Genomic DNA, 72,089 nt, shown 5'->3' with positions numbered 1-72,089 from the left:
TGCTCCATATAGCTTCATTTCATGGCCATGAAGCGTATTCAAAATAAAGTTAAAGACAATAAATTTTGATGATAGGAACCTGTTTTAAAAATATCAAACAATTCTTTTTAGGTAAAATGTGCTTTTAAAAATCTGTTCTTAGAAGAAATGAGTAAATCCCTAAGAAGTTTTAGAGGCTTAATTTATTAATTTTCATGGATATCATTGGAATTATAGCCTTATATACATTGAAATACCTAATTTTTCATAGTTAATGCTATTTAGCTTCTTTTCATGTTTATAACACAAAGCAGCCCTCATAAAGAACATATCTGAAGGAGAGAGTTTCCACTGAGCTTCTGCAATCCAAGGGATAGTGCTTATTTAAGGGGTTAGTCCAGGGTGGGGCATTGGTTCTTTTTGAGTTTAGGGCTACCATTAAAAGTAAATAAAATAGAATAAACAAAAATGCATTATAGCTATTTTTCCAGGCACATCAACATTTTGTTTGCACTGAGTTATTACCAGAAAGCATCACCTTGGACCTTAAGGGCAGCTATGAATATGGCGGCACGTGCTGTGCTGGGTGGGCAGGACATTGCAGCCTGGTAGCTCCCATCAGCATTGGTGGTAGCCACACGTGTGCAAATCACTGTTATGTAATGAGACAATCCAGAATGTGGCAAGGCGACAACTCTCAGTGTTTCTTCCTCTCTAGACTGTACATCCTTTGGGTTAAGTGTTGTACCTTGTAAATATTTATATCGACAGAGGCTAGCAAAGAGCCTGGTACATAAATAACTTTTTTATTACTCCATTTAATAACTGAATGTTAAACATGAATGAAAATTTTCTGTTTAGGTATGTATGTTTGCATGTGTATTCACATACAAGAGAGACAAAAAGACTAAAGTAGCAAAAAAGAATAAATCCATACTTGCAGCCTTGCTTTTTGAAATTTTGAATCATTCTATTCTGTAATTTTTTCTGGAAAAACCTGTAAGGTCTTATTGTTGGAAAGAAATTGTGAAAAATGTCACTAAGACAACATTTTTGAACTATTATTTTATGAAGCAGTAGTCTTCAAAATTGGGTACCTCAGCATCTGAGGATACGTAAAGAGTTTCTAGCAGGTACATGGGCATACACATAAACAGCTTTTTAAAAAATCAATTTCCAGATCTTCAACTTCAATATGTGTCTTTTCCTAAAAAAAATCTGCCAGAGAACATCTGTAATCTGCCAAATTTTTTTTCTGTCTCTCCTTTCAAAATTGTCCTTTTACCACTCACTATACAAAAGAAGAGAGTGCATCTCACCCATCCCACATAATGTGATATGTTCCCACAAGGTAAAAATACATCCAAGCACCAAACAGTTCTGTTAGATATATTGCTTTTGAGAAGAGCAATGTAAGGGTAAAATAAAAAGGACAATATCTAAGGGGCAGCACCCTAATTTATTCATATAAAAAACTAAGGGTGGAGCTTTGTGTAAATTATCTAACATATATTTATCTTGGAATTCAGTAGTGAGATTCCAATCATGGCAATATAAAATTATGTTTAATTATAAATTAAAAATGAAGGCAGACATTTTCATTGAAATTCAGTCTGATTTTGGCCGATAAGAGCTGCCTTTGCCATTTGGATTACCTGATTGACATTTCTCATAATTTGAAAAGACTACATCTGAAGATTCTTGGTCTTCATAAAAAATATAAGTGAGGTTCAACATTGAATCTAACACTGTAAGTGAAGTTCGAATATTTAAACTGTACTAAACGCAAAGCTTAATTATGGTAAACTTAATTAAATGACCACAGTGAAGCTGCTGTGAAGGATGGAAACCAATAGCACTATATCTGAATTTGTGCTGCCAATGGGTTTTATTTTCTGTTTAAAATAGGATTGAATAAAAAAAATGCTAGAAGCCTTTAAAATTAACTGTAAAAATAACTGTGCAAAATTATGATAATATTGATGTCAAGTTTAAAATGTGTGAGGACATAGAGAATTTTTAAAATTCTTTCAAAATAAAATGTTTTCAAATGAAAACAGACATAACAGCAGAGATTTCAGACTGGTTTCCAGTTTTATTATTGTATTTGTGTAATAGTATTATTGTGACCATTGTATTGTATGGAAAGCCATTACTCATTTAAAATATTACCTTGGCCTCCCCTTTCTTATTTCTCTTTATCTTCCAGAATTCAAGCAAAGAGTAGAGTAGAGAAACTTGCATTTAAAAGAGGATTTTTAGTTCTGGTTCTTAATGCTGGGCAGAACACATGAATTTGCCTACTTACTCTTCTCACCCAATTAAAATAGCGATCCACAGAAACAAAGCAGAATACATATACATCACCATATGTCTTAGTCATTTTGGGCTACTGTAGCTAAGTAACACAGTCTGGATGGCTTATAAACAGAAATTCATTTGTCTCAATTCTGGTCGCTGGAAGTCCCAACCAAGATCAGGGTGCCAGCATAGTTCAGTTCTGGTGCAGACTCTTTTTGCAAATAGCAGTCTTACATCGTATCCTTGTACGGCAAAAAGGGAGTAAGAGGACTCTTTGGTGTCCCTTTTATAACAGTACTGATCCTGTTTGTGAGGGCTCCATCCTAATAATCTAATTACCTTCCAAAAGCCCCACTGCCAAATACCATCACATGCGGGGGTAGGATTTCAACGTATGAATTTGGAAGGAAGGGAACAGAAAACATTAAGTCCGTTGCATTATATAATAATGTCCCATTCAGCACTTATCTTTTGAAAATATTTTTTGAAAATAGCACTATTTGGAGATTTGTAAAATCCTGTTTCTTGGTTTTATGTATTTGCAGTTAGCCTCAGTTTTCCTCAAATTTTCTACTTCATAAATATGTTCAGGCTTACTTTATTCTAGTCTTCATTCATACAAGTATTGGTCAACTCTAAGGATGGAATAGAATAATTATTTACTATACTCTCTATAATGCAAAAGAAAAACTTGTCCTAATCCTTACTTGCCTACTGATTTTTTTCTTCTCATTTTATAACATGTCCTTGAAACAATTATATAATCTTATACTTCTTCATTTCTGTAGAAGAGTTCCAATTGCTTTACATCTTTGCCAATATTTATTGTCCTCATTTTAATGTTAGCCATCTCAGCAGATGTAGCACATTGTGGTTTTAATTTGTATTTCTCTGATAATAAATGATATTGATGACTTTCTTACTGGCACTGGCCATCTATATGCCTTCTTGTGAAGTGTTTGTTCATATATTTTAAGCAGTTTTTAAATGGTTGTTATGTTTTTACTATCCAATTTATAAGAATTTCTGATATATTCTGTATATAAATCACTTGTCTGTCATATGTAATATAAATGTTTTTCTAAGTTCATATTTATTTTCTTAATGGTATATAGTAAATCTTTTTTTCATTTTCTGTCAAACATATTTGCCTACCTCAAAGCAATAAATTTCCACTAAATTTTCTTTTAATAATTGTATAGTTAGCTTTATCTTTAGGTCTATAATTTATCTTTAATTGATTTCTTCATATATTGGGAGAAAGTGCAAATATTGTGTTTTTAATATGTTTATTCAGTTTTTCTGGCTCCATTTGCTAAAGAAAAATTTCTTCCATCATTTTTTTTTTCATAGAACTTTTTCAAACATCAATTGACTTTATAAGTGTGAATCTATTTCTGGATTATCTGTGCTTTTATGCTTTTGATATGCTTTTCTATTCTTGTCCAATAGTATATTATATTGATTATTATAAGTTTATGGTAAGTTTTGATAACAGTTAGTATGTGTTCTACAACAGTGACCTTTTTTGGGGAACTGTTTTGATTATTCCAAGTTCTTTGCATTTTCATATGAGTATTTGAAAAAATTATCAAATTTTTCCAAGGAAGCCCATTGGCATTTTTACTAAATTTGCATAAAATGTATGGAACAATGTACAAATATTGACACTTTGAAAATATTGAATTTTCAAATTAATGAAGATGGTTTATTGCTCCATTTATCTAGGTCTTCATAATATTTTACAATTTCTCTTTACTTATTTACTTTTCTGAGACAAATCTTGCTCTGTCTCCCACGCTGGAGTGCAGTGGTGTAATCTGGGCTCACTGCAGCCTCTACCTCCCAGGCTCAAGCAGTCCTCCTACTTCAGCCTCCCGACTAGCTGGGATTATAGGCATGGGCCATCATACTTGGACAGTTTATTTATTTATTAATTATAGAGATAAGGTCTCACTATATTGCTCAGGCTGTTCTCAAACTCCTGGGCTCAAGCAATCCTCCCATCTAGGCCTCCCAAAGTGCTGGGATTACAGGCATGAATCATAATGACTGGTCTTTTTCCACTTTTCAGTGTAGAAATCTTGAACTTTTTTTATTCATTCCTAAAAATTTACTTTGTTTACCTTTTTAAATATCTTTTACTGTAAACTGATTTTTAAAATTCGTTTTTCTGATTTCAACTTTGTTAACTTGTCCTGTTTTTTTTAAATTATTATCTCATTGAATTTTCCCTGGTCTTAATTATTTTCCTTCTATTAACTTTTGATTTCACCTGTCTGGCTTTTTCTGAATTTTAAGGGGAAATTTATGTGATAGATTATTAAATATTTTTATTCAAATATAATCTTTTAAAGTTATAAATTTCCCTCTAAACACTGCTTAGCTACATCCTAAAAGGCAGTCAGTTTTATATAACTCATCATTTTATTTTTGACCCAGGGGCTCTTTAGAAATGTGTTATTTTAATTCCAAAAATGCACTAATTTTCTAATAGTTGCATTGTTACAAAGTCCTAATTTTTTTTTCACTGTGGTTAAAGACCATAATCTGAATTTTCAATAATTATATGTTGTCTTATTCTGTTCTTATGCTGCTATGACGAAATACCCAAGACTGGGAAATTTATAAAGAAATGAGTTTTAATTGACTCACAGTTGTGCATGCTGGGGAGGCCTCAGGAAACTTACAATCATGTCAGAAGGCACCTCTTCACAGGGCAGCAGGAGAGAGAATCAGTGCTGAGAAAAGGGGGAAAACCCCTTATAAAAATCATCAGATCTCGTGAGAACTCACTCGCTGTCACAGGAACAGCATGGGACAAACTGCCCCCATGATTCAATTTTCTCCAGTTGGTCCCACCTTGACACATGGGGGTTATTACAATTCAAGGTGAGATTAGGGTGGGCATGCAGAGCCAAACCATATCACATGTGTACTGGAAGAGAAAATTTATTTTTTTGTGGTAGATTGTAGTGTTTTAATTTATCAATTAAGTCAGGTTGGTTGATAGTGTTTAAATATGCTATGTATCTTGTCACATTTTTATTTAATTATTCTAATACTGTGTGAACGATGATAAAAAGCTCCAAATGTGATTACAGATCTGCTGATATCTCCCTATAGGTAATCACTCTATGCTTCATATATTTTGAAGCTCAATTAGGTGAATATACAGATTTTATGCCCTCCTTCCAAAATTCCTCTTAATCATTGTATCTCAATTTTTAAATGTTAATATTTTTATCTAACACTTTTTGGTCTTATATTAATATAGATGCTACCGAATTAAGTTTAATTTTTATCATTTCATATTCATTTTATATTTTATCTTTCCTTATTTTAATTTAAATTATATATCATATAAATACAATATAGTTTTATTTTTTTATCCCAACTGACAATCTCTGCCTATTAAATGGAGTGTTTAATTTATTTACATTTAATATCATTATTTATATAGTGAAGTTTAAGTCTACCCTTAAACTTCTAAAAAGCTACTGCTAGCTTTTTAGAATCTCTTTGTTTAACTATTTAAATAGGTGTTCTAGGGCAGTATTTCTCAATATTGTCACTGTTGCCATTTAAGCCTGGATAGTTCTTTGTTGTGAGGGGCTGTCCTGTGTATTACAGTATGTTTATTAGCATCCTTGGCCTTTATTCTCTAGATGCCAGGAGTACTCCTCCAGTTACAAACAACCAAAAATGTTTCCAGATATTTTCAAATGTCTTATGAGAGAAAACAATCACACATTGTTTAGAATAAGTGCTCTAAGGATTAAAATTTGTAATAACAAGTTATCACTATTGACTTAAGGACAATATTGTACCACTTCATATAACATGTGAGAACCTTAGACTAGTAAAATTATTTTATCTCCTCAATATGTGAAACTATTGTGTATATATATATGATATTAATAATATATTTACATATATGAAAGATTATCTTTTATATTTATCCACGCATTTAGCACTTCTATTACTCTTCATATTTTTTGAAAATAAAAGCTTCCATCTGCCATCATTTTCCTAAAGAACTTCAGTTAAATTTCTTAGATATGCTGATAACATTTATTCTGCATTATTTTGAAATCTGAAAATGTCTTGAATGCACCTGCATGTTTGAAGAACATTTTTACTTTTTAACACTTTATTGGTATTCCATTGGTGGTAATGAAAAGTCAGTCATCATTTGTATGTTTCATCTCAAATATTTAATATGTTGTGTTTTTTTCTGGCTATTTGTAAGACTTCTCCTATTCTTTATTCTTGAGCAGTGTGACTGTAATATGTTAAGGTGTGTCTTTGGATTTATTCTGCTTAGGGATTTGCTGTGTATTTTATATTTTTCACCAATATTAGGAAATGTTTAACTATGACCTTTTCAAATTTGTTTCTCCTCCATTCTCTCTAACCTTGCCCCCTGGGATGCCAAATGGGGATCCCTTCTCAGGAACTCCCTCTTCTTTATGACTGTGTCTTTAAAAACTCAGAAGCTGCAATAGTTGGGAAGCTGAATGTTTCTACTCTGATCAATGACACCACGATGAGCTGTTTAGACCCTTTCTCTTTCTCTCTGTGTCACAGCACTGTAGCGCCACCATGCGAAGACTTGAGGGCTTGACACGGTTTACTTCTTTTTTTTTTTTTAGGTGAGGAATTATTCTTTTATTTTTATTTTATTATTATTATACTTTAAGTTTTAGGGTACATGTGCACAATGTGCTGGTTAGTTACATATGTATACATGTGCCATGCTGGTGTGCTGCACCCATTAACTCGTCATTTAGCATTAGGTATATCTCCTAATGCTATTCCCTCCCCCCACCCCCCGCCCCACAACAGTCCCCAAAGTGTGATGTTCCCCTTCCTGTGTCCATGTGTTCTCATTGTTCAATTCCCATCTATGAGTGAGAACATGCGGTGTTTGGTTTTTTGTCCTTGCAATAGTTTACTGAGAATGATGATTTCCAATTTCATCCATGTCCCTACAAAGGACATGAACTCATCATTTTTTATGGCTGCATAATATTCCATGGTGTATATGTGCCACATTTTCTTAATCCAGTCTATCATTGTTGGACGTTTGGGTTGGTTCCAAGTCTTTGCTATTGTGAATAGTGCCACAATAAACATACGTGTGCATGTGTCTTTATAGCAGCATGATTTATAGTCCTTTGGGTATATACCCAGTAATGGGATCGCTGGGTCAAATGGTATTTCTAGTTCTAGATCCCTGAGGAATCACTACACTGACTTCCACAAGGGTTGAACTAGTTTACAGTCCCACCAACAGTGTAAAAGTGTTCCTATTTCTCCACATCCTTTCCAGCACCTGTTGTTTCCTGACTTTTGAATGATTGCCATTCTAACCGGTGTGAGATGGTATCTCATTGTGGTTTTGATTTGCATTTCTCTGATGGCCAGTGATGGTGAGCATTTTTTCATGTGTTTTTTGACTGCATAAATGTCTTCTTTTGAGAAGTGTCTGTTCATGTCCTTCGCCCACTTTTTGATGGGGTTGTTTGTTTTTTTCTTGTAAATTTGTTTGAGTTCATTGTAGATTCTGGATATTAGCCCTTTTTCAGATGAGTAGGTTGCAAAAATTTTCTCCCATTTTGTAGGCTGCCTGTTCACTCTGATGGTAGTTTCTTTTGCTGTGCAGAAGCTCTTGAATTTAATTAGATCCCATTTGTCAATTTTGGCTTTTGTTGCCATGGCTTTTGGTGTTTTAGACATGAAGTTCTTGCCCATGCCTATGTCCTGAATGGTAATGCCTACGTTTTCTTCTAGGGTTTTTATAGTTTTAGGTCTAACGTTTAAGTCTTTAATCCATCTTGACTTAATTTTTGTATAAGGTGTAAGGAAGGGATCCAGTTTCAGCTTTCTACATATGGCTAGCCAGTTTTCCCAGCACCATTTATTAAATAGGGAATCCTTTCCCCATTGCTTGTTTTTCTCAGGTTTGTCAAAGATCAGATAGTTGTAGATATGTGGCATTATTTCTGAGGGCTCTGTTCTGTTCCATTGGTCTATATCTCTGTTTTGATACCAGTACCATGCTGTTTTGGTTACTGTAGCCTTGTAGTATAGTGTGAGGTCAGGTAGCATGATGCCTCCAGCTTCGTTCTTTTGGCTTAGGATTGACTTGGCAATGAGGGCTCTTTTTTGGTTCCATATGAACTTTAAAGTAGTTTTTTCCAATTCTGTGAAGAAAGTCGTTGGTAGCTTGATGGGGATGGCATTGAATCTATAAATTACCTTGGGCAGTATGGCCATTTTCATGATATTGATTCTTCCTACCCATGAGCATGGAATGTTCTTCCATTTCTTTGTATCCTCTTTTATTTCATTGAGCAGTGGTTTGTAATTCTCCTTGAAGAGGTCCTTCACGTCCCTTGTAAGTTGGATTCCTCGATATTTTATTCTCTTTGAAGCAATTGTGAATGGGAGTTCACTCATGATTTGGCTCTCTGTTTGTCTGTTATTGGTGTATAAGAATGCTGGTTTACTTCATTTTATTCTCTCAAGGGTCACTGTGCTGTACTCCATATTTTCCAATGCCTGAAAAGACTGCCTCGTATTTAAATCAGACTTATAGTTGTTTTCAGCAAGTCCGCATGAATGGCACTAGAAGAAAAAGTCAAAGTTCTGTATCAATATTTAGTCTGATCCGCTTTCTTTGTTTTTAAAGGCATTATCTAATGTACTTTTTAAAAGCCATTACTGGTTAAATCATTCTCCAGAACTTAACATAAAACACAGAAAGATAAGCCACATGCAGTGAAAAATTCAAGATGTATAAATTCTAATCATAATACTGACAAACTATATTGGATTACGGCATTTTCTTTATGATACACTAAAATTATTAGCCATGAGAAAATTGTATAGACCACTTCACTATTATGTAATTATTGACTGAGTGAGCACAATGGCACACAAAACACTGAAAGGCATATATATCAGTAGTGTAATATAATGACACATACATGCATATTACACATCTATATATTTCAACCAAAATGTGGATAATAATGAGGATAATGATGATGGCTAACACGTTTTTAGTGCTTGCCGTGTGCCAGACATTTACCTGTGTTAAGTACATTGATCTCTACAAAAATTCTATGAAACGAATATAATCATTATTCCCACTCTCCAGATGAGTAAAGCAAGACCATGAGAGGCTTAATAATTTGCTCATTTACAAAGCTAGAATCACCATAAACCTTTTATTCTTGCAAAAATAGTATACTTTTATTTTTTATTCTGAGAATTTGTGAACTAATTTCCTGACTCAACTTGTTATTGTTTTTATGGTTAACACCTTATTAACTGTGGACAGGTGTTTCCCAATGGGGGATTGAGCTCCAACCAGGTGTCAATGAAAAGAAACCAGAAAGTTGGGTTAATAAGACAAGGAAAGTTGCCATGTATTTGAAATAGGGCTGTAAATAGGCTTGTTCTATCAAGAGAGAGCTATTGTCTTTTAAAATCTCTTCTAGTTTTTTTTTTTATAAATTGTCAAGAGCCTTTTGTATTTATTTGATTTTGATTTTAATTTGTTAACATAAAATTTGCTGATCTAATTAGTGTAAATATAGTTTTGATCATTGATTTTCATATCAAAATGAGTGCTTTATGAACCCTCCTCTGAATATTCTTTGCTAAATTGTACACTTTATAAATACAACATTAGAATAAGAGTAACCATGGAGGAAGAAGTCACATATATTAATAACAGTTGTGACAGAAAAAACTTTTTCACATTCTAAACATATTTTGTCAATCCTTTGCATTATGCAGTAATGGAATTAGATAATACATCATGACCTGCAGTAAACCCAAATTTATATAATATGCAGGTTTTGTGAAGAATTATATTGATATTTCTTTGATCTGCACAAATTCAATTGTATACATTAGAAGGAAACTCCTAGGCACTTTTTCACAAAGATGGTTATAGCAAGAAGGCATGATACTTCTCCAAAATCGACCTAGATTAAGAGTTTAAATATAATGGTCAGAACATCTAATTTAAAATGGAAATAATAAAATAACATTTTACGACTATAAGGTAAATAAATATGAAAAGTATTCATCAATTCTGGTGAGAATGAAGTGAGTTATGTGTGTGTGTGTGTATATGGTAGAAAATAAATTGTTAAAATAAACCAATGGTTGTGTAAAGTAATATAGTAAAGGAAGAGGGAAGAGTGTAGAAATGCCTTAATCTGTATGAAGAGATAAATAAAACGATACTTTTATATTCAATATTTTTATTACATGCATGTATGCTACCGAAATAATCAGAAATGTTGAAACGTTTTCATTTTAGTGTAATTTCAAGATGAGTGCTATAGAAATGAAGTAAGGGGTGTTTGTAATTTTAAATAGAGGGGTCATGGTAGAGCTCACTGAAAAGATAATATTTGAACAAAGACTTGCATTAGGTAGATATTTTTAGTGTTTTTTTTTTAACTCTTAGATCTTAAATATGTTTGAAATTCAAGAATCCCTGGAGATTAGATTCTTTTTTGCCTCCCCAAAATAGATGGCCGGTAGTGTTAAACCCAAACCCGGTTTCATTCATTGTGTTGCTATGTCAATATTGTCATATGCCAATCACTCATATATTCATGGGCTTATTTCTAGGATATTTATTAAACACCATAGGTGTACATTTTTAAAATTCCTGACTGCAAAACACATGGTTTAATTTAAAAGTTTTAATTTATATATTAATGACATATATTTGTATTATAACATATAGTATAATTATATTTTGAGATCTGATAATTACTCCCCTTTTATTTTGCTTGTATTTTTAAGCTTTGTTTAGATTTATATTTACCTATAGTAATCAGAAACACCTGGCTAAGTTTTAGAAATAATCTGTAGTGATGGGGATTTTTATTATATTGAATTTATAAATGAATTTGGGAGAACTGTCATTTTCTAATTCAAATATATGATATACTTCTCCATTTAATCTAATTTTTTTAACCTTTATAACTTAAAGTTTTATTCATTTCTTTTTAGGTTTATTTTTTGCTACTATTTAGTTTTTGTTTCTATTATAAATTTAATATTTTATATTACTTTTTAAATTAATGCAAATACATTTTTATGTATATCGATGCTGCATCTAGCCATATTGTTAAAACTTCTTATTAATTATAATAATGTGTCCAGTAACTTCCTTTGATTTTCTGGAGGTACATTATTACTGCTAATAAATAATGTTATTCTTCTCTTTCTCTTCCTCTCTTTATTTTTGTGTTGACTGGAAACTGCAACTTATTTTGAAGGTTTGCTCTGTACTTGATTTTAATAGAAATATTTCTGTAGGTTTCATGTTAAGTATGATAATTGTGGTAAGTCCATAGTTAAAAATTTTAACCAAAGTTTCCATTTCTTCATAGTTTGCTTAGATATTTTATCAAAAATGTGTGTAGAATTTTATTTTATCCATACTTTTTATAATGTAAAGTACATTAATAGATTTGTTTAATGTTACAAGATATATTAATTCCTAGTTGCTTACTATGTATTTTTATCCAACACTAAATACATTTTGTAATATTTATACAAAGTATTTTTGCCTTTATATTTATGAGGTTTTCCCTTTGCTGCATCCTAGTATTATTTCTTACAGTACATTTAGTAGTTTTTCAGTTTTTTACTGGTTTGTAATAATTTTATAATTTGAGAAATATCTATTTTTTGAAAATCAGTAGAATTTGTCAGTGAAATCTGAGATTGGTATCTAATTGTGAAATTAAATACCAATTTTAAAAGGTATGGTTATTGGTGACTTTAGATTTTCTAATTCTTGGGATACATTTGCTAATAATATTTTTCTATAAGTTTGTTCATTTTATCTTGTATTTATAGGTATTGTTTTAAATGTATATGTATTCACCAAAATTTCAATTTCATCCTTACCTCTATTCAAACTCAAGTTTCAGATTTATATATTGCTTATTTAAACATTTTTACTTTTTTTTTGTCCACACTTGTTAAAACCGTATGTATTTTACTTTTTTTTTTTTTTTTTGAAAAACCAGATTTGGAGAATATTGATAAACACTATTTTATTCTTTTTTGAAAAAAAGATGTCTGCTTAATTAGCTTATATTCTTCTCATTACTAAACAAATTCAAAGAGATAAAAAGAGAAATTCTAGTCACATATCTAAGATCCAAATAGTCCACAGATTAAAAAAAAAATGTCTTAGGCCCAAAGGTGTCATAGGAGCCATAGATTCTTTATGGTGACCCACGATGAAGCCTGAATAAAAGATTAGTGAGAACCAGGATTGAGGCTTAATTCGGTAGGCACTGGTGTGTCTGAACTGATGGACTTGGTCACTTCCCGTATTGTATTCTCAAGCGTCTCTCCTGAATGATCAATGCCCACGTCAGAAGGGTTTGATAAACATTTTTATTATCACCTCTACTCAGAAGACTGACATAGTGAAGACAGGGACATATTAAGAGGATATAACAAATGCAGGGGTTATATTTTTAAATTGGTAGAACATTTTTAAAGTTTAAATATATTTAAATGTTTTTTTTTAAGTTTCACTTAATCTGGGCACAAGCTTGTTAGTAGATCTTTGATGTTCTGTAGAAAAATAAACTATTTGAATCCAATTACCATATTGAAAATATTCCTCTAATTTTTTTTTTTTTTTTTTTTTTTTTTTTTTTTTTTTTGAAACGGAGTCTCACTGTCTCCCAGGCTAGAGTGCAGTGGCGCGATCTCAGCTCACTGCAAGCTCCGCCTCACGGGTTCACGCCATTCTCCTGCCTCAGCCTCCCGAGTAGCTGGGGTTACAGGCGCCCGCCACCACGCCTGGCTAATTTTTTGTATTTTTAGTAGAGATGGGGTTTCACCGTGTAAGCCAGGATGGTCTTGATCTCCTGATCTCGTGATCCGCCTGCCTCGGCCTCCCAAAGTGCCGGGATTACAGGCATGAGCCACTGCGCCCGGCCTAATGTTTTAATTCCCTGTTATTTCTCCTCTATTTGTCTGAAGTTGCTATTCAGAATTTTAAATATTTCATTTACGTAGGAATCCTTTCCTTATTTCCAGACACTGTGAATATTTTTTATGCAGATTAAAGTGTACTCGTATAAAAGCTTCAGGAAAAATACAAAACAACAAATCCCAGAAGCCAAAATCAGATTACAGATCTAATAAGTTCTGTGAATTCATATGTGCAGCAGCTGCGCAGAAATGTGAAAACGTCACCAGGTAGAATGCAATTTAGATATGGTATCTATTGTGCATGTGTTTATTATTTCTTTATCTTGGGATAGGAATTTAATATTTTATACATCTCCCAAAATTATTATGCATTGTGTAAAATTTCTAAGGTCAGATTGTACAAAGATCACTGTCTAGAAATACGGGTTATCAAGTATAGGAAAAAGCAAGATGATTTTTTTCCCCAAAATCCCACTAGTCAAATTTAAGAAAAGAAGTGTAATGAATTTGAAAATGAGAGACTAACATATTCTATTCCCTTAAGCACTCGAAATTTTCTAATGAAGGAAACATCTCCTGCTGAGCTGTTCCTTGGAAAACCCAATAAAGTTTTTATTAAAATGAACAGTAACAGAAAAGGCAAGTTTAACGTCAATTTTCTGTGTGGGTTCATAGAACATTTTCTCATAAAAAGCACTGAAGTCCTTTATTAAAAAATCAGTAAGACCCAAAAATGTAGTTTAGAAAAATAATTATTAATTAAGCTTTGAAGCGTATTGTACGATTGGAAAAAAAACAATTTATATAAAAGTAAAATGAAAATAGATGCCTTCTGAAAATAACTTAAATGAATAATGGTTTCACCATTTAGTTAAAACAGAAAAGTTTGGACTGAGCATATGAAACCAAAAAGTTATCAAGCAACTGTATATGATCAACTTCCTCAAGTCACCTAACCTTGCTTGAGCCCAAGACTCTTTAGTGGGAAACTATTTTATTTATGAACAACTGAAGGCTATTTCACTATGACAAACATCACATTAATAGACCATCTTGATGTTAAATAAACCAAACATCATCCTTAGTATTAAAACAAAAGGATCATATCTTCAAGTGTGAAATATACTTAATGAAATATACTTGGAGTCCCACATCACACTGTCCAAGCGAATTTGGAGAACATTTTCACTTCCTTTTGTCAGAAAAACAAAGGAGCTTTGTAATTTATAATCCTGAAGGAAGCTATTAGCAATAACTAGCCTTTTGCCTTAAAAAATGCTAATCAGGTCAAGTAGCTGGATAAACATGGACATTTTACTTCTTTGCTTCTTAATGTTGGAGGTTACAAGATTAAAAAACCTTCCACTAATTGTATTTTTAGATATTATAATTTTAAAAATACATAAACATTTTTCATGAGCTATGAGTAAAGTGTAAGCATCTTCTTAAATAAGCAATCTTTACTCATGACTTAATACTAAATTTTTAAATTAGATTTTGGATTTTGCATTTCAAAAGTTGTTTACAAGTAAAATATATTTCTCAGTCACCTGCAATGGAACACTGTCTCACACTTGCCTGTTCCTGGACTTTTTTACAAAATGCCCTGGCATGAGCATTACTGGGTCTATTGATCTTATCTTGAATGCATTAAATGTTTACAAGGTCTCCTTTTTGATATTTCTTCCCATAATAATTTATCTTTAAACTAGGGGAAGGGAAGATACACAAATAATATCAACACATAATGTGTGGCTCACAGTCATTAAAAGACACACACTGAGAAATCAATAGCTTTTTATTCCCTTTTCATAGCATTAAATCAATTATTTTGTCTTAAGATTTTTGATCCAAGAAATGTGCCGTGCACAACCCAGACTACTTCCCATGCCTGCCCTTCCCTCTGCTTTAGTCATTTGCAATAATGACTCAAAACTGTAAACAAAAAAAGAAAAATTAACTTTTTTTTTTTTCTCCCTCTTCTTGTCACCAACAAGGTCTACCTTCTGGAACTCCTCTTGCTTTTTTTTTTTTTTTTTTTTTTTGGCTAAGTAGGACTTTTCGACTGGAAGATGGTACTCCTTTCATCTTCTCTTCCTTTGAAAATATCCACATAGATTTCCTGTTTGATTTAGCGTAACTGAGCAGAACAATCCTGAAATTCAACCTTCTAACAAATTAATGGGAAAATAATGGACAATTTATTGTGGGAAGGAACATTAGGCCTTAGCAACCCTGATTCTTCCATATGTCTATGAGGAAATCCATAGTTCAACATGGTCAGAAGGTCTCACAGCTTTTCAGGGCAGAAAGGACTTAGAATACAGGTGTAATGTCAAACACAGAACTTTTTAAACAGTGTGATTTTATAAAGTGAAGGATCAACAAAAACATGTATTTACTTATTTTTCTATTTGTTACAATAGAAGCTTAGTTTTGGTTGATTTTGTTAAAATATTTATTAATAGATAAAACTCTTCCTCAAATAATTTGATGACTTGTTGGCAAGGCTACAAACTTTTCCTCACCATTTGGAATTTTCTGTGCCATCAATCATAGACTTTAAGTCATTTTATCTGAATTTTATAGTGTAAAAAATATCAGAATTCTGACATTTGTCTGGGTAAAGAATCTATAGCACAAGACAAAAATAATATGTGCCAAAAAGCCACAAACTCCCCGTCGTCACTTTTTTGACTTACAAATGCCTAATGATTAAATTTAAAAGGAAGAAAAGTCCCCTTGCAGTGCAGAAAACAAGCATTGTTATCACATCTGCATTCTCAAATAAGTTTTAAAGGATTTTCGATGAAAGATTATAATCCACAATTGCTTAAATGGGTCAAAATGTAATTGCATTCAGATTGAAATGACTATTTGTATGGTCTATACTCTTGTATTAGCCAAGCTTTCAACCTTGTGATAAAATCAATTTGGTGATCACAATAAAAATCTTTTACTGTGTTATGGACTGAATATTTTCCTCCCCCACCCTCCCGCCCCACCATTCATAAGTTGAAGCTTTAGTACCTAATAGGATAGTATTTAGAAGTGAAACCTTTGGGAGGTAATTAAGGGAGAGAAGGTCACCAGGGTAGAGACCTCATGAAAGGATGAGTGCCCTCATAAGAAGACATACTAATGAGCTTGCTCTCTCTTTCTCTCCCCACATTCACTAAGAAAGCAGGTAAGTATTCAATGAGATGGCTTCCAAATGAAACCCATCTTGCTGGCAACTTGATCTTGGAGTTCCCAGCCTCCAAAACCGTGGAAAATACGTTTCTCTTTAAGCCACCCAGTTTATGGCATTTTGTTATGGCAGCCTTAGCTGACTAATACATATCACAACATAACAGAATATATAAGAATATGTAAGACCTGAAATTGTAACTACTTTTGGTTTGCTTCCAGATACAGAATTTTTTAATAAAAAAGAAATGAACAAACTTAAAAGATTTGAATTATATGTATTAATTTTTATCCTTTTAATTAGTTATATTACTTACTTACTTTCACATTTTCACCTTATGTAACTTCCCTGTCCCTTACCTTTAGTGAGTCCATATTCAATGCTTTTATTTTTATGTTGGATACATTATAAGAATCTAAAGGAATAAAAAATTATACTGTGCGTTTCTTCCAATTTCATTTATTTCTTCAATTGCAAGCATGCTGTATTTATTGTAATTTTTGTATTATGATCTTACACAGTGCAGTTATGGTAATTCTGCAAGTGTTTTCTATTTTAAACAAACAAACAGATAACAGATGATAGATAAATGAATAAATTGATAGATAAGCAGACAGACTTATTGGAAGTATGATGCCACTTTATTTTACATTTATCCTCTCCTGTTTATATACAAAGCCTCTTTCAAAATTGTGACTAACATTTTATGTACTCAGCTCTTTGGGAGAGAAAGTGCCATTAAGAAGAATATTACCTCACCAATTTCACAAAGACCAGTTCCAAAATTTTAAATGAAAGAAGCCAGTTATTTCTCTTTACCTTCATCAGCAGAATGTGAATTTGGAAATAATCATATTAGTCACTTTTACTTTCTTCCTACACAATGAAAATATGTATTTAGAAAAGTTCAATCAATTTTGTTAATACATCTATAATTTTCTGAGGGTCTTTTACAGTAAAATTTATATCTCAATGTTAATTGTATAGATACTTATTTTTCATTATATAATGTTCAAAAAAGAGAATGTAGTTATGTTAATTTATGTATGGAGGAAAACCATTGATTTTTGGCTGCTTTAAGAACCAAATACATATGATTCAACATAGTTAGGAATGTATATAACAAAAAAGAAATAAAATTTACCCTAAGAAGATTTTATGCTTTTCATGCATTGAATATCTTAAAATAAGCATAGGGGCCAGCTGCGGTGGCTCACGCCTGTGATCCCAGCACTTTGGGAGGCCGAGGCGGGCAGATCATGAGGTCAGGAGATCGAGACCATCCTGGCTAACACGGTGAAACCCCGACTCTACTAAAAAAATAAAAAAAAATTTAGCCGTGCATGGTGGTGGGCACCTGTAGTCCCTTGCAGTGAGCCGAGAGTGCGCCACTGCGCTACAGCCTGGGCAGCAGAGTGAGACTCCATCTCAAAAAAAAAAAAAAAAAATGAGCATAGGTACAATGTATCCAAAGTGTAAAAGTCTGAGTATCTTTGATTGTCTAGACCTTCTCTAGTAAATGCAAAAAGGCTGACTCAGTTTCAAAAATCACCAATGACCCCCTTGTAGGAGGAAGAATAGTGGACTAAATATCAATTACTAGCCGATTTCCTCTTTCCTAGATGCTTTCATGAAAATAATACTAAACAATTTATAATGGCAGCACATCTACCAGGCTATATATCATAGCTATCCCTTGGCATTAAGGAAGATTGAGAAAAATAAATTTGTAGCTTGATACTTTTTTCCCCCCAATAAAGTTGAGTTTGTCAGTAAAGAAGGAGAGACTGGCAGCTGGATAGGCAACTTGGAGTCTCCTAAATTTCCTACTAACTTTAAACTCTGTCAACTAAAGATAAAGTGAGAATGAAGAACAGATAATTTTCAGGCATTACAAAATTTTTTAATGAAGAAAGAAATCAGTACAACCTATAGCCAAAACAGAACATTTAATGGTAGCAAAAAATTATTACAACAAACAACAAATAAAACCCTAGATAAACTCCAAATGAGAGATTTGGTTGGGAAGCTGAAAGGGGATGTGAAAATATGTTGTTTTTAAATATTATAAAAGCTCTAATGTATATAAAGAAGTTAAGACATTGACGGCAAAAAACCTGAATATGTGGACATAAAAAATAAGCATTAGCTGCTAGAAGAATAAAATTATACACCTATATTATATATATTACATATATTTTACAAAATACTTTATTAAAAATAAAATAAAAAATTACAATTATTTCCCGTCATAAATCCCAAATATTTCCCAACAATTCATATTTGAGTGAAAACTAAAATAAATAATATATAAAATAAACAAGTAAACATGGCCAGAGGTTTAAACTTATGAATCAAAATAATAAGTATAATTGTCAATTTTTCTCAAAAGTAACATATAAAACAAAAATCACGTCTGACAAAAGCTGAAGAAACAAATCAAGTAAGTGAATGTTTTAGATGAAAATAATTCAAGTCAAAGAACATTTAAATGGGAAGAGCACCAAATGATAAAATAAATCATCAGCCTTCATGCATTTAACAACATAGTGTTGAACCATGGAAAGTATAAGTTGAGAAACACATATATGTTGTAGAAAATAGCATTTGAGGTCATAGTCATACTATGTCAGAGTATAATAAATAATAATGTCTTAAATTAAGGTTGTTTTATAAATAAGCGCAATTTTATGTGTAGTCTGTATCAATTAGGTTTTCCTGTTTCAAAAAAAATACATAAAAACTTAATGGCTTATAAAACAACTATTTAGCTCTTGAAACTGTGATTTCTTCCAGGTGGCTTTTCTGCTCGTCTCCACCTGGGTTACTTCTGCGTCTGCAGTCAGCTGCCAATAGATTAGACAATGCCACTATTATGAACTGGTTGACTGTCTGCTTGTGTAATGGTAGCAACTGAACCATATGCTACTGTTATTCAACAGGCTGTCCTGGGCTTGTTCATAGGATGGTGGATGATTTCCAACATCTGCAAGAGACAGCATTTTACAGGTCTTTGTTTCCATCACATGTGTTCTTATCCCATTTTTTAGCCTAAAGTGTGTCTATTGCAGTTATTCTCTTCCACATCACCACTGTATATTAGGAGAATGGATACAATACACACACCTATTAAAAATGAATAAGAATGGGAGGCACATGACAATCCCTGTTCATGGCAATTTTGAAATCCAGACAGCAAGTATTGGCAGATGCCATTACTTCAAGGACAGAGCACGTTTTCTATTAGGACTATGTTCTGCTCCCTGGGAGTAGATTATCAGTATCATGCTCTCTAATGCTCTCTTGGATTGGCTTCTTCATTCATCATTGTTCTCCATGGCTCTTGGCTCTGAGTTCTGGAACCTTAGCTCTGCTGTCTTGGACATTCTTCACATTCCATAAAAATTATTCCATGTTTGCATCTGACTAGCTTCATCGGCCTGGTTCCTGGCCATAAGAGTTTGGAGATGCAAAAGTCTCTTCATTTTGAGCAATCTCTGTAAATTTTAGTCCAGGCTAGCAGTGTATTTGCCGATAAAACTCTCTTAAATACTATTTTGAGTTTATATGCATCTTATATGTGTCCTCTTCATGTCTGGAAGAAAACAACCATAGCAGCTTTTCTTTCTTGTTTCTTTTTTTCTTAATAATGAAACAGGACTTTTTATAATTTGGGCATATTTAGCTTTAGTGGGATGTTAATAACCTTAAGATCCATGGAAGCACTTTTATCAAAGTGAGAAGGTATACTAGGTATTGTTTTAATTCTTTCAGAGATTTTAACAAAATGACTTATATTTAACAAATTGTTATATTTAACAAAATGAGCCTCAGCTATGTAGTTTGAGTTAATTTTTACTCTGAGGTCATTTTTTACTTTAAGAATATTTTCATGGCTGAGAGTCTGGAATTGAAGAGCAGTTTTATTTTCTAACACAGCAAATTTTGGTCCCTCCATAGTCTCTCTAGATTCTGCATGCAAATTAAACTGTTCCTTCTTTAGCTCATCTCTCTCTCCTTTTTTTTTCACACACAGCTAAAAGAATCCAACTGACATTTTAAACATTATGCCTGGAAATCATCTTCACTACTAGATGCAGTAGGTTTATTTTCTTTTAATTTACTGCAGGCAATTTTTGTTCTATCTCAAAACACGGGTTGCCATTTTTTCAACCTACTATAGCAGCTTCATCCCTGCTATTATAGCTTCCACTACTAGCTTTGTCCAGGACTAGGATAAATCAAGCAAGACATCTATGGTGAAAAATTTAAGATAGATAATCACACTCAATGTTGTGCTTGTATTACCGCCATAAATTTTATACTCTAAATGTCTTACTCTTAAGGATTTATTTCAGTACAGATTGTAATTTTTAAGAAATTATTATGATTTATTCACCATTTATCCAGTCTCCTAAAGGTAATGCCACATGTTCTAGGTTTTTGTTGTGGTAGCACCCTACTCTAAGAACCAATGTCTGTATCAGTTAGCCTTTTTTGTATAACAAACTATCCTAAAATTTAGTGACTTATGTAACAGTCATTTATGTGCCCCATGATTTTGCAGATCTGCAATTTGGGCTACCTTCAGCCAATTTGAGCCTGTTAAGTCCAGCTTGAATCATTCATTCATTGAGTCAGCTGTCAATAATCTAAGTGACTTTTCACTGCAGAGATTCAATGGCTAACAGCTGAGAATCTGGGTGATTCTTCTAGCCTGCGGCAGACTAATAGTCAGCTAGACTCACATATCCATTAGCCTGCAAGTTGACTATAACTAGTTGGAATATGACAACCTAACCTGGAACAGGGGCTTCCCTGCATGTAGTGTCCTTTACTCCAGATTTGTCCATGTGGCAATTATGGAGTACCAAGAGCAGCAAGAGTGGAATCTATGAGATCTCTTTATGCTTATGTGTGGAACTGACACAATAGTACTTCTGCTATCATGATTGCTCTGCTGCTCCAGATTTCGGAACAAGTGTAAGGCTTCTTGCAGTTATACTTGCCAATCAGGGGAAAATATCATAGTTTCAGTCTCTGAACCCACTGAACCTACTGGGCAAGAATACATCTGTCACATGGTCTCCTTAAACCTTCACTCCTACCAGGACCCACAATAGCATTTTGGGTTAAGCCCTAATCTGTATTCATCAGCTCTTCAAGGGTCTGAATACTCCCCTTTCCCCACTGTACTGTTAGACTGGAAATTGGCCATGGGTAACTTTGTCATTTCATTTGCCAAATGGATAATTATTTGAGTAATGATTATCTTATGTATATATCTGTTCTTATATAACTATTTTGAAGGGTTCTTCCTTAAGGAGTCCTTTCTTAAAAAGTTAAATTGATGGATTCTGAAAGTGAGAATCAAATCACATCTGGAGATGGAAGATATCCAAATTTTCCACTGTGATGGCTGATACTGGCCTTCTGCTTGCCAACTCACCTTTTCTGTTGCCATAGTTAAATAAAATAGTCTGGCTCCTCATCCATCTTGTGTCTAAGACTACCATGGTGTTTTAGCCATCATACAGACCCAAGCAGGTTAAAGAAGCTGAGCTTTGAAGCAACACTGAGTTTGCTGCCCACTAGAGTAATTATATCCTCTTTGTCATTGATGTTCAAGTGACCTCACCTGGCTTCTGTCTTCGTCATCTCAGGCTACCATAACAAAATACCATAAAGTGTGTAGCATTTAAATAACAGAAAAATACATCACAGTTCTGGAAGTTAAAAATACAAGATCAAGGTGCTGGAATATATATATATATATATATATATATATATATATAGAGAGAGAGAGAGAGAGAGAGAGAGAGAGAGTCTTGCTCTGTCGCCCAGGCTGGAGTGCAGTGGAGAGATCTCGGCTCACTGCAACTCCCACCTCCCAGGTTCAAGCGATTTTCCTGCCTTAGCCTCTCAAGTAGCTGGGATTACAGGTGCGCACCACCACCCCCCCAACTAATTTTTGTATTTTTAGCAGATGGGATTTCACCCTGTTGGCCAGGCTGGTCTCGAACCCCCGACCTCAGGTGATCTGTTTGCCTCTGCCTTCCAAAGTTCTGGGATTACAGGCATGAGCCACCGTGCCTGGCCTGAAATATTTAAAGCCTGATGATTGCCTCTTGGTTCACAGATGACAGTCTTTTCTCTATGTCTTCTTATGGTAAAAGGGGTGAAAAAGCTATCTGGGCTCTCCTTTATAATGGCAGTAATCGCAGTCATGACCCAATCAACTCCCAAAGGCCTCACCTCCAAATATCATCACAATGGGGATTAGTTTATAACATTTACATTTGGGGTGTATGTAAAAATTCAGTCTATAACAGTCTTCAGGCTGGGTATGATGGCTCACTCCTGTAATCCCAATAGCTTGGGAGGTCGAAACAGGCAGATCACTTGAGCTCAGGAGTTTGAGACCAGCTGGGAAACATGGCAAAACCCTGTCTCTACCAAAAATACCAAAAAAAAAAATTAGCCTAGCATGGTTGTGTGTGCCTTTTGTCCCAGCTACTTGGGAGGCTGAGGTGGGAGGATTGCTTGAGCCCAGAAGGCAGAAGTTGCAGTGAGCCAAGATTGCACCACTGTACTCTAGCCTGGATGACAGAGTGAGACCCTATCTCAAAACAAAACAAAACAAACACACAAACAAACCAAAAACAGTCCCTTGTATTATAAAATTTCAGCGTCCTCATCAGTGCTATGGAATCCAGTTCTATAATAGCATCTCTCAACCCTGGTCTATAGTTCATCACCTCCATTAATATTCTTAAATATGTGGTTAACTTTTATTATTGCCTATTGAATAGAGTTTCTTCTGAGTCTTTTTCTGGCAAGTTTATGCAAGGTGTGGATTCTCTGGTCTAAAATAATAAACTCGTTATAACATATGACTCAGTGAATTTTCAGACTTTGTTGCAATTCTGGGCCAAATCCATTCTGGTATCTCTACTGTAGGACACTGACATATCCAAGCTTCAAGGAGTGATTTCAGCAGCATATTACAATTTGTGACAGGAGTCCATGCCAGGAATTTCAACTCTGACTCATGGTACAGTGCTCTCATGTCAAAAATTTTTCTCACTTATAGCCTTTTAGTAAGCCCCTTCTTATCTAGTATTCACAATAACCACCCAAACTTGTATTTTCAACTTACTAGTATATGTGCAGTGAGATCATACAACTCTTTCTGACTGAAAACTATTTCCGGAGAAGAGTCTACATTTCTCTGCTCAAGTTGTGCTATGACTTCTTTCTAGGTGATTATTGGGAGACAATGAGGGATGGGGAATACCTGCATTGAAGAGGGAAAGTGCCACTTTATAGGAAACCTTCCTACATTGAAGTCTGCAGTATTTCAAGCTAAGTAGGAGATTACTTTTCTCTAACTGAAGGAAGGAAGGTTTTCTATCTGCCTGGAGTGTTCACATACTTGAGATTCTCAAACTCATCAATAAAAAGGCCTGGAGTATCATAGGGAATCATCCTTTCCTGTCAGGTCTATAATTTTGGCATATGAGACATAGATACTGTTCATAATTCTCTTTTGTGGCTTTTTCTACCCTTAAAATTAGGTTATTAATCTCATTTTCAATACAGTTTGCCTGGAAGTTTCAGGAGATCATTTGAATGGTCACATTGCAGCCTTTTGGTTTTCACCGTGGACCTTGAGGTGATAGTTAATGACTGAGTTTGTGATGATCAAATAAACATACATTACTTTACCCAATGACTCAAATATTTAATTTCCATTGATCAATTCTTGAGAAGATACAGGAGAATATGCTCCACAAAATGAGGGAGTAAAATGAAAACAATGATGCCATCGGGTCCTAGAAACATGAGAACCAACATGGAAGAGAAAGAAAGATAATTATTTCTGGTGATGGCAAAGGGATGTCACAGGACAAGTGCTTTGAAGCAGGCCTGGAGGACCAGTCCAGTTTGGAGGAGGATGGAGAATTCCATTTAATCATATTAGATTGATCCGACACAATAATTGTGGCAGACAATAGGGGAATATATATAATGAATAATTATAAAGCTATTTAAACAAAAATTTAGCAAGAATTGACTCCAAAAAAAAAAAAACTCGTTACTAGAAATAAAACTTAATTTTAGTACACAGGTGACTGAGCTGTGAACAATAGTTACAAAGTTAAAATGACACAAACACTAAATATTTATGAAGGCAAAAAATATGGTATAACTATATTAGAAGTGTGAGAGAAGTCTACATTTTTTAACGTAGTAATAAGGACAGTCAAGTTCTTATATTTTCTAAATAAAATCAATAGATAATATTTAAATTTTAAAATAAAAAAGCATCAGAAAAACTATGTCACCTAGAAATAGGAATTTAAAATATTAAGAGTCAGATAAAAATAAAAAGAGTCAGATAAAGAAAAGAAAAACCAAGAGTCAGATAAAAATATAAAATATATTTAACTCTGAAAATAGGTATCTGCTGAGGATTGAGGCAGAAGACAGTTACTTAGTCTCTTAAATCAGTTTCCTCATTTGTAAAGAAGGGTCACACAACTAGTAGGAGGATTTAATGAAACGATCCACTGAAAACATCCACCACTCTTCCTGACACTTAATTGCTACATACAAAAATATAAATATTGTGATGGCTAATTTTATGTGTCAATTTGCTTGAGCTAATGGACACTCAAACAGCTGGTAAAATATTATTCCTAGATGTGTCTGTAAAGGGGGTTCTAGAAGAGATTAGCATTTGAATCATAGACTGATTAAAAAGAGCCATCCTTACCAATGGGCAGGCATCCTCCAATTCCACTGAGGGCCCAAATAGAACAAAAAGGCATGAGAAGGGAGAATTGTCACGCTTCCTGAGCTGGGACATCCATCTTCCCCTGCCAGCAGACATTGGGCCTTGGTACTCCAGGAGGATTCCTTCCCCCTCCAACACTCCCACCCTTGCTTTTTAGGCCTTTGGCCTCAGACTGAATCATACTATTGTCTTTACTATGTTCCTTTGCAGATCCTAGGAATTTTTAGACTCCATAAGTGCAAAAGCTAACTGCCATTATAAATCTCCTCTTATATCTGCATATATTCTATTGATTCTGCTTCTCTGCAGAACCCTAATACAGACATAACTGATTATGCTCTAGTAATCAGATTTTTAAAATTGTCAGCATATCAGTGAAGTTACTATGCTCATTGTATTCACTGAATTATAACTAGTGAAAAAATCACAAATACAAATAATTATGTTGAAGTTATTCCTATGATTCCCTAAATTGATACCAACCATTATGCAGTTTGACACTTTTAGCTAAGTAAGGCCTATATATGACTGAATAACATGAGAAGATATAGCAATAACTCATATGTGCAAATAACTGGATAACAAACGCAATTATTTTGGATAATTCTTCTAAAAATAATAAAAATCTAGTAAATAACTTCAGGTCATTAAAAAGACAGAATAGCTAAAGATTTTCCTAAACAAATTAATGTTTCCTTTGTGCCTTGATGTCACTCTATATGGGTATCTTATGTCAATGTTCAGCAAGTGTCAAAGAGAAATACAGTTGTGGGCTTCGGTCTTGTTCAATGCAAACTAGAGATAAGCAGAAAAAATGCATTCAATGTCTGTGCTTCGATGTAAGTTAGAAGCTAGAAAACATGAAAATGCTACTGGGAAATGTAATATATGAAAATTGGTTTGCATAATCCTACTTTCTGACAAAGAATGATGGTTTCCCTACATTTATCTATTTGATATCATAAACTGCTTATCTCAGCTGCAGGGCTGATACCGCTTTCCATGAAGCAGACAGTGAATCATAGCTAAATCAAACACTGCAACTCTTTTAAATGTAAGGATGTGCAGTTTGTTTATCTCCCAATGAGGACACTCCATCAAATGCATTTTCTTTCCAGAAACAACTGAGCGAAGCTATTTTAAAATCTGTTTAGTTGAGGATAGATTTTCATTATTTATTTATCAAACTGTTCTCTATTACACTAAATCCAAAGAGAAAAATATACCTTAGTTACAGAAAGTAAATAATTGGCCAATTGTACTTTACATTTATCAAATCTACCATCTTATAAGCATTAGGATATGTTTTAGTAATATTTTTGTTGATAACTGTTCAAAAGAATATTGTGTTTTAAGAAAAACTATTTCTATTTGTTGTTATAATATGTATCATCTAAATAATTTCTCCAAATTATAAATATCATCTTGAGACACACTGTAGGAATAAGATGGATATTAAAAGAAATTATTTTTGGTTTAGATAATTTGGATTTTTTAATGGAATTTAAACAAGAAATATATATGCCAAGTGAAAGAAATTACTGAAACAAATGAGAAACAAGATTTTTGATAACTGATATAAGAGTACACATAAATATTGAGGGAATCAATGTGAGAAAACAACTATCAGGTAGAATTAGCTAGTTCTTGAAAAGAGATTGATCAACAGTTGGTTAAATGAATATATTCAAATATTTTTTTCTATAAATTTATTCATGAAGATATTTAAATCACTAAGAATGTGACACTATTAGTGAAAAAATATTTCCTTAAGTTTAAATTACCAGTCTATCATTTACTATCTGCTTGATTGGGCCATATATGTAACATATTATCTGTAACATGTTTCACTCACATCCCAGGGGATTGTTCGGTTATAAAAGATAATTTATGTAAGTAAAAATAACATATCTTGCACAGAGTAATTATTCCACAATCATGTTTCCCCTACTTTCCTCACTTTTATTGCCTCTTCAAAATACCTTAAGAAAGTTGTGTATTTTGACTGTGTATTTAAAAACGCTTTTAGAGTATTCTAAATAAGGGAAAGGGAATGCCACCTTAGCAAACAGTTCTGTACAATGTCAGCCTTCTACCTGTCAATGGTTTGCAACCTAGGATGGTTTATCCCAGGAGAATTAGGAAATTATTGGACATATTTTTGGTTATCACACTATGGAGGTGCTACTAGCATCTAAGAGAATAGCCACACTGCTGAACATTCTGAAATACACAAAATATAAAGAAGAGCCCTCCTCAGGCAGAGAATTATCCAGCACAATCAGTCAATACTGCTGAAGTTGAGAAACCCTGGTCTATGCATGAGAATCGTCCATCATGTTAAATAAAATGTATAAAATAAGTAGAAATAGTCCATTTTTCTTTACAAATAAGATTTGCCTTATAAATTTTAGGACAGAAAAAGATAAGAATGAGGTTAAATGTAACACAAAGCAGGCAAAAAAGGATTTTACTGACTGAAAGACATAGGTTTGCATAACTGACTCCAACAAGTGAAATCTATGAAGAAAATGGGCAAGTTACCCCAATGTCTTGGAGCATCAGTTTCCTTGGCTAAATATAAGAATAATAATGCCTTCCTTTCAGGGTTATAAAAATTAAATGAAATCACAAATATAACATTTCTAGCAAAATGTATGGCACTAAAGTGATGTCCCTCAAATGGCTTTGATTATAGAGATGTATAGTCAAGAATAAAACTTACTCTGAGATAAACTTATTTTCTTGACCAAAGTGATTTTATTTTAAATTTTAAACTGGAAGTTTGGATTCTGACTTTGGAAGCCAAATGTTTACACATCTTTCTGTTAGATCAAAGGGCAAGGCATTCATACTGCTAACCACTCTAAATCTCTCACTGTCAACCACCAAACCCTGCTGGCATTTTTCTACAGCTATTTTCACTCCATGTAACCAAACCTCCAAAATTTTAAGAATAATGCCATGTAAAATCTTTAGCATACTGTAGTTATTCTGAGTTTCCTACTATACTCATGTAAAAACAAACTACAGTTTTGCTTGTTTTCTATTAATATATTAATTCAAAAATCAGATATGGGATATAAGGAAAATTCATTAGAGAACATCCCAGCACAATAAAGAAAATTTCTAAAAACTCAAATCACAGTAGCCATGAACTGACTAAAAGAAAGTCAGACCATTTATATGTGTGTGTATATATATATATACACACATCTGTGTATACATGTGTGTATATATATATACACATACATGTATATATATATATACACATACATATGTGTATATATATACACACATATATATGTGTATCTGGTGGTCTCAGATGGAGATGAGGAACTTGTTGGGAACTAGAGTAAAGGTGACTCTTGCTATTCAAAGAGGCTGGAAGCATTTGCCCCTGCCCTAGAGATGTGTAGAACTTTGAGAGAGATAATTTAGGGTATCTGGGGGAAAAAATTTCTTTAAAAGTTTGGAAAATTTGCAGCCTGACCATGTGGTAGAAAAGAAAAACCCATTTTCTGGGGAGAAATCCAAGCAGCTGCAGAAAATTGCATAAGTAATGAGGAGTCAAATATTAATCAACAAGACAATAGGAAAAATGTCTCCAGTGCATGTCAGAGACTTTTGTGGCAGCCCCTCCCATCACAGACCTGGAGGCCTAGGAGGAAAAAATGGCTTCCTGGGCCAGGCCCAGAGCCCCCCTGCTCTATGCAGCCTCAGGACTGGTGCCCTGCATCCTAGCTGCTTCATATCCAGCTATTGCTAAAAGGGGCCAAAGTCGAGCCCACAGTGCTGCTTCAGAGTGTGTAAGCCCCAAGCTTTGTCAGCTTAAATGTGGTGTTGAGCCTCTGGTTACAGAGAAGTCAGGAATTAAGATTTGGAAACCTCCGCTTAGATTTCAAAGGATGTATGGAAACTCCTGGATATTCAGCAAGAAGTGTGCTGCAGGGGCAGATCCCTCATGGAGAACCTCTGTTTGGATAGTGCAGAAGCAAAATGTGGGGTGTGAGGCCCCTGCAGAGTCCCCACTGGCGCACTTGCCTAGTAGAACTATGAGAGGAGGGCCACTGTCCTCCAGATCCCAGAATGGTAGATCCACTGACAGCTTGCTGCATGTACTTGGAAAAGCCATATACACTCAACACCAGCCCATGAAAGCAGCCAGGAGACAGCCTGTACCCTGCAAAGCCACAGCGGCAGAGCTGTCCAAGACCATGGGAACACATCTCTTGCATCAGCATGACCTGGATGTTAGACATAGAGTCAAAGGAGATAATTTTGGAGTTCTAAGATTTGACTGCTGCATTGGATTTCAGATTTGCATGGGGCCTGTGGCCCATTTGTTTTGACCCATTTCTCCCATTACGAATGGTTATATTTTCACAATGCCTGTACCCCCACTGTGTATAGGAAATAACTAACTTGCAATTGATTTTACGGGTTCATAAGCAGAAGGCACTTGCCTTATCTCAGATGAAACTTTGGACTGTGGACTTTTGAGTTAATTTTGAAATGAGGTAAGACATTGGGGGACTGTTGGGAAGGCATGATTGGTTTTGAAATGTGAGAACATGAGATTTAGGAGGGATCAGGGGTGGAATGATATGGTTTGGCTGTGTCCCCACCCAAATCTCATTTTGAATTGTAGCTCTCATGATTCCCATGTGTCGTTGGAGGGATCCAATGGGAGGCAGTAAGCTTTCTTGCTTGCTGCCATGTGAGATGTGACTTTGCTCCTTATTCATCTTCCACCATGATTGTGAGGCCTCCCCAGCTATGTGGAACTGTAAGTCAATTAAACCTACTTCTTTTATAAATTACCCAGCCTCTGGTATGTCTTTACTAGCAGTGTGAGAATAAACTAATACATTCCCTCACAAAGTACATCAAGTACTCACAGAAAAAAAAAGGAAACAGACCCAAGAAAAGAGGTACCCCTAAAGGAAGAGAACAAAAACCATGTGGGAGGACAAAACATTTCCCAAAGATGGTATGTTGTGTAATAAATTGCTAGGGCTGCCATAGAAAACTACCACCCAATGTAGGTAACCGAAATAAGAGAAATGTATTGTATCACAGTTCTGGAGGCTAGAAGTCCAAGATCAAAGTGTCATTCATGTTGAATTCTTCTGTTGACTTTGAGGAAAAATCATTTTTATTTCTGTCTCTCTGGTGGTTGCTGGCATTCACTGGCTTGTAGACAAATAACCCCAATCTCTGCCTTCTGATTCACATGGCATTCTCCCTTTGTGCATGTCTGTCTCTGTGTCTAATTTTTTTCCCCTTTCAAAAGGACATCAGTCATATTGAATTATGGCCGACCCCAATGACCTTATTTTAATGTTTGTTTGTCTACATTTTTACTACTTCATAAAGATCCTGTCTCCAAATAAGGTTATTTTCTGAGGTACTGGAATTTAGGACTTCAATCCATGTGTTTTGGGGAGCACAAGTCAACCCATACTATTGCCTTTCCACACTACAGAGCATGAGTCTTTATCTTTCGGAAGGGCAAGAACAATTTCTGTCCTTAGAACACTGGCAAAAATTCACTACATTTGGAAAGGGAATAGGAGGAGAAAACATCCTGTTCCTGACGAGGGGCAATATTATGTGCTGAACCTCCAACTGTAGTTGAGTGAGGACCAAAAGAACCAAGAACAACAAGCCTCATAGACTCAGGGATACAGTGCATGCCTAAGACTGAAATGTAGTCAGAAAAACAGTGAACACACCACTTACTATAAGCCAACAAGTGACAAATAACAAGTGACAATAGATTACTGTTAAAAAGAGTTGCAAGAGAAAAACAAAAACACGTCTATACTCTCTTTGAGGCATAACACAAATGGAAGCTCTAAATCTCAGAATCAAGCAGACATTGCTCTGACAAACCAACCTCCACCCTACCCACTAGATATTGCTACAGAAATTTGAAATCTAATGTGCAGTGAGTGTAACCATAGCAACAACAAATATCAAACCTAATCCAACTCTTAAACACATTAAATAAATCTCCACTGTAAAAGTCTGGCAGAAGAAAAAGAATACACATACCCAAACATGAAAACTTTCTTCATTCTACTTGTCCCACATACAATGGCTGCCTTTAAAAAAAAACTATAAGGCATAAAAAGATAAGAAGAAACAGAATCTGAAAAGACAACATGATCCTAAGAATTAGTCTCAGATATAACACAGCTCTGACAGGAAATTTCAAATAACTGATTAGTAAGTTTATGGCTCTTATAGAAAAAAAAGGACAAAAAGCAATACTGTTCAGTATACAAAGTATCATAAAAATCAATGGTATTTCTAGACATTAGCAATGAACAATTGAAATTTATTATTAAACCATTTACAATAGTATTTGTAAGAGGAGGGAAGCAGGAAGGAAGAAAGGAAGAAAGGAAGGTGTTGTAGTTGAATTGATCCAAATTCATATGTTGGAGCCCTAGCCCCCAGTAGTAAAATGTGGCTGCATTCAGAATGATTAAAAAGGGGATTAAGTTAAAATGAGGTCGTTAACGTGGGCCCTAATCCAGTTTGACTGGTCTCCTTGTCAGAAGAGGAAGTTTGGACACACAGAGAGGCATCAAGTATGAGTTTCTACAGAGGAATGACCATGTGAAGGCACAACAAGAAGACAGCCACTTACAAGCCAAGGAGAGAGGCCTCAGAAGAAACCTACTGACACTTTGATCTTGGACTTCTAGTCTCCAGAACTGAGAGAAAATTAATTTATATTGTTTGAGCCACCTAGGTTTTGTTAAGGTGGCCCTAGAAAACTAATACAAAGAGAAGGAATAAAGGAACAGAAAGGAAAAAGATATAACTCCAACAAATTATCTATAGAATTGTGTGATAATAATGACAACACACTGAGGAGGAAATTAAAGAACAGTTACATTAATAAAGAGAGATACTCTGTTTATGGACTTGAAGCTATTATCAAGAGGTAAATTCTATCCAGTTTAATCTATAGATTCAACACAGTCTCAATCAAAATCATGGTAGTGTTCTATCTGTATTAACAAGAAGATTCTAAAATTTTTGTGGAAAAGCAAAATCAACTAAAATAATCAATGCAATTTTGAAAAATAAGAACAAAGTTGGTGAAGTCCACTACCTGATTTCAAGATTTACACCTAGATCAATGAATTACAATACAGAATCCAGAAACACACACACACAATAATAGTCAAATAATCTTTAATGAATATGCAAAAGAAATTGAAAGAAAGAATAGTTTTTCAGCAAATGTTGTTGGGACATATAAACATCTATATGCAAAAAAATCAATCTGGACACACCACACTTTATACAAAAATTAGCTCAAATTATATAGACCTAAATATAAAACATAAAAGTTCTAGAAAAAAAAAACCTGCATGACACTGGCTTAGGCAAATCATTTTTTTAATACAACACTAAGAGTAAAATCCATTAAAACACTGGCAAATTGTGAAGTAATCAAAATTAGAACATTTTGCCCTGTGAAATATATTGATCAGCGAAAGCAAAAAGAACTCTCTATAAACAGGGAATTAAAATTTGTATGTCATATCCTCAATAAAGGAATTATACCTAGAAATTATAAGAAACTCACAAAAGTCAACAATTAAAAAATGAAGAATCAAAAAAGAAACAAAAATGAAATGGAGAATCCAATTTGAAAAATTAGGCAAAAGGCCTCAACAGATACTTCAGCAAAGATATTAAGATGTATGGATGACAAAACAAACAATAAAAAAACCAAAAAACAAAAAAACATGGAAATGTGCTTAATATTTTTAGTCATTTGGGAAATGTAGAGTAAATCACAACGAGATACTACTAACCACCTACTAAAATGTTTTAAAAAATGGTAATATGTGCTGTGAGGATGCAGAGCAATTGGAGCTCTCCAATAATTTGTGGTGGGAGTGCAAAAATGGTAGCCACTTTGGAACGTTTCCAGCAATTTCTTAAACGGTTTACATGCATTTGCCTTATGACCTAGAGTCCCACTCCTGGCTTTCTACCTATGAGAAATGACAATATATATTCACACAGAACTCAGTATGAAAGAAATGGAAAAATCATGATTAGAACATGACACTAATAAATTGCTAAAGGCAAGATTCCACTAATGAATTCAGAAATTACAGGAAGAAAGCTTAAGCCAAACCAAGATATTTATTTAGTTTCAAAGTATCTCCTCCAAAACATTTAGTAATTACAAAGACTGAAAAGAAAAATTACTGTAGAGAATCCTGACATATCCCACCTGCTACAGTTTGAATGCTTGTCTCCTCTCCAAACTTCAAGTTGAAAGTTAAACCCCAATGTGATAGTATGATAGTAATAAGAGGTGGGGTCTTTAGGAGGTGATTAAGTCATGAGGGTAGAACCCTCATGAATGGGATTATCAACCTTATAAAAGAAATGGAGGAAATTAGCTAGGTCCTTTTTGTCCTGTCCCTTCCACCATGTGAAGACACAGCATTTGTCTCCTCTGGAGGATGCAGCAAGAATGCTCCATTTTGGAAGCAGAGAATAGTAGCCTTCACCAGACATTGAACCTGCTGGTGTCTTGTTCTTAAACTGCCCAGCCTCCAGAACCATGAGAAATACATGTTTGTCGTTTATAAATTATCCAGTTTCACACATTTTTGATACAGCAACACAAATGGACTAAGACATTGCCGTATCCAAGTGATCAGGACCAACAGTAATGGATAGTTATTTTAGGTGACTCCAGATCTAATGCACATGACCTTTTTTGCATTGTTCCCAATAATTCATCACCTCAACCTGAGTAGGAGAAAATATGAGGCACACCCAAATTGAGAGACATTCTACAAAATAATTGACCAATAATCATCAATGATATCAAGGTCTGTAACAACGTGGATAGAATATGAAACTGCTTCAGAATGGAGGAAGCTAAGGAGACATGACAACTAAATGTAATGTATGATTCTAAATTGGATTTTGGAAAAGATAAAAGACATTAGTGCCAACACTGATAAAATCAAAATAAGCTCTTTACTTTAGTTAATATATTGCACCAAAGTCAGCTTCACAGTTTTGATAAGCATTCTGGAATTATAGAAGACATTGCCAAAGGAGAAGCTGGTTAACGGTATATGGGAACTCCCTGCAGTATTTCTGGAACTCTTCTTTAAAACTAAAATAACTCATTTTTTTTTAAAAAAAGGAAGTAGATGTGCATTCTTCCATTTCCTATTCCCTTTTCTCCTTTGAGGGTGACTGCATGACCAGAGTGAAGGAGTCAGCTGAGCCTAAGAGGTAGTGATACTGAGGAGATGGTAGCAGGGATAGGTCCAGGGTGTGGTAAAGCCAACAAGACCAGCACTTTCCTGCTTTCCTCTGGCCTCTAGTGATGACTTACCATTCTTTAAATTCAGAAGCTTTTCTGATTTTAACTCTCTGATTTGAGTTTGGGACACCTGCAGAATCCATCTGCTATTGAAAATTTCCAAACGTAAGCCTCAAATTGAGATTCACGGAATTCACAATTGAATTCACAGAAGATTCAAATCTTCTAATTTGCCTTTCCTCTTCCTCTAAGAGACAACTAGGAAAATGTATGGGAACCTCTACTTACTCTGCCCTAACCTCCAGAACTTTGATCTTAAACCTATACTTTTAATTTTCACTTTACACCCAGGAAATGAAGTTGCATTTACTCATCTGTTGCTAACAAGTGGACTATGATGGTAAAATGAAAGTTCTAACAAAGACTTTGCAAAAATGATATCAGATGCACAAATGACAGGTGGCCCTACAGGGCTAGAAGGAAATAGGTGGACAAGAATGAGTCAGACAACTATTTAAATTTTACTGACACAGCATTAGTAAATATTTCAAAAGAGCAGATATGAGTATTTGTGAAAAGAGTCTTTGAAGGAGTGGTTGGTATAAAAGAGGAATGCCTGCTCCTCACAATAAGCACGTAAAGGGGTGCCCTGGAAAAACCCTGATATGTGCCAGTGTAACTGAGGGAAAGAGTGGACTGGTCCCTGCTGTAAGAGATTTGGGGATGAGTGCTCCTTGTGGAACAGATGTGGGCCAAGTGTGAGAAACAACCACTGTGGAGTCAACTTAGTTCCAAAAGAGCCACCTGAATAGTTGAAGAGTCATCAGCAGAGAGAAGTGGAGGTATTTATAGAATCCTAGAAACTACAAAATGTGTAAGTGGCCAGCTACAGAAAAGATGCTTTTGTCTCAGTCAAAGGAGCTGTAGGTGGAAGATTTCTGAAGAGAGATTTCTGAAGAATACACTTATGAGAGGCAATTCTAACCACCAGCCAGATGAGGAGGGTATGATTCCAGTTCCCGAGAATGACCAGATGTAATAATTTTCTACCTCCTCTACTTTCATGTTATCCAAATTTTATTACTTTATCTGAGGGCTCTGAAACCACACATAGAAAGCTGGAGAGTGCGGGCAAAAATGATAGGTCTATGTAGGGATAAAAGAAGAAACCACATATGTTCTCATTATGATCTTCCTATCTGTGGCAGACCCTACATGATGGAGAGAATAAGACAATTTCAAACCAAAAGTTATGCCTAATATACAGGCCTGGACATTTTAATTACTGATTGGAGAAGCTTATATCAACTGAGAATGACCAAAAAAAAAACACGGGACTTGCTGTAATTTTTAATTGAGGCAGAGAAAAACATACTCATTGAATGACTTAACAGTTCAGTGAAGATGAAAATAAAGAGGTTTAATTATTTATGCTGTAAGGTGGTCTTGTTTAAATGATCAGTAATTTGGTCGTTTAGTATTTGCATTTCTATAATAAATAATAATAGTTATTAATAACTAATAAAAAATAAATAACAGTTATTGTTTATACAGGTTGAATACCTGTTATTCAAAATGCTTGGGACAAGAAGTGTTTGGATTTTGTTCTTTTTTTTTTAAGATTTTGGAAAATTTGTGTATACATAAGGAGATAGTTTGATTATGAGACCCAACTCTAAACACAAAATTTATTTATGTTTCATATACACCTTAAACATATAGCCTGAAGGTAATTCTATACAATATTTTAAATTATTTGCTTCATGAGGTAAAGTTTATGCTAGGTACTTATGTGTAGAATTTTATACTTGTGGTATGATAGTAGTGTTTCACATTTCAGTAAAGTTTCAGATTTTGGAACATTTGGGATTTCAAATATTTGGATGAGAAATGCTCAGCTTTTTATAGAAAATGAAATGTAAAAATTTAAATAAATCTGATAGAAAAATATAGGTTTTAAAAAATGTTACATGGAAAATTCAATATCAATGAAAATTTAATTTAATTTAGAGTGCCTCTGCACTACAGGATGGGAGAGGTGACACATGCCTGTAATCCAGTGCTTTGGGAGGCCAAGGTGGGTGGATCACCTGAGCCCAGGATTTCCAGGCAGCAGTAAGCAACGATCATGCCACTGCACTCTGGCCTGGGTGACAGAGCGAGACCAGGTCTCTAAAAAATTAATAATAATAAAACAAAATACCTCTACAACTGGCCAGACATGGCCAGAAGTTAGGAGTATTAGAATAATATGTATTATGCATAACGGAATTTGATAAAGTCATTGCTCATTAAATGAGCATAATACCTTTGGGAATACCGAGAAGGAATCAAGGAATTCCTGCAAAAGTTAACCTCCATCTCCATAAGAAAGATTAGTTTGGTTTCCTCCTTTGTACTACTTGTGAAAGTAGAGAAAGAAGAAGATAGAATACCAGGACAAGACCAAAGCAGAAGTTCTACAAGGATGCCATACACAAGAGATATGTGTGTGCGATAGGGCTTGGAAAGGGAAGCAGAAAGGATTGGCCGTCAAAAGGTGAGCATTTTGAAAAGTCCCAGAGACAATGGGATGAAATTACTGTATCTATTTTAGAAGACAACTAAGCATTAAAGGCATATTCACAAACATATTGGATTAAGGCAAAAATAGAGACTGAATGCCAGTCAAGGTCAATGAACCATCATATATTTGAAGAGGATAAAATTAAAAAAAAAAAAAACAACAAAAAACAGAGACTTTGTTTTATTTGTCATAAATGGGCATTGGTTATAACCAAAGCAATACAAATAACTATCTTTAACCATAATATTATGTGGCTATAAAAGGCAGAGGATTAAAAGTGGAAATTTGGGGAAATACTAGCATACAAGTCCCTGACAGGGAAAGAGAAAAATGAAAAAGGAAGATTAAGAAAGGAAACTCAGAAAAAGCAGTCAGCACAAGTCAAATGTGAGAATGTCAAGAAGGTCAGGTTCAGCTGAAAGATCAAGCAGAGGAAAGTCAGAAAAGCTCCTTGGAGTTGGCAATTCAAAGCTCACACATGATTTCAAAAGGAACATTTTCAGGAACTTAGTTTACTCAATGAAAACACAACAATGAGTTGAGTGTTAATGCTTCTTCCATCAATAACAATTCTGAATCTAGGATCTAAGTTCTGAATCTGACTTGAAATATGAAATGTTTTAATTATATGTTTTCCTCTAGTTGCAGAAGTGATTTAATTGAACATTCATTCATTATAACTACAACAATTGACTATATGTACATGTCTGTGTATACCTGCCCTCAAATGATACAGCTTACATAACAATTTGGGAGGAAACTATTTTGAGGGTTAAAGAAAAGGGTTTATTAAAAATAGATCTCATCCAATGGTCTAGTGAAAATTTACTGTTTGTCTTTCTTTGCAAAACAGACATTGGTAGGAACTAAAAAATATAGTTAGTTTAATTTAAAATAATCTTTAATAACTTTCTATGATATTGATTCTTCCTACCTATGAGCATGGAATGTTCTTCCATTTGTTTGTATCCCCTTTTATTTCATTGAGCAGTGGTTTGTAGTTCTCCTTGAAGAGGTCATCACGTCCCTCGTAAGTTGGATTCCTAGGTATTTTATTCTCTTTGAAGCAATTGTGAATGGGAGTTCAGTCACGATTTGGCTCTCTGTTTGTCTGTCACTGATGTATAAGAATGCTTGTGATTTTTGTACATTGATTTTGTATCCTGAGACTTTGCTGAAGTTGCTTATCAGCTTAAGGAGATTTTGGGCTGAGACAATGGGGTTTTCTAGATATACAATCATGTCGTCTGCAAATAGGGACAATTTGACTTCCTCTTTTCCTAATCGAATACCCATTATTTCCTTCTCCTGCCTAATTGCCCTGGCCAGAACTTCCAACACTATGTTGAATAGGAGTGGTGAGAGAGGGCATCCCTGTCTTGTGCCAGTTTTCAAAGGGAATGCTTCCAGGTTTTGCCCATTCAGTATGATATTGGCTGTGTTTGTCATAGATAGCTCTTATTATTTTGAGAGATGTCCCATCAATAGCTAATTTATTGAGAGTTTTTAGCATGAAGGATTGTTGAATTTTGTCAAAGGCCTTTTCTGCATCTATTGAGATAATCATGTGGTTTTTGTCTTTGGTTCTGTTTATTTGCTGGATTACATTTATTGATTTGCATATATTGAACCAGCCTTGCATCCCAGGGATGAAGCCCACTTGATCATGGTGATAAGCTTTTTGATGTGCTGCTGGATTCGGTTTGCCAGTATTTTATTGAGGATTTTTGCATCAATGTTCATCAAGGATATTGGTCTAAAATTCTCTTTTTTTGTTGTGTCTCTGCCTGGCTTTGGTACCAGGATGATGCTGGCCTCATAAAATGAGTTAGGGAGGATTCCCTCTTTTTCTATTGACTGGAATAGTTTCAGAAGGAATGGTACCAGTTCCTTCTTGTACCTCTGGTAGAATTCGGTTGTGAATCCATCTGGTCCTGGACTCTTTTTGGTTGGTAAGCTATTAATTATTGCCACAATTTCAGAGCCTGTTATTGGTCTATTCAGAGAGTCAACTTCTTCCTGGTTTAGTCTTGGGATGGTGTATGTGTCGAGGAATTTATCCATTTTTTCTAGATTTTCTAGTTTATTTGCATAGAGGTGTTTTTAGTATTCTCTGATGATAGTTTGTACTTCTGTGGGATCAGTGGTGATATCCCCTTTATCATTTTTTATTGCGTCTATTTGATTCTTCTCTCTTTTCTTCTTTATTAGTCTTGCTAGTGGTCTATCAATTTTGTTGATCCTTTCAAAAAACCAGCTCCTGGATTCATTAATTTTTTGAAGGGTTTTTTGTGTCTCTATTTCCTTCAGTTCTGCTCTGATTTTAGTTATTTCTTGCCTTCTGCTAGCTTTTGAATGTGTTTGCTCTTGCTTTTCTAGTTCTTTTAAGTGTGATGTTAGGGTGTCAATTTTGGATCGTTCCTGCTTTCTCTTGTGGGCATTTAGTGCTATAAATTTCCCTCTACACACTGCTTTGAATGTGTCCCAGAGATTCTGGTATGTTGTGTCTTTGTTCTCATTGGTTTCAAAGAACAACTTTATTTCTGCATCCATTTAGTTATGTACCCAGTAGTCATTCAGGAGCAGGTTGTTCAGTTTCCATGTAGTTGAGCGGTTTTGAGTGAGTTTCTTAATCCTGAGTTCTAGTTTGACTGCACTGTGGTCTGTGGTAATTTATAGATTCAGTGCCATCCCCATCAAACTACCAATGACTTTCTTCACAGAATTGGAAAAAACTACTTTAAAGTTCATATGGAACCAAAAAAGAGCCCTCATTGCCAAGTCAATCCTAAGCCAAAAGAACAAAGCTGGAGGCATCACGCTACCTGACTTCACACTATACTACAAGGCTACAGTAACCAAAACAGCATGGTACTGGTACCAAAACAGAGATATACATCAATGGAACAGAACAGAGCCCTCAGAAATAACGCCGCATATCTACAACTATCTGATCTTTGACAAACCTGAGAAAAACAAGCAATGGGGAAAGGATTCCCTATTTAATAAATGGTGCTGGGAAAACTGGCTAGCCATATATAGAAAGCTGAAACTGGATCCCTTCCTTACACCTTATACAAAAATTAAGTCAAGATGGATTAAAGACTTAAACGTTAGACCTAAAACCATAAAAACCCTAGAAGAAAACATAGGCATTACCATTCAGGACATAGGCATGGGCAAGGACTTCATGTCTAAAACACCAAAAGCATGGCAACAAAAGCCAAAATTGACAAATGGGATCTAATTAAACTCAAGAGCTTCTGCACAGCAAAAGAAACTACCATCAGAGTGAACAGGCAACCTACAAAATGGGAGAAAATTTTCACAACCTACTCATCTGACAAAGGGCTAATATCCAGAATCTACAATGAACTCAAACAAATTTACAAGAAAAAAACAAACAACCCCATCAACAAGTGGGCGAAGGACGTGAAGAGACACTTCTCAAAAGAAGGCATTTATGCAGCCAAAAAACACATGAAAAAATGCTCACCATCACTGGCCATCAGAGAAATGCAAATCAAAACTATGATGAGATACCATCTCACACCAGTTAGAATGGCAATCATTAAAAAGTCGGGAAACAACAGCTTCTGGAGAGGACGTGGAGAAATAGGAACACTTTTACACTGTTGGTGGGACTGTAAACTAGTTCAACCCTTGTGGAAGTCAGTGTGGCGATTCCTCAGGGATCTAGAACTAGAAATACCATTTGACCCAGCCATCCCATTACTGGGTATATACCCAAAGGACTATAAATCATGCGGCTATAAAGACACATGCACACGTATGTTTATTGCGGCACTATTCACAATAGCAAAGACTTGGAACCAACCCAAATGTCCAACAATGATAGACTGGATTAAGAAAATGTGGCACATATACACCATGGAATACTATGCAGCCATAAAAAAGGATGAGTTCATGTCCTTTGTAGGGACATGGATGAAATTGGAAATCATCATTCTCAGTATACTATCACAAGAACAAGAAACCAAACACTGCATATTCTCACTCATAGGTGGGAATTGAACAATGAGAACACATGGACACAGGAAGGGGAACATCACACTCTGGGGACTGTTGTGGGGTGGGGGGAGGGGGACGGGATAACTTTAGGAGATATACCTAATGCTAAATGACGAGTTAATGGGTGCAGCACACCAGCATGGCACATGTATACATATGTAACTAACCTGCACATTGTGCACATGTACCCTAAAACTTAAAGTATAATAATAATAATAATAATAAAAACTTTCTATGAATTTCTTCCTTCCTAATAATATCTGATTGTGGAGAAACAACTTTCAGCCAGTAAATACATTTTATCATTCCAAAATATGACTATGTGGTTATCATGTCATGTTTTTGAAGACATTAAAATAATTCATGATTTAAGTAGTAATTCATGCTTTCCAGACAGGAACAGGTTATGCCATTCTATATTAATAATCCAATGCTTCCTACTCAATTCATTTCAACAATAGTCATTTTCTATTATGAGCAGCTAACTGTAATTACAAATTACTTCCCTTTGTTACTCTCATAAACATAATATTTGTGATATTTTGTATATCAAGTGAAAGATGAATTTCTTAAATTCTACATACACTCTGGGAATAAGTAAGTCTCTTTACTTGTGGAATGATTTATTATAACGTTTATTTTGGTGCAATTGCTTTTGACCCTTTCTAACACATTCCGTTTTTATGTGCAGATTTTTTAATAGGTTATACTTCTATTAATAAATAAATGTTTTAATACATTATAAAACCCAACCGATGTATGAGAGCCATGGTATTATCTCCTGCTGTCATCACAATTGAAGAATTAAGGGATTCACAGCATTTTTCTATCTGCTTTGAGATTTTGCAGATTTTCATACTTGTATCTCTGACAAGTGTATTTATCTGCTAAAGCTTAATACATAAAGCTTTCCTTGCAACACTTTAAGATTAACAGGGACATTTCAACTTCTTGTAAAACAAGATAGTAATGGAAATTTAGTTTACTAAGATACATAAGTAAATATAATATTGTTTAAAACATTAATGTGAACAAAAAATAATTAAAAATAAGTTTTGAAATCTTAAGCCAACAAGTATCATTTGATACTTTCGATTTTCAAGGAAAACTGTATGTTTAGATGTGACTCCATATATCCTTACTTCATATTTTGGTTTCAATCCACAATAATCTGTTAAAACTGTGCAAATGTACCCCAAAAGTAAAAGTTACTACCTAAATATGATCACTTTTAGCTTTACAATAGTTTTTATTAGTTTAAATTTTAAATCACTTGAGTTCTTTTAAACATCTCAATATAAAACATTTTTTAAAATTTTAATGTGTCTATACATAGGACAAATATTGAAGATGTTTTTATAATATATTTGAGCCACTGCCACATCATGGAAAGAATGTAAAATTGGTTTAGAAAAACATCTGTCTGCAGAGTTAAATAGCTACATGATCTCTAGGAATTTATCCACACTTCCTGAGTGTTTCTGTGTCATTCAGTGAAATGCAGATAATGGTATTTTTCTAATATATAACTTAGGACTGTGTTAAGAATCAAAATAAGACATTACTTAGACATGTTTTACAAAGACTAAAGAATGATATAAATTCTAATAATTTTTATTATTCCAGCCTGATTTTTTAAAGCCAAATCCAGCATGTGGCCTTTTAAAATAAAAGAAATTTACCTGATAATTTGGAATTTCTTGAAATATATAGCTGTAAACCTGTGAGTGGGCAGGAATTCATTCAGAAGTTAGACCCAAAAATAAATACTTTAGAAAGAAAGAATTTTATTTAATTACTGATACTTAATTTGTATGATAATGTATAATTATCTTTAGGCTTTGTAAAAAATGTATGAGGAATAAATATCATAGGAAGTAATCTACCATCGCCATTCAGTCATCAGGATAAAACAATCCTGGAAATTTATGCCATTTAATGGAGCCATAATCCAGGGCCATTTCAAAAACATGTCTAATGGCTATGCCTAGATTCAAAATGTATTCTAGACCCTAATTCTGCACTGTTTGAAACATAGGTCAATAAACAGGTAATATTTGACTGACACAATTTTTTCCAACCTACACAATGTTTATAAATTTTTTTTTTTTTTTTTTTGAGATGGAGTCTCGCCCTGACACCCAGGCTGGAGTGCAGTGGCGTGATCTCCGCTCACTGCAAGCTCCACCTCCCGGGTTCACGCCATTCTCCTGCCTCAACCTCCTGAGTACCTGGAATTACAGGCGCCCGCCACCACGCCCGGAGGGACAGCATTAGGAGATATACCTAATGTTAAATGACGAGTTAATGGGTGCAGCACACCAACATGGCATATGTATATATAAAATTTTTTTAAAAAATAAAATTTTCTCTAGTGCAACAGACTTAATCTATCTGTCAGTGCTATCTGTAGCTTAACAGGTTACAAACATGTTCCATTTGAAATTTCTATTGTAAGCAACCTACTGCAATGGCAGCAGACAAATTAAATCATCATAATTTTCCTGATATTGAAGAGTTTAGTACATATCTTAAAGTTTTATCACAAATCTCAATTTCCTGTGACTAAATGAACTCATTATTAAGAGTTTTTATTCAAAGTTGGTATATTCCCCAAGGGGTGTTTAGAAAAATATGGAGCACTTTATTGATTAGGAAACAGAGATACATAATGCACGCAATCAGTGGGACAGCAGGAAGTAAAGAATCATCTTGCCCAAATACCAAAATGTATGGTCATCTAAAAACACTGAGTTCCATGGTACAGGCTTGGTTTCTGACACCAGTTTTGCAACTTAGCAGGTTACATTCTAAGTCTTAGCTTTTTTTTCCCTCTGATGATATTGAGTAATATAATTATTTCTAAGCCTTCCTCCTGCTTTTATGGTCTGATTGTTTTATCTAGCAAAACTCGATATCCTCCTTTTCTAATGGTTTATAACAATTAAGGATATAGCAACACAGCTTAGCATTTTAATATATCTTATGCTTTTGCTCCATATTTTCTTTTGCATAAATTATATATCCCAAATTACATTTTCAATGTCTTGAAGACATAAACTTGGATATACAGGGGTATAGCTATCTATATCAATATTTATATCTATCTAAATATTTCAATCATACAATACAGGCAAAAATTTTTGGCAATTACTAAGCGCTTAAATACCCAAGTCATCTTCTACATATACATTCTCATGTTTATTGGCCTAGAAGTACAATCTGTTCTTTCAATGGAGAATATATAGATATATTTTTTCCAAAATATCACGTTTTCATTACTTCATTATAATTTTTATAAATATTAAAATAATTATTACCTGGAAAATTGTTTATGGTTATAAATATGTTATTTCCATAAACAATAATGTATTGATAATGGCTGATTTATCAATTCATTGGAACAGAATAGATTTGCTCTTCCAAGATTAGTAAGAAAAGACAATTATTTTAAAAATATATAATCATTACTTCGCTAGAGTAAAATGTTGAAAAATTATTCACTTCCACGATTCATAGAAGTGTGAAACCCATTTAGTCAATCTTTTAGTTCAATCTTACCATTATGTGATTCTCATTTTGAAAAGATACTTTAATATTCATTAGATTACATCAGTTGATATAAGCTCTTCTTAAACTTCTCTATCTGATTAAATTTAAATTTTTCTTTTCTCATAACTCACACTTAGACATACTCTGAATTTATAAAGCTATCTGTGAGAAAGTCAGAATAAAGTACAGCTTAGGTTTGTTAATATTTTTAAAAAAATGCTTTTTCAACAAACTCCCAAGTTCTATGCCTAACCATTTCTTTAGTTGTTTTCTTTTTTCTCCATTAAGATTTTCTACTGTTAAAAATAACAGCATTCTCAAATCATTCTACACTCTTCCTAATGAACCCATTAAAATATCTTTTCATTCAAGAAGTATTAAACTATTATTACTCAGTCATTTTGCTTTTGGCTTGTCATTCAGAAGAATGTTAAAGTTGTCTAAAACAACACTTATTTGAGTAATCATTTAGTCTTCTGCTAAATTTGAGCAATGAACTGTATAACAAACTTATAGGAATAAATAGAGAGCAAATAAATAATTTCTGACAAAACTTGATTCAAAGTATTCTTTAATTGTTAATTGGAACTCACTGGACAACACAGATGGTTATTATTACTTTTGCTTTTTGTTTACATAGTATCTTTTTTTTTCTTGAATGGCTTGTCTGAGTTCATAGTATTCAAGTCAAGGAAAGAGAAGTACAAATATTTGGGGTTGCTGCAATATTGAATTATGAAATCATTTCAGGAGCATTATGAGTCGCTGAGTGCAGAAGTCCCTTTAGAAGCAACTCACTAATGACTGCTTGTAGAAAAATGCTTTTAATGGATTCTTTTTTTCCCTTAAGAAATAAATACATTAAAAGCAGAAAATATTGGAAGCATTACTTTAACTGAATGGTTAGTATCTGAAAGACTAGCTTCAGAAAGGCCACCAGACAAGAAAATTAGTTATTCTTTTAGTCAACAAACAATAAATAGAAAAGAAAATACTTCATTAATGTCCATGATTTTAAAGGATACCATTCTACCTTGAAGCATGAACCCAAGCATATAAGCACATCTGAGACTAAAGACCTTCATATTGGCAAATACTATAGAAGCTTTGTGTCTCAATTTTATTGGAACACACTGCTCTAGCTGACATCTTGGATAAAGCCCATCTGATGAATGCCACCAAGGACTTACCTGTAAGGTCTTATAATATTATGCTAATACACATTAAATACAATATAAATGCAAAACAGCTCATTTTGTCCTGGAAACAACCCTTGAAATAGTTTCTATTCCTATTTTATAGGCGAAAAAGTCATACAACAGAGAAAGTACAAGACATTGATCAAAGAAACCAAGCATTTGTCTGTTGATGAATTTTCCATTTGCTTTGTGAATGCAGGTACAATCAAATTGACTGGAAAGGTGAGCACAACTGCCTATCACTATGCTTTAGTGCAGAGTGAATGAGCTATCCAGTCTCCATGTACAGGTTTATAAATGGTGCTTTGGTCAAGTGAACTAAATGGTAATATACTCATAGTGGAATCTAATGATTCAAACAAATATTCTACTTTAATATAAAATTAGACACTTGTCCAAAAACTTAAGAATAATAACCATAAATGTCAAAGACAAACTTCTTAAAAAAGGGGGAGTAAAACTTGAATTGTGGTTGTAAAAATCACTCACATTGGGTATTTGGTATTTAACGGGGTATTCTTCACACATTTTATAATTTTACATGACTCCAGAATGATAATCAGAAGATAAATGGGAAAATTTAATAACACTCAGAAGTGTCTTGATAATTAACTAATAACAGATTTTTACAGTCTATTGAGAATTGCATTACCAGATTTATTTCACAAAGCCCTGTGTGGGTAACTTATTTAGAAACTTTAATCAGTCTGGATGGAACTGGATTAATCTGCACTCTTGAAAGCAAAAGAAAAGAGAAGAAAAGAAGGAAAGGAAAAGAAAAGAGAAGAGAAGAAAAGAAAAGAAAAAGAAGGAAAGGAAAGGAAAAGAAAAGAAAAGAAATCAGTAGCCAAAAGAAAGCAAGGCTTCAACCCAAGTAAGTTGAAAAGATGTCAGATTAAATAGCCCCAAAATACGCAACCATGTGCAACTATTTAGCATGATGGTTTGGTTTGTAAAAATCTCTCCCTCAGGAAAGCACTTTAAGTATCTAAGATTCCCAAATATAAAAAGGAATAAGTGAGAATTAAAGCATTACTATAAAGCCTAACAAAATGAAGAAGTGTTTATGTCTTGAATAAAATGAAGAAATGTTTATCTCCATTTCCCTTTTCTTTGTCTGACCTACAAAAAAATACTATTTAACAGTAATTACTGAGGATGTTTCTTTGATATTTTTAATCGCTAACATTCCCTCCTTCTTTATGCAACTTTAAAGAATCTCAAATTGTTGCTATATGGTGACAATATCTAAGTTTGCTTTTGATGGCTCATTTATTACATTAGGTAGTACTGTGCAAGCTGTCAAAGTTGGAAGGTAACATCAGGAAAATTGAGAAGGACACTTCTCTAACATTTATAAAGTGTTAACTACTAAGAACTGTGCTAAGTACTAGGGGAGCACAAATAAATCAGATGTTACAGCACTCAAGGTTCTTCGAGAGCTCCAGGAAGACTTTAATCCGGCTGCTAAGTGATGCACTGGATTTCAGACATACACAGATTCTGTACTGAAGTAGCATAGGAGAGATTGTAATCAGCTTCACATATTAAGGTAGAGAAAGACTTAAGAGGTGATAACAAGAAAGCTTTCATTTTGACCTTGAATTGGAATTTTTCAGAGGAACAGTGGGGGTTCCAGTAATGTGAAAAGACAGTGCCTGCTTAGTTAATGATGACTAAGTTGTTATTGCCAAACCAAAAATCTGATATTACTAATGAGGCTGGCTCTGAATAGCTCTATTCCTCTATATTCATCTACTGTTATGACTACTAGACTTTCTCCTCTCCAGTTAGTCTGCTCTTCTCAGTCTTCTTCATGTGCTATGTTCTTTCACATTTCTAGACCTTTACCTACCCTGCTTTCTCTGACTGGAATGCTTTGTACTCCAGGTCGACATGGTGAACTACTTCGCATCTTTCAAGACACAGCTTAGAAGAATCAATTCTGACACATTTTCTTTGCCTGGTCCCTACAACTTATGAGTTGAAAATAATTCCTTTTATGATCTTATTGAATCTTATCCTTAAGTATTCATTCATTCATTTATTCATCCAATTATCTACTCATCTAGTTATTCTCTCGTTCACTTGTGCAAGACATATTTGTTAACCCTTTATTATGTGCCAAGCACAATGCTAAGAACAGGAGATCCACTTAGAGCAAGAGAAAGAAGTTTTGATGTTAAGCTGAACTGAACAGTACAATAGCTCAAAGTATTGTAGCTGAAAGTAATAGAAAATATGTGAGATTGCCTAGATCAGTTGGGGATGGAAAAGGGAAATTTGATAGAGCAAGTTGAAGGCCATGGTTCAAGAAAAATAAACCATTTATTGCTGGGTAAACTCGTGAAACATGTAAGAAATGCTAAGAAGTAAACTCAGAGATAATAAACAGTAACTCTAGTGGGAGGGGATTGCTTTTTAGGAAGCATACTCAGATATATTTTTCTGAGTCAAATATTTGGAAGTGACATTTAAGTTGATATATTAAGGATACAAAAGTGTGGAGAAGAGCATTTCAGTTAAGGGAAAAAAAAACCCAAATGATAATGATCAGAAGTGGCAATGTACTTGGCCAGTTTAGGAACAGAAATTAAACCCATGATGTAGGAACTTTGTTCTACCATTATATTCCTGATGTATAAAAAAATGCCTAACACTAAATTATTAACTATAGTCACTCTACTGTGTTAGTGGACACTTAAAATGTATTCTTTCTATTTAACTGTAGGTTTTCACTCATCAACCAACCTTTCTTCGCCACCACCTGCCACCCTCCCCAATGATTAGAATGATTAGAATCATCCCAAGAAGAGATGATTCTAAATGTTCCTAACATGAAAAAAAGATAATCGTTTGAGGCGATGTATAGTTTACATACCCTGATTTGAATATTACACACAGTATGCATGTAGCAAAATGTCACATGTACCTCATAAATATGTATGATTATTATCTGTCAATAAAATGCCAGACACATAGTAGGTATCCAATCAATACTTGCAGGTTAAATAAAAGATAAGGAAAAGGTAAATGATGCTGGAGAGTACAGAAACATAAGAGTTATATGAAAGTAAAAAACTGGGCAGGGTAAGGCTATGGGAAGCTACACAGATCATGATAAACATTTTGGATTTTATTACAAATTCACTAGTGGATGGTGGGAAAGTAAGTTCATGCCAGATCTAGCTTAAGACAGAGAGCAGGTGTGAGGCTAAAATTAAATAGGAAAATAACATGCTGTGGTGATTACATTGTCAAATATTCTTAAATGCTAATACATAGGATTCAAAAGTATGCAAGGTAACAAGTTTGCTTACAAAGTTCTCGTGCTTAAAAAAGACTTGTTTTTGACTGTATGACATTTATTCAGGAGAAGGCAAAACTCTGGAGACAGTAAAAAGATCAATCGTTGCCAAAGGACTAGAAAGAGGAAGAGATGAATAAGTAAAGTATGGGGGATTTTTGGGGCAGTGAAATTATTCTATAAGATATCATAGCGGTGAATAAATGTCATTATACATTTATCAAAACCCATAAAAAGTACAACACCAAGAGTGAGTCCTAATGGACTTCTTCCAGTGACAATAATGTGTCAATGTTGGTTCACTGATTGTAACAAACATACCATCTTGTGGGGGAATTGATGGTGAAGAAGGCTGTGTATATGTGTGTTTGGAGGGGCATGGGGGACTCTCTATCAAGTAGAAATATTTCTACAGTGCAAAATTAATGATAAATAGGTACATGTAACTGGAGGGAGGGGATTTAATTGCAATGAAAATGTTGAGGAACACACTTTAGGAAATGCTGATATCGGCAGACAGAGCAATCAGTTGTTTTAATTTTTTATTTCTTAAGTAGATTTCGGGGGTACAAGCGCAGTTTTGTTGCATGGACATATTGTGTAGTAGTGAGGTTTTTGTGTAACCATCACCCAAATAGTGTAAATTGTACCCATTAGATAATTTCCCATTTCTCACCCCTCATCTACCCTTCCACCTTTCCAAGTTCCCAATTGCTTCATTTTGAAAAATCCCCAAAGTAAAAGCCCCTAGTGAAAAGTTGCAAATACAAATAAAATAATTATTTTAAAAATGATTTTAGACTCATGTTTCATCATTCCTGATAGCTCGGGAAGGCATTATTATTTATGCTCAAGAAAAAACATTCTCCTACATAACCATAAGAGGATTAACAAATCAGTAAATTAGCATGAATAAAATACTCTGTGTAATCTTCATTCTCCTTTCAATTTTTACAACTTATCCTAATAATGCCCTTTGTAGGCACAGGTTTCATTTCAATTTTTTTTCAGGAGAGAAAGATTTTATTTATAAAACATATTAGGGTATTATCAGCACACAAAAATCTGTACATATTTAATGTATACAGCTGGATGAGTTTGGTGATAAATATATAGCAATGAAATCATCACCATAGCTATGTCACAACACACCCACCATTTCCAAAAATTTCTTCCAATTCTATTTACTATTATTATTATTTTTATGTGTTATAAGAACAATTAAGATCTAACTTATTCACAAAATTTTAAGTATACAATATAGTATTGTTTATAGGCACTATGCTGTCTAGTAGATTTCTCTTTTTTTTTTTGCTTTTTTGCTTTTTTATCTAAAGATTTCTAAAATATATTCATCTTGCATAATTAAAACTTTGTACCCTTTGACTAATAGCGCCCTGTTTTCCCTTCCTCCCAGCTCCTGGCAACTGCTATTCTACTCTCTGATTCTATCAGTTTCACTATTTTCATTCCACAGGTAAGTGGCATTTTATAACATTTGTCCTTCTGTGTCTGACTTATTTCACTTAACACAATGTCCTCTAAGGTTTATTCATATTGTTGCATGTGGCAGGATTTCTCTTTAATAAATAGTGTTGAGAAAACTGGATATCTACATAAAAAATGAAATAGGCCCCTGTCTATACACCATAAACAAAAATCAACTCAAAATGGATTCAAGACCTAATTTAAAACCAGAAACACAAAACACCTAGAAGAAAACAGACAAAAAGAAACTTGACATTGGCCTTGGCAATAATTTTTTGGAAATGATACCAAAAGCACAGGCAACAAAAGCAAAAGTAGACAATTGGGACAACATCAAACTAGAATGCTTATGCGCGGCAAAGGAAACAATCAGCACAATGAAAAAGCAACTTATGGAATGGGAAAACTATATTTGTAAACCAAATGTCTTAGTCCACTCAGGACATTATTAAAAAATACAATAAACTGGGTAACTTTAAACAATAGAAATGTGTTTCTTACAGTTATGAAGACTGGGAAATCCACAATTTAGGGACTGACAAATTTAGTGTCTGGTGAGGACATACTTCCTAGTTCATAAATGGCCATATTTTCACTATAACCTCACGTGACAGAAGAGGTGAAGAGTCTCACTTTGGCCTCTTTTAAAAAGTCTCTAATCCTATTCATGTATATTTGTCATTGCCACATGGTTACTTCCAAAATGCCCTACCTTTTTGTACCATCACGTTGGGGGTTAGGATTTCAACAAACGAATTTTCAGGGGATACAAACCCTTAGACTGTAGAACCATGTATCTGTTTAAGGGGTTAACATCCAAAATATACAAGGAGTTCTTACAACTCAATAGCCAAAACACCCTAAATAACTCAATTTAAAAATGAGCAAAGGGGCTCAAGAGACGTTTTTCAGAAGAAGACATACAAATGGGCAATAGGATGTGAAAAGGTGCTCAATATTGCGAATCATCAGAGAAATTCAAATCAAAGTCATGGTGAGATATCACCACCCACATTTTCAGGTGACTATTAATAAACAAACAAACAAATAAACAAACTACAAAAGGCAAGTATTTGTGAGGATATAGAGGAAACAGAACACTTGTACACTGTCAGTCAAAATGTAAATTGGTGCAGTCATTATGGGAAACTCTATGGAGGTTCCTCAAGAAACTGAAACTGGAAAAATCATATGATCCAGCAATCCCAGTTCTAAGTGTATATACAAAAAAACTAAAATCTTGGAGAGATATGCATTCTCATGTTCATTACAGCATTATTCAAAATAGCTAAGATATGAAAGTAACCTAAATGTCTATCAATGATTGCATAAAGCATAAAATATGTTATAAACACACAATAGAATATTATTCAGCCTCAGCTCACAATTATGTGTTAGAATTAGGTTTCTTTTGTTATCTTTAGTTTGTATCGATTACTTTGATATTAATGATGTTGACACTTTTGAAGACTACAGGTCAGATATTTTGTAGAATACCCTACAGTGTGGGCTTCTCTGATGTTTCCTCATGACTAAACTCAGGTTATACATATTTGGCAGGAAAAAAAGAATTGATGTTGTGTTCTTTTCCTTGTATTCTATAGGATGCCACAAAATTTCAGTTTGCTGCATTACAAGTTAGATTCACTTTGATGACTTGATTAATGTAGTATGTGCCAGCCTTTTCTCACTGTAATGTTACTCTTTTTATTTTTGTAATTAATAAGTTATTTATGGAATTAAACTTAGTGCTATTTAAATATCCCATTCCTCACTGTAGCAAATTCACTCTAAGGTGATCCCTATTGATTCCCACTTTCAATCCTCTCTCTTTTAGTATGGGATGGAACTGTGGCTTATTTCTAACTAGTAAAACATGGCAAAGATGATAGGAGGTCACAATCATAATTTGTTTTATTAATGTATAAGACTCCATCTTGCTAGCCAGTTTACTCTAGAATTAACGTCTCTATTGCTGACCTTGGGGAAGCCAGCTTGAGTTCTACAGTCATAAGGAAATAAATTCTGCCAACAGTGAGTGCATTTAGAAGCAGAACCTTTCCCACTGAAGCCTCCAGATGAGAACACAGCCCTAGCCAATTTGTTTGCAGCTTTGCAAAGGACTCTGGTTAACACCATGATTGCAGACTTGCACAGAATCCCAGTCACACTGTATTCCTGAAGCAGTAAGATAATAAATGCATGCTGTTTTAAGATGCTGCATTTGTGATAATTTGTTACACAGCATAGAAAATTAATATACTTATCAAACTTTCTCTGAATTAATTAACACAGTATGCATTCCGATTTTATTTATTCCTACCTTATTGAATGGGCTATGATCTGGTACTATCAATATTTATTTATTCTCTATTTTTTGTTGTTTGGTTCTAATAACAGCTTTATTGAGATACAATTCACTGCCATACGACTCCCCAATTTAAAGTGCAATTCAATAGTTTTTAGGATATTCACAAAGTTGTGCAACCATCACCACAATCAATTTTGTATGTTGATTTAGTATCCTGCCACTTTGGATGCCCTTTTCTTGCTTTTCATTTAGCAAAATGTTTTCAAGGTTTATAAATGTTGAACCTTGTATATAGTATGTTTCAGTACTTCATTTCTTTTTATTGCCAAAGAATATTACATTCTATGTATATATGACATTTTATTTATCCATTAGTCAATTATAGTCATATATAGAGGTCATATAGATGCATATGTATACATTATATACATATCAATGCATATGTATATATTAAATACATACATAGAGATTATGTATAGATATGTATATATTATTATATATGGATTTATATATAGATGAAATGTAGATGTATATACATATATACAAATAAACGCATATACACATATACATCTATATTTATATGTGTATATATAGTATATGTATATCTATATTTCATCTGAGAGATGATCAATGGCATTTGATTTAGCATTGGAATTGAACAGTCCCCTCACTCCACAAATTTATGTAAAAGAAGGTAACTGCATATATATACAAATTGAGCAAAACTTATATTTCATCCTACATCTGTATCTATTGAAATTCCTGAGTTTCTTCACATACTTTTAGTTCCAGTTCAACACCACTGAGTTCATGCTAATTTAATTCCTTTCCATGTTTATAACTACCTTCATTAGCAATAAGAAAATTGGTTCCAATTATTCTTCATAAATTACTTGTGTGTTCAATTTCCATGTAAGTGAATAATTTTTTATTCCTATTATGACTTCTTCTCCTCCTCTCAAACAAGAGGCAGTGATCCTATGGGCTGAGTCTCAATGACAAGTCACCTTCACTACCTACCACACCCTCCTTCTGCTCAGACTTCAATGCCTTGTTCCAGGCAGCTCTCCCATGCACAGGCAGCTCTCCTCTCACTGCTGCAGCTGATACTACACACTGTTCTGCTCTTTTGTAACGACACTGCTTCAGTCTTCTTGGACTCAGACACCACATGTCAGATGTCTTTCAACATGGACATCTTACCTTCCTTAGCCTCTAATATCTTTCACTGTCTATATTTCCAAAGAGGACATTCTTATCCAGTTCTGGCTCGCTTACCATGGGTTGGCTGCATTTCAGTGTGGCTGTTTCCTTTATCACGGAAGGCTCTGACACCCCACGCTGAAATGCACATAATCTCTAATCTTAAACCAATATAGCCCACTCTTCAGCCTGAATTTTGCTGGTGCCATCATTCTAAAACAAATAGGAGACAGAGAAACTAATACACACAGAGATGTAGATAAAAAGAAAAACATTAATTTTTTAAAATGTACTGATGATGAGACAGGAGGAAAAAATGATTATGAGTTCAAAATATAAAGCCAAATAGCTTGCATTAGCAAAGTAAGAATTTTTAATGTAGTATTTTGTAAATAGTCAATTGCCATATCTTTCATATTTTGTAATTAAAATATAAGTATATATACTCAGTTCTCCTCATGTAACTTTAAGCTCTTGACTAAATATTAAGTGATTTATTCTTTGCTTACTGAAGTTTCAGAATGTACAATGGACTTACATTTTAAAGAGAAAAGCAACAAAAAGACACGTGTGTACAAGAATAATTTTATGTAAAAGAAGGTGACTGCATATATACACAAATTGAGCAAAACATATTTAGAGAGCATATTATAATTTCAGAGGACATATGGTCTTATTCTGCCATGTTAATACATATATTAATTTGTTAAATACATATTGAAGTATAAATTATGTATTTAAATAATTAAGAAAAATAATAAGATACAACGTCATGTAGGTATAAAGCTGAAAATGACCTTACAATCTATTAATATATGTGACAGAAAGATAAACAAGTTAAAGAGTTTGTTCTCCAGGAATTCACATTCAACTCAGTCAGGCAGAAAGCAAATAGATTATTACAAAACAACACAAGACTTTGAAAAATTATGATAAAATAAGGAGTTGAGAAAAAAACAGAGAAAATAACCATGACCTTGGAAACAATATTTTCTAATAATTACTTTTTAATGGTTCTAAAACTCATAAAATCTAAATGGCTTTTCCATGATTCCAGATTTTCAGTGTGAGAGCTAGGAATGGAAGCAATTCTTTCCTCATATACCCTGGGTTTGTTTTTCTTTATTTTCAATATACCACATGAAGTGTAAAAGCAGACATTTTCTAGTATGATATACCATGAAATATATTTTATTCTAAAAAATAAATGATGTGGTTCACTGTAAAACATTTACACACACACACACACACACACACACACACACACACCCTGAGGCCAATATAAAAACGTAGCTTGCAGTGAAGTATTTAATAATAAAGGAGTACAACTTCTGCATATTCAGCATATCCCCATCTAAGATGTTAATGAGGTAGAAAATTAAAAGACATAACAGCACATGGGTCTTGTAATAGTTCCCAACTCCTTTAGTGCTTTCTTTCTGTTATTCTTGTTGGACAATATTCACAATGAATTTTGGTATAAACACTTATCGGTGTGCTAGTGAAAGAATATAAATTCCTACTGATTTCTTGGATCACCAACCTGGGAATATTTATGGAAATTTATTTTCCTTTCATATCATTCTTTTATTCAAGTCTTCAAATCTGAGTAAAAATAAAAAAAAAATCCTAATATACTTTCTTACTTTTTCAATTTTTTTTGCCTCCACTGAGTGTTAGCTCTATAAGCTTTTATCTCCATATCAAATCAATAAGGAGAAATGCGGCAGCCCAATGTCAACAAGGAGAAACTAAGCCATAGTGAAAATATGAAAATAAAGAAATCTCAGGAAGTAGAGTTTAAAGACTTAAATGTTTTCTGATAAATTTAATCTTTCCAAAACTGCTATGTTGTAATAAATTCCCAGGCCAAGTCCATAAGTGAAGCTCTGTAAGTGGTTAGATTTAGCAAATCAAAGCATAAATATCTGCTGCAAAGCTGTACTTACAGCACAGCATGTTTTCAATAGACGATGATGATGCTTAAAAATATAAAGTCAAATACCTTGCTAGCAAAGTAAAAATTTTTAATGCAGTATTTTTAATGCAGTCCTATTGAAGACTAGGACCACTTGGAATCAGATTGTAGATTCATTAAAGCAAGTGTTACATTTTTCTTTCTTAGTTTGCTACCTTTCTAACATCACAATTGCCTAAGTAGTTCATGTAACCCAGAAGAGGTAATCATAAAAATCTCAGTTACAGACACTAGCAATATTCAAAGAAAAAATGTTTATAAAAATAGAAGAAGATAAATTTTCTTTAAAATCTTAACAGATTGTTTCTTAATTTCCATTGCAGAGCTAAATCCAGAAAACAGGAAACACATATGCCCTTTCAATTTAATTTATGACCCCAAATCCAACACATACTAAGAAGTAGTTGATACAATACGATGCTGAGGCCGGGCGCGATGGCTCACGCCTGTAATCCCAGCACTCTGGGAGGCCGAGATGGGCGGATCACGAGGTCAGGAGATCGAGACCATCCTGGCTAACAGGGTGAAACCCTGTCTCTACTAAAAATACAAAAAAATTAGCCGGGCATGGTGGAGGGTGCCTGTAGTCCCAGCTACTTGGGAGGCTGAGGCAGGAGAATGGCGTGAACCCAGGAGGCAGAGCTTGCAGTGACCGAGATCGTGTCACTGCACTCCAGCCTGGGCGACAGCGCAAGACTCCGTCTCAAAAAAAAAAAAATGAGCTGAATGTTCTAGACTATTTATCAAGAGTGTGTACACCATTCCCTGTGCCTGAGTATAAGGATAATACATGTAAGTAAACTGTAAATCTAGGAAAACTAAAGTTTAGCATTTGGATTTTTGTTTTATTTAACATTAATTTTGAAATGGTCATAAGCTAATGCAGTACTTATTACTCCATTTCTCAACTGGAACTCAGGGAATTTTATCATAATTTTTTTTATGATACACTCTCATTCATGCATGAGCATCTTTTCATCTCAATGTCTTTCCCATCCAAGATTACCATTATTCCAAATCCCATTTGTATTGTTTCTTGCATTTCTTTATACATAGTGTATATTCCAATGTTTTTTGAAATCTTAATTTTTTAATTTAAAAAGAGTATTATGTTTTATATTGACTTTTAAGACTTAACTTTGGTAACTTACATATGTATTCCAGATGATATGCACCTCATAATGATGAAGTGGGGGCCTCTAAAAATCTATGCCTCCGTAAAAGAATGGAAACACTAGCAAATTTTTCAAAATTAATATTTTCAGAGCTCTGGAAATTAACCAAAACTTTAGAACAGTCCACAAAGTCATTTTTTTTTTCAAGAAAAAGGCCCGAATCTTGGTAAAAAGGGGTGAGATCGATGGTATATGAATTAGCATTGGAATTGAACAGTATCCTTACTCCACAAATTTGGTAGTCTTGAAAATAGCAGTCTTACAACCATGGTAGCTGTGGAAAACAGTAGTCTGGTAGATGCTGGAGGGAGACTGTGTTAGGAGCTTTCGAAAACCTTGTCCATAAGGAATTTTTACTATTACACCTGAAACGAGTGTTCCCTAGAAAAACCCTATTTACAGAGCTTGTGTTCATTTGATTTGATTCAGAGATCACCCAGGGCATTTGCCAAAAACAATCAGCATCAATTGTTTACCATTGTAGGTGTCTAAAGGGGCAATGCCTATTGAAGTAAATAGGAAGGTGGCATGAAAACTTGAAAATAAATATGAGGAATAAGAATACTTTAGGAGTCTTGAAGAGCTCCAACATTTTCCTGAGACTATATGAGGTTCTGTATAGGAGCAGAGTTGTGTACATACACAGGAGAATCCTGAGAAGGCCCTAAGCTTTCATCTCTGGCTAATTTTGAGGCTCTGCAAAACCACTAAGTGAAGCTTAAGGCAGAGTTGTAAACTGCCATACGGTTGAATGAAAGTCCCAGCACACACACACACACAAACACGCACACACACACGCCTCAAGAAAGAAACCTTGAGGTTCAAGTTATAGAAGAAAATCTCTGCCCAACCCTTAGCTGACCATTAAGCTAACCAAGAGACTTCAGTGGTTGCAAAAGACAAACAAACAAAAAACAAACCAACAACTTTACAAAATTAATCTTTAAAAGTCCCTAAAAAAACCCAGCAAAACAACATCAACAACTGCAAACTTTTAGAAGAACAATACTATTACCAATATATACATTTTAAATGTCCAGTTTTCAATAAAAAGTTAAAAGACAAACACAGAAACTAAAAATATTATCCATGCACAGAAAAAAAAATCAATCGAAACTGTTCCTAAGGAAGTCCAGATTTTAAACATGCTAGACAGAGCTTCTAAACCAGTTATTACAAATATGTTTAAAGAACCAAAGGAAATTACATCTGAAGAATTGAAGAAAAGACTGAGGGTGATTTCTCACCAAATAGAGACTATCAATAAAGAGAGAGAAATTATAAAAACAAACAAAATATTCTGAAGTTAAAAATTATAATAATTGAAATTTAAAAATTCTCTCGAGGTGCTCTGTAACACATTTAAGCTGTTAGAAAAGAAATCAAAGGAATCAAGCAACATAAAGATAGATCAATCAAGGTTATCCAATATCAGTAACAGAAGGAATGTTGAAAAATAATCAGTGCCTCAGAGGGCCCATAAAGAAAGTGTACTAATTAGAGACATATATGCACTTTTTGAGGATTAAAAAGAGTCTGAAATTAAAATGCAAAAACTGACAGAATTGAAGTGAGAAATGCAGAATATAAAAATGACAGTGGAAGACTTCAATATCCCCATGTTTAAGAATGGATAGAACAATCTGATAAAATATTTTTATAAAGTGTAAGACATAAAAAACACACTGTATACATCCTCCGCCTAAAAGACATCTATAGAAGAGTCCACCCAACAACAGCAGAATATATACTTTTCAATTGCAAAGGGAATATTTTCCAATATATGTTACATTTTAGGCCACAAAACAAGCCTCAATAAATTTTAAAGCATTTAAAATTTTAAAGCATTTTAAAGCATAACTTTGTAAAAACAGCTTTTTAGACTAAATTAGAAATTAGTTGTAGAAGAAACTTTGGCAAATTCACAAATATATTGATACTAAATAACACACACCTGAATAATGTGTCAAAGAAGAAAGAACAAATACATTAATAAATAATTTGAGATAAATACAGATACATACATAGTAAGTGTATATAGAATCAACAGTACACATGTCTATACATATATATTAACTGTATATAGAATTAACAGTCAGAAATAATCTCTTATATTTATTGTCAATTGTTTTTCAACAATGGTACCAAGACAATTAAATGGGGAATAGTTTTTCAACAAATGGTGCTGGGACAACTAAACATGCACAGGCAAATGAATGAAGTTCAACCCCAACATCATACACTAAAATTAATGTAATATGAATCACAGATGTAAGTGTGAGAGATATCACTATAGAACTATTAGAAGAAAACATAGAAGTAACTCTCTGAAACTTTAGATTAGGAGATGTTCCACATCAGCAGAACAAACTACACACACACAAAATAGATGAATTGGACTTCATCAATATTAAACATTTTTATGCTTCAAATGACACCATTAAGAAAGTGAAAAGACCAACCACATAATGGGAAAAAAATGATTGCAAGCCATATATCTTATATCTAATAAGGGACTTGTATCTAGATTTTTAAATGCACTCTCACAATTCAACAATTAAAAGCCAAATGACAATTTTAAAATAAGCAAAAGTCTTGAACAAACATTTTTCGAAGATGGTGTAACAATGGCCAATGAACTCATTAAAAGATGGTTTACATCATTAGCTATTAGGATTATGCAAATCAAAACCATAATGAGATACCCATTCACACCCATAAGAGGATGGCCAAAATTAAAAAGACTGACAAGGCTTGGTAAAATATAAAGAAATTGAAAATCTTATACATTGCATGATAATTGTGAAAGGTGCAACCACTGAGGAAAAAAGTTTGCCAGTTCCTCAAAATGTTAAATGTAGAGATAACAGATGACTCAGCTATTTCATAAATAATTTTACATCCAAGATAAATTAAAACTTACATCTACACTAAAACATATACATGAATGTTCAAACCAGCATTATACATTATAGACAAAAAAGTAGAAATAACCCAATCATCCATAGGACAGATGAACAAATAAAATATGACATATCCATACAATAGAAGATTACATGGCAATAAAAAGGAATAATGTGCTGATACATGATACAATATGGATAAACATTGAAAACATTATGCTAAGAGAATGAAGCTAGTCACAAAAGAACATATGTTGTATAACGTGATTCATATAAAATGTCCAAAATAGGCATATGTATAGAAGCTGAAAGTAGGTTAGTGATTGTCTCAGGCTGGAGTTGGGATGTGGAATCAGGAATAACTAAAGGATATAGGATTTATTTGAGGGGTGATGTCAATGTTCTAAAGTAGAAGTAACGATTATATAATACATCTCTGTGAATATATTTTATTTTATTTTTTTCTTTTTTCTTTTAAAATACTGAAGTGTATATTTTAAAACAGTGAATTTTAGAATGTGTGAATTATATTTAATAAAGGTATTATACAAGCCATATTGCTGTGATTCACCCACATTGCTGCATGTGGATATATTTATTTATTTGATAGCTATATAATACTCATTGAGTTTTTATCACGCCTCTGATAACAGGCATTTGAGCTATCCACAGGTCTTTGGTAATGTTAACAGGGCTGCAATGAGCATTCTTGTGTCCATCCTCAGCTACACATGCACAAGAATTTCTCTCTTTGCTATGTAAGTTAAGACAGCATACAAACAGAAAAAAAAAATGAAACACCTTGAGTTGTGTGTTCCGTGTTTTTTTATTTGTTTGTTTTACCAAGTTTGAAATGATTGGAAGCAAGAAGGAACTAAGTAAAGTTAAATACAAATTAATTATTGTAGAAGCTTTCACATTTCTTGAAAGAGCAATAGGATGGTGCTACCCAGAGCCCAAGGTCACTGTAACACTAAGTCAGCTCTCTTGGAGACTTGGGTGACTAAGAAAGAATCCAGAAGCCTGCATTCACTGGCTGCTGCTGCTTTCTTGATTGCCACCATCCCTGCCACCAGAGTGCTGTCATCATCACTACTGCCACCATGGTTTCCATCACCACTACTGCTATTGCTGTTAATAACGTCACCGCCATGTCCTTGCTACAGCACCACTGCCAGACTGAAAGTAGGAATCATAGAAAAGTGGAGTTCTTTTCCTGCAGATCATTGACAGAACAGAGCAGTAAACCAGCTGGCAAGGGCATCTGGGAAATGTAGTTTACAGACCTCTGACATGGCAAGACAGAGCAAGGTACTGAGAGCAAGTGTGGAAATGAGAGGTACCTAATGCTTTCCAGCACAGTCCAAACTCTTGAACACATAGTATCCTTATAGATCTGCCTACCAATGTGTAATCTTCTATATAATAACAATAAAACCATATCTTATTTTTCAATAACACAAAGCCACTAGACTTCATACAAAGATGCACTCTCCCAAAACTGCACCGACTCCATGAATTCATTTCTAGAAATGTTAATTGCCCCACTAACATAGTCACAAGACATCTAAATAGTCTACAGCATAAAGACAAAATCATAAAGCTAACCATGGACAGCTTTTGCAATTTAAGTTAATAAGGAAAAGGAAAATAATAAAATGCTTAATATATTAAAAATGTACATAATGCACAAAGTAAAAAAGTTCCACAGCTTCTACAGTCCTTGTTTCTATAACTGGTCTCAAGGCTATAGTTTTTATTTGTCACTTTCATATTCATTCTCCATTCTACATTTTCTTCTCCCTCATTTTGTATCTCAGCTGGTCAAGATTCCTAATGAGATGAATCAAACTTTCTTTGCTGAAGAATAAGAATCATTGGCAGAACTAGGTTTCAGATTTAATTTTCTTCCCTCAATTGTGTATGAATTGGAGTCAATTAATCTAGACAATATAGTAGTTTTCTTGTATACCTGTTTATTAAATGGCAAGAGGAACCCCTAATTTTGGTTCTAAGGAATGATATTTTTGTCATCGAGAGAAAATAACCTTTATTTTAAGGGAGAAGTAAAATATTTACAACTGAGTTATTTAAGTGCAAAAATTGAGACTAGACACTCTTGCATCTGTTTTTTAATTCCCAGATACGAGCATTTAACCCCTAAAGAAGAAGTGGCATTTAGAGAGGGCATTCCTTAGATTATAGAAGAAGCTCAAAGATTTGGAAAAAGAAATACTGGAAAGGAAACTGTATTAATTATCCCCTATAATTTCTTTGCTCTATGCTTCCTTCTCAGAGTAGGACTTCTTGCTTACAAGGTTTTATTGCTGAAGATCCCTAAATTGCAACTAATTACCCCTAAGCCAATGTCAGTGGATAAAGAAAAGATCTCTTAAAGTTCCTTTCCAACTTAATTATCCCACAGATGTAATAGCCCTGCTTCCAGCAAAAGCAAATCCTCATCTCCATAGCTTCACACTCACTGATTTATAATAATGATTCTTCAAATCATCCAGTGGGTTGTAAGGTTTTTTTCCATTTTGTTGTTTTCTCTCAGTTGTTCTTTTGGAGTTTATCTTGGGTAAGGCTGTGCCAGTGCAGCATCTTGCTAGCAACTGAATAAAAAAGCATGCAGAACTGTGTAACAAGTGTACAGAAGCTGTTTAATCATTGGTGCGTGGTTTATTTCCTTGCTGATATCCAATAGGTAAGGAGGTATTTAAATCACTTTACTAAATATTGTTTAAATCAAATTCCAGAAGGAATAAAATTCCACATATCCATATGTTACCACAGCTAAAAGTATAACACCTTGTTGGAAATTGACTCCAGAGACACTTTGAATATCACAAATAAAGTCAAATTACTTTATAATTGCATCTTGTTTTTAACCAAAAGAGTTGTTACCCCAGGCTGAATGCCTGCTTCATTCACTAGACATGAGATTTAATTATTCAAAATTGTTTCCAAAACCAAATATACGCTCAAAACAGGAACATTTGATTACATGAAACATGAAGTCACTGATAAAAAATTACAAAAGAAAAAATAAAAAACCCCAATGAAAATATGATTCATGGAAATGTACACTAAAATAGGAATTGCCAAAAAGGGTTTCCAAATAATTTACCTTAAAATATATATACAAAATTCTAAAGTCACTTCAAAATAGTCAGCAATCTTTTAGCTATATTGTTTGTGATTTTCTTAGAATGTGTTAATTAAATATTTTATTGTGAGATAATCACAGATTCGCATAGAGTTATAAGAAATTATATAGAGTGGCCCCCCTATGCTTTTCATTATATCTAGTTTCCCACAGTGGTAGTATCTTGCAAAACAATGATGAAATAAAACATCCTGGATGTTGACATTGGTACAGATTACCACAAAAGCCCTCAAGTTGACCATTTATACTCATATCCACTTCCCTCCTAACCACCCTCCACCACTCTTTCCTCATCCCTGGGAAACCATTAATCTGTTCTTTATTCGTATAATTTTGTCACTTCAAGAATGGTGTATAAGTGGAGTGTAACCTTTTGGAGTTGGCTGTTTTTCATTCAGCATTATTCTCTAGCAATTCATCCAGGTTACTGTATATTAATAGTCCCTTCCTGTTAATTGCAGTGTGCTATTCCATGGTGTGCAGGAACCACAGTTTGTTTTTCCATCCACTTACTGAAGGACATCTGGGCCGATTCTAGTTTCAAGTTATTACAAATAAAACTGTTATGAACATATGTGCCCAGATTGTAGTATAAATATAAGTTTTCATTTTTCTGGGATAAATTTCCAGGACTGCAGTTGCTGGGTCATATGGTAATTGCATGTTTAGTTTCATCAGAAACTGCCAAAATGTCTTCCAGAGTGGGTGTATCATTTTACATTTCTACCAGCACTGCAAGTGTCGTCTACTTTCTCTCTTTTATCAATAGCATTTGCTGTTCTGGTTTTTGTTGTAACATTTTAAATTTGCATTCTTTCACTACCATTTTGTGAATTATCAGCATACAAGTCTCCTGTGACTTTGCTGAACTCACTGACTAATAAAGCTCCAGTTATTTCATCAATTTCTTAGGCTTCTTTATGTAGACAATTATGTTCTGCAAATATAGATTTCTTCATTTCCAATTTATATTTCTTTTCCTTGCCCTCACTGGCTAGAACTTCCAGTATTATGCTGAATAAGAGTGATGAGAGAGACCATTTTTGTCTTTTTTTTTTCTCTTAAGAGAAAGGAATTCAGCTATTCACCATTTAGTAAAGTATTCTTTGTAGATTTTAGATGCTCATTATGAAGGTTAGGAAATTTCCCTCTATTCCTACTGTGTGGAGAGATCTCATAAATGAGTGTTGAATTTTGTCAAGTGGTTTTTCTGCACAATTGATATGATCATGTGATTTTTCTTCTTAGTCTATTAACATAGTGAATTACTACAATGAATTTTTAAATATTAAATTAGCCTTACACCCCTGGAATAAATCTCACTTAATCTTGATGTCTAATTCTTTTAATATACTGCTAAGTTCTACCTGCTCATATTTGCATAAGAATTTGTACATTATATTCATAATATTTGTGTTTAGTTTTCCTCTTTTTAAATATTGTTTTCCAGTTATGTAGTGGCCTCAAAAATATTTGGAAGTATAAGTTCATAATTGCTTATTTAAGCACTCTCATTATGACTGGTTCAAACTCATTGGATAATACTAAGATCACTGCTATCTTGGTGTTGGCATTTATTGACTGTCTATTCATCCATGCTGATAATATCTCAAAGATTCGTATGGTTCATTATTATTAAAATCTGGATATTTTGAGTATTATATTATCAGACACTGAACCCTATTTAAACCTTCTTTGGTTGTGAGCTTCCTCTGACACTGCTCCAGCAGGGGATGGGGAACTATGATCTCCTTATTGCCAGGTTAGATGAGTTGCCCAGTTTCTGCATTCAGCCTCCATTTGCACATGATGAGAGTGGGGGTTTGCTATTGTCTGAATGTTGGTGGTCCACCTGAAACTTCTATGTTAGAACCTAATACCCAACAAGAGGTTATTGAGGGGCAGGACCTTTGGGGAAATGAATAAGTCATGAAGATGGAGGCTTCATGAATGGAATTAGTGTATTTATAAAAGAGGTTGAAGAAAGGGTACTGTATTAGTCCGTTTTCATGCTGCTGATAAAGACATACCTGAGACTGGGAAGAAAAAGAAGTTTAATTGGTATATAGTTCTGCACGGCTGCGGAGGCCTCAGAATCATGGCAGGGGGTAAAACGCACTTCTTACATGGTGGCAGCAAGAGAGAATGAGGGAGAAGCAAAAGCAGAAACCTCTGATAAAGCCATCAGATCCCATGAGACATATTCATTATCATGAGAATAGTATGGAAGAGACCAACCCCCATGACTCAGTTACCTCCCCCTGGGTCCCTTCCGCATTACCAGGGAATTCTGGGAGATACAATTCAAGTTGACATTTGGCTGGGAACACAGCCAAACCATATAATTCTGCCTGTGGCCCCTCCAAATCTCATGTCCTCCCATTTCAAAACAAATCATGCCTTCCCAACAGTCCTCCAAAGTCTTAACTCATTTCAGCATTAATTCAAAAGTCCAGAGTCCAAAATCTCATTTGAAAAAAAGCAAGTCCCTTCCACCTATGAGCCTGTAAAATCAAAAGAAAGCTAGTTACTTCCTAGATACAATGGGGGTACAGGCATTGGGTAAATACAGCCATTCAAATGGGAGAGATTGGCCAAAACAAAGGGGTTATAGGGCCCATGCAAGTCTGAAATACAGTGGGGTAGTCAAATTTTAAAGCTTCAGAATGATCTCCTTTGACTCCAGGTCTCACATCCAGGTCACACTGATGCTAGAGGTATGTTCCCATGGTTTTGGGTAGCTCTGCCACTGTTGCTTTGCAGGGTATAGCCTAACTCCTGTCTGCTATCACAGTCTGGCCTTGAGTGTCTGCAGCTTTTTCAGGTGCACAGTGCAAGCTGGGGATACACCCAAACCATATCATATATACACACCTTGTACCATGTGAGTACACACAGAAGGCACCACCTATGAGGAACAGGCCCTCACCAGACACTGAGGATGCCTGTACCTTGATCAGAAGACTGACATGGATCTCTCTAAGCTAAAGTCATAGTGTTAACTGAGCTGCATTCCTTTTTGGCAGCTCTCGGGAAAAAACCCTTCCTTATCTTACCCATTTTCCAGAGGCTGCTCACATTTTTTGGCTTTTGGTCCCCTTTGTTCTTCAAAACCAACCATATTGGGTCACTTCCTTCTTAGGTCCATTTCTCTGGCTCTCTTCTTTCTCCTTCTTATTTTAAAAACCTTTGTAGTTATATTGGGCACATCTGAATAATCCAGGATAACCTCACTATTTTAAGATCAGCTGATTTACAATTTTAATTCTGTCTTCAAATGTATTTCCCCTTTGCCATGGAATGTAACAGATTTACTAGTTACGAGGACTAAAACATGGACATTATTGGAAGGCCTATTATTCTGCCTATTACACTCAGAATAATTGTCATCGTTTTTGCAATAAATTTTTTAAAGGCCAGAACAATTCATATGTGAATTATATATTCAGAGTTTGGCAATATCCTTGTGAGCTAACCCCAAACATCATCCAACCTTCCACATACATTTTAACTGTTTATTTATTGCTAGTGGTGAGGAATTGGGATAGGAGAAGTATCTTAGGCATGAATTGCAAAGCTCTAATCAAGGTTACTTATATTTTTCTGTTGTGAAAGCATTTTAGCATAAGTTATGTTAGCAATAAATCAAGAGGAAAAATAGAATAATTGTACTAGGAATCTGATTTATACACCTCTTTCCTACACTTTTGCATGCTGAGGATGGGAAGAGGATATAAGGGGGAAGGAGAGACTCAAACACCACCTCACTTTGTTCCTCCAGGTTGTACAAAGGTGAAGATGTCCTGACTATGATAGATCTCATTCTGGGCAGTTAGATCATCAATAGGTGAGTACAGGACAGGTAACCTGATAATATTGAGAAGAAGGTAGGTTATGATGTTGTTCCCTCATGAGGTGACGGGCTTGAGGTTTTGTTTTTGTTGGTGGTGGTGTTGTTGTTGTTTGAGACAGAGTCTCGCTCTGTTGCCAGGCTAGAGTGCAGTGGCACAATCTCTGCTCACTGCAAACTTTGCCTCCCTGGTTCAAGCAATTCTCCTGCCTCAGCCTCCCGAGTAGCTGGGACTACAGGCATGTGCCACCATGCCCTGCTAATTTTTGTGTTTTTAGTAGAGATGGCGTTTCACCATGTTGGCCAGGATGGTCTCCATCTCTTGACTTCGTGATCCGCCCTCCTCTGCCTCCCAAAGTGCTGGGATTACAAGCATAAGCCACTGCGCCTGGCCTGGCTTGAGGTTTTAACCTTAGTTTTTCAAATTAGGATCTGGCAACTAATTGAATGAATTGGACTGTTGGTGCCATCTACTTGACTTTCCATCACCAGGGATGGGTCTAAGTGCCCCAATCCATTTTCACAAAGGTTTAGAAAATATTTTCTAATTTCCATTACAAATCACATGTCCCTGGGAACTACCTTATATTAACATAATTAGCTAAAATATTTAGTAAAATTATTTCTATATATAACGTCTATATACTAAATTTTATGTTGCATGTTTTTGTACCAAAAATAATAACTTTTTACTTTATAATGTTTATATTTTAAAATGCTGACATAGGTATTATTTTTACAGAATTCATTAAAAAATACATTAGCATTATGTTCTATATATAGTGAAGGAGGAAAAATAAAGACAAAAAATACAGTCTAGAAAATATTATCCAAACGCATACATGATGTAAAGTACACTATGTCAAAGAGGAAGGTATATACACACAGCAAGATTTAACATTGTCATTTGCCAATGACAGTTGAAGAAATATATTTGGGCCTCAGTTTTATGGTTGCAGTATTTAACCAGTAACACCATTAGTGTCATCCTTAAATAGAAGTCGATAAACAAACTTTTTACCAGTTCACAAAAAAAGAAACTCATTATTTTTTCTTGTTGAATAGAAAGTTTATTTATACATGAAAAAATTTGACAGAAAGTATGCCGTGTAATTAATTAAGGACATCAGGAGACCTTACTAAAGCAGAATCCAGGGGCATTGCAGGCAGTAATGTAAGTAACAACTCTTCGGACACATCTCATTTTGTCAATATAACGTCAACAAAACTTGACAGCTGTTTATACATAGGCATGGCATTTATCTTTCTTCTTTTATTCTAGAACGTGACACTAAAGAAATATATGGATCAATGAAGCACCCATCGGCACATAAAATTTAAAATTCAGCATATCTTAGATTTTTCATGATAAACAATAAAATTTAGATAATTGTATATTAAATTATTTCCACTAAAAACATTAGAATCTAAAAGCTTAGCAGATAAAGTATGAATACTGATTCTCTTTCTATTTTCTCCTTGTGAGCCATTATGATTACAGTGGAAGTGACAATGAGAGACACTTCCATTGATTTTATGCCTATTGAGATATGGGCTTAATGGCGCCAGGATGTTTCTACCTTTTGACACTTAAGTTCGTTATTAAAAGTCAGTGAAGTGTCTCCCAAGAGTGGCTCCTTCACTAAGCTTTGTACTATTACTCTCTTCACAATAAGGCATTTACTCTTGGTGTTCTTTCATACATGAGGCAGGAATTCACAAAGATGTCAAAAAAAAAAAAAAAGCATGGTAAAAAGATTGTATAATGAAATAAGTTTGAAGGACAAACTGCAAAACTGTTTGCTTCCCACAAAATACCATGGAGAAATCAAAGTAACTACTGAATACAAATTATATAATTATGTTAAAATAAATATAGAATATACATAATAAAGTATCAAGTACAAGTTTTGCTATGTAGTATTAAATAATTAGGCAGAAAAGGTGGGAAAATATTTGTGGACTGGCCCTGAAAAAAGTAAGTCTAAATCCCCCCAAAATTTTATTATAGGGTATAAAATTGGGAGACTCTTTATTACTTAAAGGATTTAAATAACAAAGGATGTTTCAGAACTGAAAGAAAAAAGAAAAAGCATATATGAGCAACAGCAAAATGTAATAAGAAATAAACAATTTAAGGTAACAATAACAAGAAAACAGTATTTTCATAAATATATGATGGTATAAAATGAAATACCAATATATATCTTGGCTCTTTGCCATAAAAATAACCAAGTATATATGTACAATTGTTTAGCTCAATATTTCCTACATTGAAAGAGCTTAAAAATGTCAACTATTATTTGATAGAAACCATCTGAATGGAATTTCTTAAAGTTCCAACCACTAGATCTGTAAGCCTAATTTGTCATCGTCCTTCCTTTCACAATGCAAGAAATGTACCTATGGAGTCCTCCTTCCTGTCTTACAAAGCACAGCTATTTTCTTCTCTAACCCTAACCCTAATTCCAGCTTAAACTCCACTTCTAACCATCAGCTTCCTGCATAATCAATCACTCATGTTCTACTGAATCTTTGACATCTTGTATAATATTCAGTCATGTCAAAGTAAGGTGCCAGGAAAAGGTCTTAGAGTTCTGATAGAGTAATGTCTACCCTAAAAATTCCTGGACAACTGGTGACATGAGACTTTTAAGACTCTCAGGAAGAGCAGATATGAAGGTTTGAAAGGAGAGGAGCTTAGGAACAGGGGTGAGATATGAGTAGTATCAATGGAATCCATCCATTTCTCTCCCCTAGATCCATTTTGTAGGGCACATTGACACTTGATAAAGGGTCGGACTGAGAGGAAGTGAACCACAAGGAGCTGTGAAACATAACTCTTTGATCATGTAAGCCTACTGAAAAGGGTTGGAAAGATGAGGAAAGATTACCAATAACATAGAAACATCTTAGAGAAGAATATTCTAAAGCCAGAACAGGGAACTAGTTGCCCCAAATTCACTAGTTGCTAAAGAATTCACAGATTCTTTAGCTGCGATAATAAAATCAGGAACAAAGGGAGTCCTGAGAACTCCTGGAGCCTAGTACAGACTGGAAGACTGCAAATTTACATGTGGAAATAGGTGACAGCAAGCATCTTAGGTATGAGAAAGTAGCTAACACATTCTGGAACTCTCATAGATGTAGCTTTCCTGAGGAGAAGAAAACATCAGTATATCAGAAAGAAAAATTGTAAATTTTTGCATTTTCTAACAGTAACTCTGCTGTAACATGAAAAAATATTAATCTTTGTTTTTATAAACTTCTTTTTAGAAAAATATTTACCTTTTTAGAAAAATAGTTCCACAAGTAACTGAGTGAAAAAGAAAAAGATACTTAGAGGACAAGAGCTTAGGAATTATTTTCTAATTGGAATAATCACCCTGTATGTATAAAAGGTGAAAATGCTTGAGTGAATTTTTCATTGGTAAAATATTAAAAGAAAATTTCATTTTGAAGCCTCTTTTAAACAGATTTATTGAAGCATAATTTACATAATATAAATTGAAACTATTCTGTAAATGCACCTGGTAAAATGATTTTCAGTAGATTTGTAATGTGCAATAATCATCATTGTTGAGATTTAGAGTATTTTCAATATACCTAAAATGTTTCCTAATATCATAGGTTATTGGCCGGCAATGATTGAGCAAAGATTGGGCTTAATCACTTGAGCCCACGACACTTCCTTCTGAAGATTAATCTGTGTGTGCGGGTTGGGGAATACATTCAAAGTTTAGGAAATTTTAATGTCAGCCTCAGATTTTACTTTCTTCCAGAGACTCTGGTCCTCCATTACACATTTTCATAGTTTCACAGTCAGACAAAGATGTATCAAGAGGTTTCCAGACCTTATGTGGCTTCTTCACTTCCAGGATCTCCCCATAAAGTATGTATCCGGTCCTCCACTTGCCTCAAATGGTACAGCAACTTCAAACTAGCTGAGCTGTGGCTCTCCTCATGTTTTCCTATCAAATTTGTTCTTCTTGCTAGGGATAAATGTTTTCCTTCCACTCCAAAGCAATTCAGTTACCTCATGAAGCAAATCTGCTGATATTCATGGTCAGCCCTGTCCTTATAAAATCACCTTATCCATGGAGCTGGGAACTGCACCAGGCAAGAAACTGCCACTTCCATTGTTCTTACCCAGAGCTTACAAATAAGCACTTCTCAATTTGTGGTTATCCAGTTCCCAGTTTTATGCTTGTTTTTGTAGGGAAGATTTGCCAATTATTTAATTCCTCTGTAAGTTCCCGAAATTTCTACTTTTAAGAAGTAAAATGGTTTAAAAACAATGTTGTGGGGTGCAGTGGCACAAGCCTGTAAATGCAGCACTTTGGGAGGCTGAGGCAAGAGGATTGCTTAAGCCCAGGAGTATGAGGTTGCAGTGAGCTATGATTTTGGCACTGCACTCCAGCCTAGGTGATGCTGCATTCTGGACCTAGGCAGCACTCCAGCCTAGTTCTCTTCAAAATATATATATATGTATTAATTTTTATGTTGCAGTCATAATTTTAGGATTTGAAATAATATGTTTTCTTTATCATGTTTTTAGGGAATAGGTTATTAGACTTTGCTGAGTGGTGAAACTCCCAAACCATATCTCACAAATTAACTCTCAAATAACTATAACCAGTCTTCTATTCTCCAGGCAAAAGTTTGGATGTTTACTTTCTAGGGAAACTGAGCAACCCCAAATAAACAACCTGTAGATTCTGATGTTTTGTCATCCACATGAGGTGTTCACGTAACTT

Source organism: Pongo pygmaeus, chromosome 2 (assembly GCF_028885625.2).
Source record: "Pongo pygmaeus isolate AG05252 chromosome 2, NHGRI_mPonPyg2-v2.0_pri, whole genome shotgun sequence".
Classification (NCBI taxonomy): domain Eukaryota; kingdom Metazoa; phylum Chordata; class Mammalia; order Primates; family Hominidae; genus Pongo; species Pongo pygmaeus.
The sequence above is the reverse complement of the archived record's forward strand: the minus strand, read 5'-3'. Positions refer to the sequence as shown.